This window comes from Mastacembelus armatus, chromosome 11 (genome assembly GCF_900324485.2).
Source record: "Mastacembelus armatus chromosome 11, fMasArm1.2, whole genome shotgun sequence".
NCBI lineage: Eukaryota > Metazoa > Chordata > Actinopteri > Synbranchiformes > Mastacembelidae > Mastacembelus > Mastacembelus armatus.
The window spans coordinates 21,538,098-21,599,045 of NC_046643.1; the positions used below are offsets into that span (position 1 = coordinate 21,538,098).

General features: G+C 45.8%; 3 protein-coding genes across 9 annotated transcripts in view; all 3 read left to right on the forward strand.

Annotated features, from left to right (window-relative positions):
• Nucleotides 1–12,168, forward strand: part of LOC113126793 (CD209 antigen-like protein A) — a 12,202-nt gene extending 34 nt beyond the window's left edge. The window contains exons 1-6 of the mRNA XM_026300940.1: nucleotides 1–280; nucleotides 9,630–9,698; nucleotides 9,801–9,863; nucleotides 10,159–10,301; nucleotides 10,627–10,736; nucleotides 11,778–12,168. The exon at nucleotides 1–280 is cut by the window's left edge and continues 34 nt beyond it. Coding sequence (XP_026156725.1) covers nucleotides 121–280; nucleotides 9,630–9,698; nucleotides 9,801–9,863; nucleotides 10,159–10,301; nucleotides 10,627–10,736; nucleotides 11,778–11,898 — 666 coding nt within the window. The 5' untranslated portion in view covers nucleotides 1–120 and the 3' untranslated portion in view covers nucleotides 11,899–12,168. The remainder of the gene's footprint in view (nucleotides 281–9,629; nucleotides 9,699–9,800; nucleotides 9,864–10,158; nucleotides 10,302–10,626; nucleotides 10,737–11,777) is intronic.
• Nucleotides 12,169–25,641: 13,473 nt separating this feature from the next.
• On the forward strand, nucleotides 25,642–41,226 carry LOC113126786 (CD209 antigen-like protein E). Of its 7 annotated transcripts, XM_026300923.1 has the most exons (7): nucleotides 25,642–26,080; nucleotides 26,406–26,516; nucleotides 26,821–26,931; nucleotides 27,033–27,095; nucleotides 27,391–27,533; nucleotides 28,334–28,452; nucleotides 29,494–30,123. In XM_026300923.1, the coding sequence occupies exons 1-7, from the start codon at nucleotides 25,951–25,953 to the stop codon at nucleotides 29,615–29,617; spliced, it is 801 nt and encodes a 266-aa protein (XP_026156708.1). In that variant the 5' UTR covers nucleotides 25,642–25,950; the 3' UTR covers nucleotides 29,618–30,123. The 7 variants fall into 7 exon arrangements, 5 of the variants coding, with proteins under 5 accessions (XP_026156708.1, XP_026156709.1, XP_026156712.1 ...); XR_003295336.1 differs by lacking the exon at nucleotides 29,494–30,123 and having other exon boundaries at nucleotides 26,806–26,931; nucleotides 27,391–28,021; nucleotides 28,334–28,406; XM_026300924.1 differs by lacking the exon at nucleotides 26,406–26,516.
• Nucleotides 41,227–50,845: 9,619 nt separating this feature from the next.
• On the forward strand, nucleotides 50,846–59,375 carry LOC113126333 (C-type lectin domain family 10 member A-like). The gene is made up of 11 exons (XM_026300297.1): nucleotides 50,846–51,149; nucleotides 51,980–52,096; nucleotides 53,269–53,379; nucleotides 53,480–53,542; nucleotides 53,838–53,953; nucleotides 54,092–54,179; nucleotides 54,299–54,316; nucleotides 56,031–56,093; nucleotides 56,389–56,531; nucleotides 57,332–57,429; nucleotides 59,264–59,375. Exons 1-11 carry the CDS (start codon nucleotides 50,990–50,992, stop codon nucleotides 59,373–59,375), a joined length of 1,089 nt encoding a protein of 362 aa, XP_026156082.1. The 5' UTR covers nucleotides 50,846–50,989.
• The last annotated feature ends 1,573 nt before the right edge of the window (nucleotides 59,376–60,948 follow it).

Below are 60,948 nucleotides of genomic sequence, written 5' to 3' on the forward strand. Positions count from 1 at the left end.
AGTTTAACAGAGTTTACTATACTAGTACACAGGTTTTACTGCAGTATAGCAGCCAGTCAACACAGTGTGGGAACAGAAAGTGAAGTTTATCTACTGATCAGCTGTCTCAGTCCTCTGAAGATGTCCTCAGATATTTATGCCAAACCAGATGTTTCACGGAAGGTGAGATACAACAGAAGGGAGGAGGAAGATGGAGAGTGGGAAGAAAGGGAGGTGCAGATCTACGAGACTGCAGACGATGTCAGAGATGATCCCACTGGTTGTCAGTCTGAGGAAGGAGGTAAGTGAGAAATTATCAAATCCTCCATCCATCCATTATCTACCACTTCAAACCCACAGACACACAGGGGGGAACATGCAAACTCCACACAGAAAGGCCCTGGGGTTGAACAGGATTCAAACCTGAAACCTTACTGCTGTGAGGCCACAATATGACACCACTGCAGCACCGTGACGCCCCATGATAAATCAGTAATCTAACAATTAATGCTTATTTGTCAGTTGTGCCTTTCAATCATGTTGGACTTAAAGTTTGTTCTTCCCTCAGTATGTTACACTGATCTTTCCAACCCAAGCTCCTGCAGCCCATCACACATCAGTGTTAGTTTCTATACAGCAGTCTGTCATTCTGCTGGAGGACTCATTCAGCTCACGTAGGCAGTGACAGTGAAATCTGGAGGGGTGTGATTGAGAGGAATGGCCTCCCCGATCTGAACTCGAGTGGTATTTTGTTGTAAAGCTTCTGTGCTAGTCACAGCTTGTTCATAACAAACACCATGTTTGAGCATAGGTGTTGCGTCACTAATGACGGAAACGGAGAGGACCCAAAGGCAGATTCAAAAACAGAGTCAGTTTATTATAACACAAATTCACTGGAGGTTAATCCACACATAAAACTCTCCAGGTGCTCAGGACAGTCTTTCCTGAAAGTACAGGGCGACGAATGCCTGGATCAGACTGCGTGGCTCCCAGGCAACAGGGGAAGGCACACCCCAGGAACTGCTGACATGCAGGGACCTGGAGAAAGAGAGAACAGGTAAGTTTTTGGCTGAGCTGATCCTTTCACTGAGTGAAGCTGGCGAGAGGCTACCGCGTGTGGATAACGGGAAGAACTGGCGACGCTGGAGAGGTGAACCGGAGCCTTTATTGCCGATGGTGAGTGATTGGGACCAGGTGATGCTCATCAGCAGCAACTGTCTCTTCTGGCACACCTGCAGACAACACACACTGAGGTAGAAAGGAGACAAGGTAATTAGGAGGACTCGTACTGCCGCCTCATGACAGTACCCCCTCCCTTACGGTCGCCCCTCGGCGACCCCCAGGCTTGTCAGGGTGTCTCCGATGGAAGTCTCTGACCATGGTGGAGTCAAAGATAGACGAGCGTGACACCCAGGAACGTTCCTCTGGGCCGTAGCCCTCCCAGTCCACCAGATATTGATACCCCCGTCCTCGGCGGCGGACATCCAGTAACCGCCGCACCGTGTATACGGGGGCATCATCGATGAGCCGGGGCGGCGGTGGTGGGTTGGCCGGGGGGTGCAATGGGCTCACTGATACTGGTTTCAGCTGGGACACATGGAATACTGGATGAATCCTCATGTGGGGCGGGAGGCGAAGCCGGACCGCTACGGGGTTGATTATACGTTCGACAGGGAAGGGTCCGATATACCTGGGAGAGAGTTTACGAGATTCAGTCTTAAGTGGGATATTTCGAGTGGATAGCCATACCGACTGTCCCGGTTGGTAAGATGGGGCTGGGGACCTCCGACGGTCAGCCACTCGACGATTCTGCTCCGCCGTTCTCTGAAGAGCCATCCGTGTTAGTCTCCACACCCGGCGGCAGCGACGGAGATGGTGCTGGAGTGACGGGACTGCCACGTCCCGTTCCTGGGCATCAAACAACGGGGGCTGATAACCTAAGGAGGCTTCGAAGGGGGTTAGACCAGTAGCAGAACTTAGTTGTGAGTTGTGAGCATATTCCACCCAAGGCAGGTACTTACTCCAGTCGGTGGGACAAGAGGCAGTGACACAACGCAGAGCTGCTCCCAGGTCCTGGTTAACACGCTCAGTCTGTCCATTGGTTTGCGGGTGGAACCCCGAGGATAAGCTCACTGTCGCACCCAAGTCCTCACAAAAAACCCTACAGACCCGGGAGGTAAACTGGGGACCTCGGTCGGACACTATGTCCCGCGGAATTCCGTGCAGCCGGAACACATGCTGGGTTAATAAGTGGGCAGTTTCTAGTGCAGTGGGGAGCTTGGGAAGGGGAATGAAATGTGCAAACTTAGAAAACCTGTCTATTATGGTTAGGATAATGGTGTTACCTTGAGAGGGGGGGAGCCCCGTAACGAAGTCGAGGGCGATGTGCGACCAAGGCCTCGAAGGTATCGGCAATGGTTGAAGTAGTCCGGGGGCCGGTCGGTGTGAAGCCTTGCCTCGGGCGCATATGGCACAAGCTGACACAAAGGCCCGGATATCCCGGTCTTGGGACGGCCACCAGAACCGTCGCTGTACCAGGTCTTTGGTGCGGGCGATTCCGGGGTGGCAGGCGAGCGTGGTTCCGTGGGCCCACTGGAGAACCTGCGATCGGACAGAGCTGGGTACAAAAAGTCTGTTACTTGGGCCAGTGCCCGGATCCGGCTCATTAATCTGAGCCTGTTGTACCTGGTTCTCGATCTCCCAGGTGACCGCTGCTATCACGCAGTTGGGGGGCAAGATGGAGGCGGGCTCGGGTTCCGACTCTGCGGGAGCAAACTGGCGGGAGAGAGCGTCCGGCTTGGTGTTGCGTGACCCCGGGCGGTAGGTGACCGTAAACTGAAATCGAGTAAAAAACAGAGCCCACCGTGCCTGCCGAGCGTTTAACCGTCTGGCAGACTGTAGGTAAGCTAGATTCTTATGGTCGGTCCACACTACAAAGGGATGTTCTGCACCCTCCAACCAGTGCCTCCACTCTTCTAGGGCTAATTTTATAGCAAGGAGTTCCTTATCGCCCACGTCGTAATTGCGCTCTGCCGGGGATAGCCGCTGGGAAAAGAAAGCACAGGGATGCAACTTGCCATCAGACTCAGCACGCTGGGATAGAACCGCCCCCACTCCTACGTTAGAAGCATCAACCTCTACGATGAACTGCCGCAGAGGGTCTGGTTGCAGGAGGACAGGGGCCGAGGTGAAGCGTGATTTTAGTTCAGAAAACGCTGCCTCTGCCTCTGGGAGCCAGATGAAAGGCACTTTGGGGGATGTGAGCCGGGTAAGGGGCTGGGCCACGCTGCTGAACCCACGGATAAAGCAGCGGTAAAAATTGGCAAACCCGAGGAACTGCTGTAACTTACGCCAAGTTGTGGGGCGTGGCCACTCAGCCACCGCACTGACCTTGCTGGGGTCTGCTACTATTCTACCGCTCTCAACAATCAGACCGAGAAACGGAACGGATGGGCGGTGAAACTCACACTTCTCGGCCTTGACAAACAGCCGATTCTCCAACAGACGCTGCAGCACCAGTCTCACATGTTCCCGATGCTCATGCAGCGTCCGCGAGAAAATCAGGATGTCGTCAAGATAAACAAAAACTACTTTGTTCAGGAAATCTCGGAGGATGTCATTGATCATTGACTGGAAAACGGCTGGGGCGTTGGTGAGGCCGAATGGCATCACCAAATATTCAAAATGCCCTAAAGGGGTCTTGAAAGCCGTTTTCCATTCATCGCCCTCCCGGATCCGAATTAAATGATACGCACTACGGAGGTCGAGTTTGGTGAAAATAGTCGCTCCTTGCAGCAACTCGAAGGCGGATGACAGCAGGGGAAGCGGATAGCGATTTCGCACGGTGATAGCGTTAATTCCGCGGTAATCTATGCAGGGACGCAAGGTCCGATCCCTCTTTTCAACGAAGAAAAAACCGGACCCCACCGGGGACGACGAGGGCCGAATTATCCCTGACGCGAGGGACTCACCAATATACCGCTCCATCGCCTCCCTCTCCGGGCGCGACAGACTGTACAGCCTGCCAGAAGGAAGCGGAGCACCCAGGAGGAAATCGATGGGGCAATCGTAGGGTCGATGTGGGGGTAACGATAAAGCCCTTTCCTTACTAAAGACCTGCGACAGGTCGTAGTAACACTCCGGCACGCCGGTTAAATCTATGGCCGTCTCAACAGGGTTACTCTGGGTAATAGTGGGGGTCAACGCCGCCCGGAGGCAAGTACCATGGCAGCGCTGACTCCACTCAGTGATCCTACCGGTAGCCCAGTTAATGTGAGAGTTGTGGTGTTGAAGCCACGGAAGACCTAGTACCAGGGCTGATCGCGGTGCTGGAATAATTTTAAATGTGATCTCCTCGCGGTGATTACCTGAGAGGATCAGGGTCAAGGGAACGGTAACATGTGTGACGTGGGCAAGGAGACGACCGTCTAGGGCGTTGGCTCTCAAAGGGGAGGGCAGGGGGCGTAAGGACACCCCTATCCGCTGCGCCAATTCTGCATCTAAAAAGTTGTCGTCCGACCCCGAGTCGACCAGGACGGACACGGGAAATGTCCGCCGATCGACCAAGAGGACGGCCGACAAATTTACCCTGGGGCATACCGGGCGATCCGACACCCGACTCACCAGCACCCCCAGGCTTACTGATGAGGCGGCCGGTTTTTTGGCCGTTGTGGGCAATTTCTAAGCACGTGACCTGACTCACCACAGTATAGACACAAACCTCCCTGGAACCGCCGCCGCCGCTCTTCCGGGCTCAGACCAGCATGACCCAGCAGCATGGGTTCCTCCAGGTCCGAGGAGGTGGTAGTGGGGGTCGGAAAAGCCTTGGGAGCTGGCGGTCGTGCCGCGGATTCCTGGGCAGATGGCCCCGCGGGCAACCGTTCCCACTTGGCTCTCTCTCGTCGCCTCTCCCGGATGCGACCATCCAGGAGGATCACCTGGTCTATAAAAGATGGAAAATCGGGAGCTTGGTCCCTGCAAGTTAGTTCATCTTTGAGCTGTTCGGAAAGTCCACGTTTGAACAACTCCCGTAGGACTGGTCCTGCCCACCCCGTGCATGCTGCCACCGTCCTAAACTCGATGGCGTAATCCACCACGCTCCTATTTCCCTGGCGTATGGTGAGGAGCCGTGTAGCGGCGTCCCCGGCATAATCAGGTCGGTCAAACACTTGCCTGAAAGCCTCAAGAAACTGGAGTAGTGTCAGGTTAGTTAATGGCCTGGACGAGGATTCTGCCTCCGCCCAAGTGAGCGCCCTTCCCCGTAGCAGTCCGACTATAAAAGAAATTTTGGACTTATCTGTGGAGTAGGTCCGGGGTCGCGTCTCAAAGATGTTCGCGCACTGAAGAAGGAATCCTCCACAGGTTCCAGGGTTTCCGTGATATGGTTCGGGGTCCGCGACGTGCGGGTCGGGTTGATCCTGCGCCGGGCCAGGTGGCGGGCCCGTCTGTGGCGTGTCAACCGACACCACAGGAGCTGCGGGAGAGAGCTGCGTGGTTAGAATCCGTACCTGATCCATCAGCTGGGTCATGTGCGTAGCCATTTCCTGGTTCATCTTAACCAGGCTGCGTAGAGTATGATCGTGCTCTCCTAGCAAGGCCCCTTGCCGGGAGAGCGCCTCGTGCAGAGCACTACTGCTCAGGTGTTTGCCGGGCTGGGAATCCGCTGGGTCCATTTGGCCAGTTCTTTCTGTTGCGTCACTAATGACGGAAACGGAGAGGACCCAAAGGCAGATTCAAAAACAGAGTCAGTTTATTAACACAAATTCACTGGAGGTTAATCCACACATAAAACTCTCCAGGTGCTCAGGACAGTCTTTCCTGAAAGTACAGGGCGACGATCAGACTGCGTGGCTCCCAGGCAACAGGGGAAGGCACACCCCAGGAACTGCTGACATGCAGGGACCTGGAGAAAGAGAGAACAGGTAAGTTTTTGGCTGAGCTGATCCTTTCACTGAGTGAAGCTGGCGAGAGGCTACCGCGTGTGGATAACGGGAAGAACTGGCGACGCTGGAGAGGTGAACCGGAGCCTTTATTGCCGATGGTGAGTGATTGGGACCAGGTGATGCTCATCAGCAGCAACTGTCTCTTGTGGCACACCTGTAGACAACACACACTGAGGTAGAAAGGAGACAAGGTAATTAGGAGGACTCGTACTGCCGCCTCATGACAATAGGAGTATCCATTAGTGCACATGGCACCAGTAGACCCTATGGCCAGAGATTGATGATCGACTTCAAGGTTGTGTCATCTGACCTTCGGCCTAATGTCTTGGACAGTGGTAAAGAGAGGGGCTGAGCTGTCTAATGATCACCACCTGGTGGTGACTTAGATCTGCAAATGGAGGAGAAAGGTAGATAGACTCAACAGACCTAAATGAATTGTGAGAGTCTGTTGGGAATGTTTGGCTGAACCGTCTGTCAGAGAGGTCTTCAACTCCCACCTACATGAGAGATGAGAGCTTCAACCAGATCCTGAGTGAGGTTGGGGACATTGAGTCCAGGTGTACCATGTTCTCCACCTCCATTGTAAAAGAAACCACAAACTGTGGTTGTAAGGTCTCTGGTGCCTGTTGTGGCGGCAATCCCCAAACCCGGTGGTGGACACCAGACATAAGGAATGCCATTAAGCTGAAGAAGGAGTCCTGTCAAGCCTGGTTGGCTTGTGGGACTCCTAAGGCAGTTGAGAAGTGCCAGCAGGCCAAGCGTGCAGCAGCCTGGGCAGTGGTGGCCACCTGTCTGGTGACTCAGGAGGGGGAAACAGTGCTCTGCCAATAGTTGTTACAATGGAGGTGGGGAGCTGTTGACCTCAACTGGGGATACTGTCGGACAGTGGAAGGAATACTTCGAGGACCTCCTCAAACCCCAACCATAGAGGAAGCAGAAGCTGAGGACTCATCCGTCTATCAGCCAGACTAAAGTAGCTGAGGTGGTTTGAAAGCTTCTTGGTGGCAAGACTCCGGGGGTGGATGAGATCTGCCCTGACTAGCTTAAGTCTTTGGATGTTGTTGGGCTGTCTTGGCTGACATGAGTCTGATGAGTCTGCAACATCGCGTACCTCTGAACAGGCAAACCAGGGTGGTGGTGCCATTTTTCAAAAAGGGGGACCGCAGGGTGTAATCCAACAAGTGGGATCACAGTCCTCAGCCTTCCTGGGAAAGTCTATGCGAGGATACTGGACAGGAGAATTCAGACAATAGTAGAACCTCGATTTAAGAAGGAACAATGTGGTTTTCATCCTGGTCATGAAATGCTGGACCAGCTCTATACCCTCTCCAGGGTGCTCGAGGGTTCATGGGAGTTTGCCCAACCTGTCTGCATGTGCTTTGTAGACTTGAAAAAGGCATTCAACCATGTTCCTCATGGCATACTGTGGGAGGTGCTCTGGGAGTGTGGGATCCGGGGCTCTTTGCTAAAGGCTGTCCGGTTTCTGTACAAACAGAGAAGGAGCTCGGTTTGCATTGCCAGCAGTAAGTCAGACCTGTTCCCAGTGCATGTTGGACTCTGGCAGGGCTTCCCTCTGTAACCGGTTTCTAGGTGCAGCCAGGGACCGGAGGGAGTCCAGTTCAGGGACAGAAGGATTCCATCTCTGCTTTTAGCAGATGACGTTGTCCTGTTGGCTTCATCAGCCAAGACCTTCAGCCTGCGCTGGGGTGGTTTGCATGGGATGAGAATCATCGCCTCTAAGTCCGAGGCCATGGATCTCTAGAGAATAAGGTGGCTTGCACTCTCCGTGTCAGAGGAGAGATCCTGCCTCAAGTGGAGTGGAGTTTAAATACCTCAGGACCTTTTCCATGAGTGAAGGAAGAATGGAATGGGAGATTGAAAGATGGAACAGTGGTTCCACAGCAACAATGCCAGCAGTTGATGTGGTAAAGAAGGAGCCGAGTCAAAAGGTGAAGCTCTCAATTCATCAGTCAATCTATGTTCCTACCCTCACCTATGGTTATAAGCTCTGGGTCATGACTGAAAGAACCAGATCGCCGATACAAGCAAATAAAATGAGTTTCCTCAACAGTGTGGTTGAGTGGCTCTCATATAGAGGGTGAGGAGCTCGGTCACCTGGGAGGAGTTTGGAATAGAGCCGCTGCTCCTCCACATCGAGAGAGTAGCAAGCTGAGGTGGCTCGGGCATCTGTTCCGGATGACTCCTGGACGCCACCTTGGGGAGGTGTTCCGTGCATGTCCCACAATGAGGAAGCCCTGGGTAAGACCCAGGACACAAGGGATGGACTATGTCTCACGGCTGGCCTGAGAACAGTTTTCAGTGCAGCTGCTGTAAAAAGTCTGAGTGAGTGAATGTTCATATGACTGAACATCAGAACATGTTGAAGGTGTTAGTTCCTCATCAAGTCTAAACCTAAAAAACTGCACAGACCACACGTCACATTTCCTGTGTCAGAAACTGCTCAGCTCTTTGTTTCTCTGTGTCTCTATTAATAGTGTGTGGACATTCAGCAAAGTGCTGCACAGTGCTGCTGCAGAGTAACACAACTTGTATCTCTGCAACAAACAACCTTTTCAGCAGGACTTGAGTTTCTCACTTTATTGAAAAGGTTTTTCCAACTCCATTGCATGGATCATATAGTCCAGTAATTCAACTTATAACACACAAATGAAGGTTTTCATGAAACAGGAACAAAGTGCTTCAAGTATCTGTGGCTGTGGGTGGACCTGCTGCTACTTCCATCATGCCCTGTTGAAAGCTGCCTGACTCAGACAGAAACAGACAGTGAAGACTGGTCCAAAACAGCTTCAGGTGCTTTTTAGCTCTTTGTCCCTCAACATGTCTGCAGACATTCAGTCTGTGTCAGATGTGAGGGTGAAATATATCAGAGGAGTCCCAGAGGACACAAGAGAGACAGACAGAAGCCAGGATGGACAGCAGCTCACTGATGTTGGCTTACAACAAGCTGGTGAGTCTGAAATCATCAATATTAGAAGAGAAAAGCTGATGCTGAGTCTTAGTGGCTGCAATTTGACAGGATTTTTACACAAACTGGAGCTTTTCAGTTTGACTCTTGCAGAAAAACCAATTCTAGTATCATCCAGTCCAGTTCCTGTAAGTGCAGAACAAAGAGGATCAACTTGTGTGAGTCAGTATCAGGTTACTTTGTGCTGGAATTTGGTCAAAGTGCAGGTCAAATGTCATTGTTGGCAGCAAACAGATGCATTCAATGACAGGAATAAAGGACAAAGAGCTGAATCAAAGTGTCTTCTCTGTGGATTTGGCCTCTGCAGGAAGACACAGTGAGAAGAAGCTTCCAGCTGTGAAAAGAAGCAGGTTCAGAGTTTGGACAGGGGCTCTGGGAGTGCTGTATCTGCTGATTCTGGCTGCCATCATCATACGCTGTGAGGACTTTTATTCCACTGTCTTCACTGTTTTGGTTTTCCACATTCAAACTGCAGGTTTTTGTTTGGGTCCTGGTCTTACTTGGTATTTCAGCCACCGCAGAGTCACTTCCTGTCTAGTGACGACGCCCTGAGTGAGCTCAACACACGGCAGGTTCAAGAACAGTCGGCACAACAAATAACTGAATTCTAGATTAAAGCTGTGACTGTGATGGTCAATAAAACACAGGAAGTAACTCAGCTATGTCTTTATAAAGCAGAATGATTTGATGTCGTCTGTTTCTTCTGGTGTTTTTCTCATCAGATGTTTCAGTGACATTAGAAAACAACAACCTGAGCAGAAACAACTCACTGTTGGAGAAAAAAACTGCAGGTAAGATTGTTTTGAACTAACAGGCAAACACCATAAAACACATGATCCAACTTCACTCTGCATCAACATTTTCATGTTTTATCTGCTGCTGATTTTCTTAAGACATGGCAGCCAACAACAGTCAGTTACAGGAAGAAGTGAAGAAGCTGAAGGACAAAACTGAAGGTGAGAGAAGTTTAAAAACTATGATCAAATATCAGAATTAAACCAGTTTCTATGATATCACTGAAGAGTCACTTTGAATTCTAACTGTCTAATGTAGTTGAACAGTTTTGCTGTGTGGATATTTGTGTTGGAGGTAATCACTTCAAATGAGAGTGACGTCGTATTTACAGAGTAAAGAACCTGAAAGTGAAAAGTGGAGACAGAAAGATCTGAACCTACACAGTGAAAGTACAAGTCTTATCAGTCTGACACTGAATGACATGAACTGGCTTTAAAACACTTGTCTCACATTAAGGGAAGTGGTGTCCTGAAGGATGGACGAGATTTGGTTGCAGCTGTTACTTTAAATCCACTCAGGAGAAATATTGGTTTGAAAGTAGGTCGGACTGTATAAACAAAGAAGCTAATCTGGTGTCGATAAACAGCAAAGAGGAGCAGGTGAGTGTGTTTGTTACTGTGTGTGTGATCTCTGATGTAACTGCCAGTGATCTGTTCCTTGTGTTTCTGACCTGCTGCCAGTCTGGGACCTGCCTCCTGTCTGGACCCTGATGGATTTATTTGCCTTATTTGACAACGGTCGGTCTATGCGAGGAGCTGATCTTCATCAGTTCTTTGGCTGTTTCTGATTTATGCTCCATGGAGGAAAAGAAAAGTTGCAGCAGATTTAGTTTTTCCTTCAGACAGACTCACAGGACGATTTTACTACAACAGAAATACTGAATTATGAATGGAGAAATAATTATTGTCTCTTGTCAACTATTAGGAATTTGTCACAAAGCTGAATGCGAAGGGACAGTCCTGGATCAGTCTATTCAGAGAAAGTACATGGGCATATAATTGGAAATGGGTGGACGTATCAGCGCTGACAGAAACGTGAGCCAGTGTTTTGTTTCTATTTCAGTGCCATCAAAGTCATTGTTGGAAACTAACAGAACCATGTGTTAAAGGCAGGACAGCAACACATGTTCAAAGGATTTTCTCAGTGTTGCTTTGGAACAACCTGCAGATGTTGAATCCAATGAAAGAACGTGAACAGAAAACTGAGTGTTTGAATGAAGAGCTGGACTTGAGCTCTGTTCATCTGCAGTCTGTGATGAGGTCCAGTAACAAGGACTCAGTTTGAAAGAGTCAGGATTCAAAAAGTCTTCAAAGCCCTGGTCACAGTTCAGCTTATTGAACGTGTGTGCTGCTCTGTATCCTCAGACAGAAAAGAACAAACTGCTTCTCAACTTCACAAGTCAAACAAATGTGACTGCAGGTCCTTTAACTTTAGCTCAGCATGAAGGACGACCTGCCTCTTCTCTGCTCTTTAGAAAGGGAAGAACATATGAAGCAAAAAGCTGAATATGACCATTAGTCCCAGGGATGGATTAAGAGAGCAGCTTTACAACCAGTTTGTCCTGCTGGCAAACTGAGCTACTGCAATTAAAATCCCTGCAACCCACAAAGTCTTTTCCTCATAGACGACCATTGAAAACTGATGTGAGTCCAACTGTTGACTGAACACCTCAAACTGCACCAGCTCCATTATTACTTCCCTGTCATTCATTTTTCAAGCATTAAGATTCAAAATTGGTCAAACCTTTAAAGCTGTTTCAGAGAAACCCTACTGAGCATGTGCAGGGAGCTTAAAAACCAGGAGTCAGACCAGGACCAGAGAAAAGGTCTCTGGAGTATGAGCAGAGTAACTTTTATTGGAATGAATGGATGCCATGTCTAAGTCCCGGATCCAGTTTTCATAACACATCTGGGACCAGACTCATACCCATAATCCTTTGTGTTTGAGGTGTCTGCAAATCCCCTAAAAATGATGGAAAATATCTGAAATATTCAAAGTGAGATTCAAGTTTATGTGAATATGAAAATAATCAGGAGTTTCAGCCCAGTTTAAAACTATATTTTATTTGTCCACAGGTTCTGGGCAACAGGACATGGAAACGGGTACTATGGATCATGTTGTGACCAACAAGGAAAATGGACTCAAAGTTATTACTATAATAAAAAGACCTGGATCTGTGAGAAAAGGATTTCCTAGTTGTGGTGATGACAGAGGGCTGTGGACTGTTGGGATGAAGCTGTTTGTCCAATCAGACCAAAGACACCAAACTATGAAAAGCTCTGCATGAGCCTCAGAGTCATCTTCCATTAGTTCACATGTTCAACCATCTGGATTCCATAGACATTGTCCCTCTGTGCTCTATGGTGCAGACAGAGCAGTGGGGCTGGAAGTCGTCCACACAACAACTACATGTGCACTCACTGACTCTGTCGTCCCACAGAAGGGTTAGAATAAAAGTGAACTGCAGCTTGTCTTTACTTTGCTTTACTTGCTTTATTCATGAGTCTGTTGCTGCTCAAACTGCTCAAAGTGTCTTCTTCATTTTCTCTGATACACCTGGAGTTAGTATCTGCTTCGTTTTACCTGGACCAGGATCCTTTCTTCATCTAAACATGTGTCACATTAACCACATTAGAAAATACTGTAAAGAACCAACAAACTATTAAAGGCTTCTTCACCAAATGCATTGTCTAATATCATCAGTGTGTCTGGGGAATTCTTTGTGAAAATACAAACATGTAGTCAGGATGATGCAGCAGTGTCTGTGCAGCTGGAAAAAGGCCTCTGTCATGTTTCTACTAAGACACAACAACCAGAGAGAGAAGAGCCAAAATACAGACACACAGGCAGACAGATGCAGTAAAGAACCACGTTAATGGAAATACTGGCTTACACACAGTCGGAGCCAACGAGGACCAAGCAGGGAAAACAGGAGGCCGAGTCAGCAACGTGCAGGGAAACACACAAGTTGTCCGATCACGGCAAACCATCTGAGAGAACAGACGAAAAATACAGGTAGAGTCTAGCCAGGACACACAGAGAAAACCAGGAACAGCTGGAAGTCTGTGGTATAAAAGTGAAACCAGAGCAGTATATCCACTGGGGAAAGTGATCAGGGAATGAGGAGCAGGTGTGCTGGTGAGCAGAGGGTAAGTTGGCAGGAAGCACAGGAAAAGTTTATTCAGGATGGCACCATTGATGGATATCCAGAGACATCTGATGGCTGGATGGAGAATGGCAGGTCTTGTAACTTTCCAGGGTGCTGAAGAAGTGAGAATGTGGGTGAATGCAAAGAAAGAGGTGGACAAAACATAATGGACAGGAATTCTGACATGGTCCTAACTGCATATCAAGTCAATGTGACGGATATTAGTTCACAGTGTCAGTAAGATCCTCCCGACTGTCGTATCGCGCTAAATCAACCACATGCTATACACACTTTATGCTAGCAATCGGACACTTCAACGAAAAACGGTTTAAAACAGGGAAAAAAAAGCACTTGAAAATGTTCGTAGTCCAGTCAATAAACTTCACATAACATTGTGCCCCTCCTTGAACCACCACCTTATCGTGGTGGAGGGGTTTGAGTGCCCGTATGATCCTAGGAGCTATGTTGTCCAGGGCTATATGCCCCTGGCAGGGTCTCCCCCAAGGCAAACAGGTCCTAGGTGACGGACCAGAATAAAAGCGGTTCAGTGACCTCTTATGGAGCGACAACCGAGGACCGTGATGTTGCCCGGCATGGCAAAGCCGGGGCCCCACCCTGGAGCCAGGCCTGGGGTTCGGGCCCATAGGAGAGCGCCTGGTGGCTGGGTCTCCCCCCATGGGGCCCAGCCGGGCAAAGCCCGAAAGAGCGACGTGGGGACCACCCACAGGAGGATACATAAGGGGCCAGTGCACAGTGGATTGGGCAGTGGTCGAGAACGGGGACCTCGGCGACCCGATCCCTGGATGCTGAAACTGGCTCTAGGGACATGGAATGTCACCTCACTGGGGGGGGGGGGGGGGGGGGAGCCTGAGCTTGTGCGGGAGGTCGAGCGATACCGGCTAGAGATAGTTCGGCTCACCTCCACACACAGCCTGGGCTCTGGAACCCAGCTCCTTGAGAGGGGCTGGACTCTCTTCTACTCTGGAGTTGCTTGCGGTGAGCGGCGGCGAGCTGGTGTGGACTTGCTCATAGCTCTCCAACTCAGCCGCCACGTGTTGGAGTTTTCCCCAGAGTGAAAGGGTCGTTTCCCTGCGCCTTCGGGTCGGGGGATAGGTCGGGTAGAGTACCCGGCCTTTTTGGAGTCTCTCGGGGGGGTGCTGAAAGGTGCTCCTACCGGGGACTCCATAATTCTGGTGGGGGACTTCAACGCTCACGTGGGCAGCGACAGTGAAACCTGGAGGGGCGTGATTGGGAGGAACGGCCTCCTCTATATGAACCCGAGTGGTTTTCTGTTGCTGTTGCTTGTCCATAACGAACACCATGTTCAAGCATAAGGGTGTCCATCAGTGCACATGGAACCAGGACACCCTAGGCTGGAGGTCAATGATCGACTTTGTAGTCGTGTCATCTGACCTTCGACCGTATGTCTTGGACACTAGGGTGAAGAGAGGGGCAGAGCTGTCAACTGATCACCACCTGGTGGTGAGTTGGATCCACTGGCGGAGGAGGAAGCGGGACAGACTTGGCAGGCCCAAACGTACTGTGAGGGTCTGTTGGGAATGTTTGGCCGAACCCGCTGTCAGAGAGGTCTTTAACTCACACCTCCGAGAGAGCTTCTACCAGATCCCGGGGTAGGCTGTCGGCCCCGAAGAAATTCTGGCAAACCGTCCGGCGCCTCAGGAGGGGGAAGCAGTGCTCTACCAACACTGTTTACAGTGGAAGTGGGGAGTTGCTGACCTCGACTGGGGATATTGTCGAACGGTGGAAGGAATACTTTGAGGATCTCCTCAATCCCGTCAACATGTCTTCCATAAGGGAAGCAGGGGCCGGGGATTCGGAGGCTGATCCATCCATCACCCAAGCCGAAGTCATTGAGGTAGTTCGGCAGCTCCTCAGTGGCAAAGCACCGGGGGTGGATGAGTTCCGCCCTGAGTACCTTAAGTCTCTGGATGTTGTTGGGCTGTCATGGCTGACACGCCTGTGCAACATCGCGTGGCGTTCGGGGACACTACCCCTGGATTGGCAGACCAGGGTGGTGGTTCCTCTTTTTAAGAAGGGGGACCGGAGGGTGTGTTCCAACTACAGAGGGATCACATTCCTCAGTCTCCCGGGGAATATCTATGCCAGGGTACTGGAGAGGAGGATCCGGCCGGTGGTCGAACCTCGGATCCAGGAGGAACAATACGGCTTCCGTCCTGGGCGTGGAACACTGGACCAGCTCTACACACTCTCAAGGGTGCTCGAGGGTTCATGGGAGTTTGCCCAACCAGTCCACATGTGTTTTGTGGACTTGGAGAAGGCATTCGACCGGGTCCCTCGTGACATCCTGTGGGAGGTGCTCCAGGAGTATGGGGTCCGGGGCCCTTTGTTGAGGGCTATCCGGTCTCTGTACAAACGGAGCAGGAGCTTGGTTCGCATTGCCGGTAGTAAGTCAGACCTGTTCCCAGTGCACGTTGGACTCCGGCAGGGCTGCCCTTTGTGACCGGTTCTGTTCATTACTTTTATGGACAGAATTTCTAGGCGCAGCCAGGGGCCAGAGGGAGTCCAGTTCGGGGACCACAGGATTTCATCTCTGCTTTTTGCAGATGATATTGTCCTGTTGGCTCCATCGAGCCAGGATCTCCGAGCGTGAAGCGGCTGGGATGAGAATCGGCACTTCCAAGTCCGAGGCCATGGTACTCAACCGGAAAAAGGTGGCTTGCCATCTCCAGGCCAGGAGAGAGATCCTGCCTCAAGTGAAGGAGTTTAAGTATCTCGGGGTCTTGTTCACAAGTGAGAGAAGGACGGAAAGCTAGACTGACAGACGGATCGGGGCATCGGCAGCAGTAATGCGGTTGGTGTAGTGGTCCGTTGTGGTGAAGAAGGAGCTGAGCTGGAAGGCGAAGCTCTCGATTTACCGGTCAATCTACATTCCTACTCTCACCTATGGTCATCAGCTTTGGGTCGTGACCGAAAGAACAAGATTGCGGATACAAGCGGCTGAAATGAGCTTCCTCCGCAGGGTGGCCGGGCGCTCCCTTAGAGATAGGGTGAGGACCTCGGTCACCCGGGAGGAGCTCGGAGTAGAGCCGCTGCTCTTACACATCGAGAGGAGTCAGTTGAGGTGGCTCGGGCATCTGTTTCGGATGCTTCCTGGGCGCCTCCCAGGGGAGGTGCTCCGGGCATGTCCCACCGGGAGGAGGCCCCAGGGCAGACCCAGGACACGATGGAGGGACTATGTCTCCCGGCTGGCCTGGGACAGCCTCGGTGTCCCCCCGGAAGAGCTGGAGGAAGTGTCCAGGGACAAGGAAGTCTGGGTATCCCTGATTCGGCTACTGCCAACGCGACCCAGCCCCGGATAAGCGGTAGAAGATGGATGGATGAATAACATTGTTCTAAATAAACGTGCTAATATTGAGCTAAAAGATGAAATTTGAAAGAATTGAACTTACCGCGATGAGAGAGAAAATGGCGACTGGAACAATCCAGCGCCGCATTTCTTCACCGGAAATAAAGGCGCGGTCCAGTTTGACTCTCCGAGTGTGAAACTCCCAACATTTACTCCAACACTGACTCTGCTAGTGTTGGTTTTTATCGGCTCAGTGTTAAAACGACTCTGAATTTTGTTCATGTCATGTTACGGTGGAAATTTAACCCTGGCAGATTTGCCAGTCTTCCCTTTGTTCCCCGGTAACTATTTGCCAACCATGTTTATATTTAGAAGATTTTCAACCGGACATTAACGAAGGTCAAACAAAAATCAACGGGTTTCAATTATGGGCATCTGTTTGTTGTTGGTTTCATCAGTTTGTCACTGTCTGACTGTGACTTTAGACATATAATGTGGAAATAACTGCAAATCAACCAAAATGATCACCATTGATTAGATCTTACATGAAGTTGGAGCCACGTGGTGTTGATGGAAAAGTCCTATTGTTTATGTTTGCCTGTGGTTTTCACGTGTGGTAATATTGATTTCTGTGGAACGGTGTATGGGAAATAATATTCTAAAAGGGAGTGGGACCAAGTTAGACTGGATTTAAATGAATCCATGACAGTTTTATTGAATAACATGGTAGGGTTTATAATTTACCAGTTCTCATCTATGCCAAGATTTTTACACGTTGACATTAATATGTCAGAAAGAAGCTGAAACATTTCATATTGTTTAGCTGTTAGATTTTATCCAGGATTCAAGAACTGCTTCAAATACCAACACACGACGGAGCAGAAAACCACCATGGGGAACAAAGGTACTGGGGAACATAGGGAAGACCCCCTTTCAATCCAGTAGAAAGCCCAGTAGTGATCCAGTGAGAAAAAGGAGCGACAGAGTATGGTATAGTAACAGAGTATGGGGAGATCCAGAGAGAAGGGACCATTGTGTCATATTCCAGTCCATGATTCACTGCTGTTGTCAGCATGAAACCACCTGACAGGTAGAGTAAACAAAGCCACCACACTGGACACATTGTTTGTTGATTCCTTGTTTAGGCTGGAAATATAGCAGGAAAATACAGCAGGTGGATCACCGAGTGCAGATGAAGCAGAAAACAGTGAGATGATAAGCAGAGATCCTTTTTCTCCCCTGGTTACTGCAGTCCAACAAGTGGATCCCGAGCAGGCCTAGGCCTCAGCAGTCTGGGTTTACAGTGCTGTAGTAATCTGAAAACACCTGATCAAATGCATCATCTAAAATCCCCAAATGAACTGGAGGATGTTGTTCTTGAGAAGTAACACACATTCATGTGGAAATGATGTGAAATGTCGCCCATAAAAACACAAAAACTCAGACATCAGGCACTGACACACAAACAACGGACTGACTTGGCGCCATCTTGAGCTGGGTCTTTTACAGGAAGCATGTGCAGAGAGTGACAGCAGCAGGACTGTGAGCGTCCTGTGTGTCTGAGCGACTTCCTGCAGCACTCGTCCAGGACAGGTGAAGGACACCAACAGGTAGTGGGGAATCAGCAGCGGCTGCAGCTGGACACAAGATGAATTCATGATGAAAACAGGTTTAGCAGTTCACTGAGTTTCAGATAAAGTGGATAACAATTATTTTATATTCTCTAATGTGGCTTTTTGCTTCAGTGTCAACACTGACAAACCACATTGGACCTTTGTGTTTCAAGGTGTTAGTTCCTCATCAAGTCTAAACCTAGGCTGGAGGTCAATGATCGACTTTGTAGTCGTGTCATCTGACCTTCGACCGTATGTCTTGGACACTAGGGTGAAGAGAGGGGCAGAGCTGTCAACTGATCACCACCTGGTGGTGAGTTGGATCCACTGGCGGAGGAGGAAGCGGGACAGACTTGGCAGGCCCAAACGTACTGTGAGGGTCTGTTGGGAATGTTTGGCCGAACCCGCTGTCAGAGAGGTCTTTAACTCACACCTCCGAGAGAGCTTCTACCAGATCCCGGGGTAGGCTGTCGGCCCCGAAGAAATTCTGGCAAACCGTCCGGCGCCTCAGGAGGGGGAAGCAGTGCTCTACCAACACTGTTTACAGTGGAAGTGGGGAGTTGCTGACCTCGACTGGGGATATTGTCGAACGGTGGAAGGAATACTTTGAGGATCTCCTCAATCCCGTCAACATGTCTTCCATAAGGGAAGCAGGGGCCGGGGATTCGGAGGCTGATCCATCCATCACCCAAGCCGAAGTCATTGAGGTAGTTCGGCAGCTCCTCAGTGGCAAAGCACCGGGGGTGGATGAGTTCCGCCCTGAGTACCTTAAGTCTCTGGATGTTGTTGGGCTGTCATGGCTGACACGCCTGTGCAACATCGCGTGGCGTTCGGGGACACTACCCCTGGATTGGCAGACCAGGGTGGTGGTTCCTCTTTTTAAGAAGGGGGACCGGAGGGTGTGTTCCAACTACAGAGGGATCACATTCCTCAGTCTCCCGGGGAATGTCTATGCCAGGGTACTGGAGAGGAGGATCCGGCCGGTGGTCGAACCTCGGATCCAGGAGGAACAATACGGCTTCCGTCCTGGGCGTGGAACACTGGACCAGCTCTACACACTCTCAAGGGTGCTCGAGGGTTCATGGGAGTTTGCCCAACCAGTCCACATGTGTTTTGTGGACTTGGAGAAGGCATTCGACCGGGTCCCTCGTGACATCCTGTGGGAGGTGCTCCAGGAGTATGGGGTCCGGGGCCCTTTGTTGAGGGCTATCCGGTCTCTGTACAAACGGAGCAGGAGCTTGGTTCGCATTGCCGGTAGTAAGTCAGACCTGTTCCCAGTGCACGTTGGACTCCGGCAGGGCTGCCCTTTGTGACCGGTTCTGTTCATTACTTTTATGGACAGAATTTCTAGGCGCAGCCAGGGGCCAGAGGGAGTCCAGTTCGGGGACCACAGGATTTCATCTCTGCTTTTTGCAGATGATATTGTCCTGTTGGCTCCATCGAGCCAGGATCTCCGAGCGTGAAGCGGCTGGGATGAGAATCGGCACTTCCAAGTCCGAGGCCATGGTACTCAACCGGAAAAAGGTGGCTTGCCATCTCCAGGCCAGGAGAGAGATCCTGCCTCAAGTGAAGGAGTTTAAGTATCTCGGGGTCTTGTTCACAAGTGAGAGAAGGACGGAAAGCTAGACTGACAGACGGATCGGGGCATCGGCAGCAGTAATGCGGTTGGTGTAGTGGTCCGTTGTGGTGAAGAAGGAGCTGAGCTGGAAGGCGAAGCTCTCGATTTACCGGTCAATCTACATTCCTACTCTCACCTATGGTCATCAGCTTTGGGTCGTGACCGAAAGAACAAGATTGCGGATACAAGCGGCTGAAATGAGCTTCCTCCGCAGGGTGGCCGGGCGCTCCCTTAGAGATAGGGTGAGGACCTCGGTCACCCGGGAGGAGCTCGGAGTAGAGCCGCTGCTCTTACACATCGAGAGGAGTCAGTTGAGGTGGCTCGGGCATCTGTTTCGGATGCTTCCTGGGCGCCTCCCAGGGGAGGTGCTCCGGGCATGTCCCACCGGGAGGAGGCCCCAGGGCAGACCCAGGACACGATGGAGGGACTATGTCTCCCGGCTGGCCTGGGACAGCCTCGGTGTCCCCCCGGAAGAGCTGGAGGAAGTGTCCAGGGACAAGGAAGTCTGGGTATCCCTGATTCGGCTACTGCCAACGCGACCCAGCCCCGGATAAGCGGTAGAAGATGGATGGATGAATAACATTGTTCTAAATAAACGTGCTAATATTGAGCTAAAAGATGAAATTTGAAAGAATTGAACTTACCGCGATGAGAGAGAAAATGGCGACTGGAACAATCCAGCGCCGCATTTCTTCACCGGAAATAAAGGCGCGGTCCAGTTTGACTCTCCGAGTGTGAAACTCCCAACATTTACTCCAACACTGACTCTGCTAGTGTTGGTTTTTATCGGCTCAGTGTTAAAACGACTCTGAATTTTGTTCATGTCATGTTACGGTGGAAATTTAACCCTGGCAGATTTGCCAGTCTTCCCTTTGTTCCCCGGTAACTATTTGCCAACCATGTTTATATTTAGAAGATTTTCAACCGGACATTAACGAAGGTCAAACAAAAATCAACGGGTTTCAATTATGGGCATCTGTTTGTTGTTGGTTTCATCAGTTTGTCACTGTCTGACTGTGACTTTAGACATATAATGTGGAAATAACTGCAAATCAACCAAAATGATCACCATTGATTAGATCTTACATGAAGTTGGAGCCACGTGGTGTTGATGGAAAAGTCCTATTGTTTATGTTTGCCTGTGGTTTTCACGTGTGGTAATATTGATTTCTGTGGAACGGTGTATGGGAAATAATATTCTAAAAGGGAGTGGGACCAAGTTAGACTGGATTTAAATGAATCCATGACAGTTTTATTGAATAACATGGTAGGGTTTATAATTTACCAGTTCTCATCTATGCCAAGATTTTTACACGTTGACATTAATATGTCAGAAAGAAGCTGAAACATTTCATATTGTTTAGCTGTTAGATTTTATCCAGGATTCAAGAACTGCTTCAAATACCAACACACGACGGAGCAGAAAACCACCATGGGGAACAAAGGTACTGGGGAACATAGGGAAGACCCCCTTTCAATCCAGTAGAAAGCCCAGTAGTGATCCAGTGAGAAAAAGGAGCGACAGAGTATGGTATAGTAACAGAGTATGGGGAGATCCAGAGAGAAGGGACCATTGTGTCATATTCCAGTCCATGATTCACTGCTGTTGTCAGCATGAAACCACCTGACAGGTAGAGTAAACAAAGCCACCACACTGGACACATTGTTTGTTGATTCCTTGTTTAGGCTGGAAATATAGCAGGAAAATACAGCAGGTGGATCACCGAGTGCAGATGAAGCAGAAAACAGTGAGATGATAAGCAGAGATCCTTTTTCTCCCCTGGTTACTGCAGTCCAACAAGTGGATCCCGAGCAGGCCTAGGCCTCAGCAGTCTGGGTTTACAGTGCTGTAGTAATCTGAAAACACCTGATCAAATGCATCATCTAAAATCCCCAAATGAACTGGAGGATGTTGTTCTTGAGAAGTAACACACATTCATGTGGAAATGATGTGAAATGTCGCCCATAAAAACACAAAAACTCAGACATCAGGCACTGACACACAAACAACGGACTGACTTGGCGCCATCTTGAGCTGGGTCTTTTACAGGAAGCATGTGCAGAGAGTGACAGCAGCAGGACTGTGAGCGTCCTGTGTGTCTGAGCGACTTCCTGCAGCACTCGTCCAGGACAGGTGAAGGACACCAACAGGTAGTGGGGAATCAGCAGCGGCTGCAGCTGGACACAAGATGAATTCATGATGAAAACAGGTTTAGCAGTTCACTGAGTTTCAGATAAAGTGGATAACAATTATTTTATATTCTCTAATGTGGCTTTTTGCTTCAGTGTCAACACTGACAAACCACATTGGACCTTTGTGTTTCAAGGTGTTAGTTCCTCATCAAGTCTAAACCTAGGCTGGAGGTCAATGATCGACTTTGTAGTCGTGTCATCTGACCTTCGACCGTATGTCTTGGACACTAGGGTGAAGAGAGGGGCAGAGCTGTCAACTGATCACCACCTGGTGGTGAGTTGGATCCACTGGCGGAGGAGGAAGCGGGACAGACTTGGCAGGCCCAAACGTACTGTGAGGGTCTGTTGGGAATGTTTGGCCGAACCCGCTGTCAGAGAGGTCTTTAACTCACACCTCCGAGAGAGCTTCTACCAGATCCCGGGGTAGGCTGTCGGCCCCGAAGAAATTCTGGCAAACCGTCCGGCGCCTCAGGAGGGGGAAGCAGTGCTCTACCAACACTGTTTACAGTGGAAGTGGGGAGTTGCTGACCTCGACTGGGGATATTGTCGAACGGTGGAAGGAATACTTTGAGGATCTCCTCAATCCCGTCAACATGTCTTCCATAAGGGAAGCAGGGGCCGGGGATTCGGAGGCTGATCCATCCATCACCCAAGCCGAAGTCATTGAGGTAGTTCGGCAGCTCCTCAGTGGCAAAGCACCGGGGGTGGATGAGTTCCGCCCTGAGTACCTTAAGTCTCTGGATGTTGTTGGGCTGTCATGGCTGACACGCCTGTGCAACATCGCGTGGCGTTCGGGGACACTACCCCTGGATTGGCAGACCAGGGTGGTGGTTCCTCTTTTTAAGAAGGGGGACCGGAGGGTGTGTTCCAACTACAGAGGGATCACATTCCTCAGTCTCCCGGGGAATGTCTATGCCAGGGTACTGGAGAGGAGGATCCGGCCGGTGGTCGAACCTCGGATCCAGGAGGAACAATACGGCTTCCGTCCTGGGCGTGGAACACTGGACCAGCTCTACACACTCTCAAGGGTGCTCGAGGGTTCATGGGAGTTTGCCCAACCAGTCCACATGTGTTTTGTGGACTTGGAGAAGGCATTCGACCGGGTCCCTCGTGACATCCTGTGGGAGGTGCTCCAGGAGTATGGGGTCCGGGGCCCTTTGTTGAGGGCTATCCGGTCTCTGTACAAACGGAGCAGGAGCTTGGTTCGCATTGCCGGTAGTAAGTCAGACCTGTTCCCAGTGCACGTTGGACTCCGGCAGGGCTGCCCTTTGTGACCGGTTCTGTTCATTACTTTTATGGACAGAATTTCTAGGCGCAGCCAGGGGCCAGAGGGAGTCCAGTTCGGGGACCACAGGATTTCATCTCTGCTTTTTGCAGATGATATTGTCCTGTTGGCTCCATCGAGCCAGGATCTCCGAGCGTGAAGCGGCTGGGATGAGAATCGGCACTTCCAAGTCCGAGGCCATGGTACTCAACCGGAAAAAGGTGGCTTGCCATCTCCAGGCCAGGAGAGAGATCCTGCCTCAAGTGAAGGAGTTTAAGTATCTCGGGGTCTTGTTCACAAGTGAGAGAAGGACGGAAAGCTAGACTGACAGACGGATCGGGGCATCGGCAGCAGTAATGCGGTTGGTGTAGTGGTCCGTTGTGGTGAAGAAGGAGCTGAGCTGGAAGGCGAAGCTCTCGATTTACCGGTCAATCTACATTCCTACTCTCACCTATGGTCATCAGCTTTGGGTCGTGACCGAAAGAACAAGATTGCGGATACAAGCGGCTGAAATGAGCTTCCTCCGCAGGGTGGCCGGGCGCTCCCTTAGAGATAGGGTGAGGACCTCGGTCACCCGGGAGGAGCTCGGAGTAGAGCCGCTGCTCTTACACATCGAGAGGAGTCAGTTGAGGTGGCTCGGGCATCTGTTTCGGATGCTTCCTGGGCGCCTCCCAGGGGAGGTGCTCCGGGCATGTCCCACCGGGAGGAGGCCCCAGGGCAGACCCAGGACACGATGGAGGGACTATGTCTCCCGGCTGGCCTGGGACAGCCTCGGTGTCCCCCCGGAAGAGCTGGAGGAAGTGTCCAGGGACAAGGAAGTCTGGGTATCCCTGATTCGGCTACTGCCAACGCGACCCAGCCCCGGATAAGCGGTAGAAGATGGATGGATGAATAACATTGTTCTAAATAAACGTGCTAATATTGAGCTAAAAGATGAAATTTGAAAGAATTGAACTTACCGCGATGAGAGAGAAAATGGCGACTGGAACAATCCAGCGCCGCATTTCTTCACCGGAAATAAAGGCGCGGTCCAGTTTGACTCTCCGAGTGTGAAACTCCCAACATTTACTCCAACACTGACTCTGCTAGTGTTGGTTTTTATCGGCTCAGTGTTAAAACGACTCTGAATTTTGTTCATGTCATGTTACGGTGGAAATTTAACCCTGGCAGATTTGCCAGTCTTCCCTTTGTTCCCCGGTAACTATTTGCCAACCATGTTTATATTTAGAAGATTTTCAACCGGACATTAACGAAGGTCAAACAAAAATCAACGGGTTTCAATTATGGGCATCTGTTTGTTGTTGGTTTCATCAGTTTGTCACTGTCTGACTGTGACTTTAGACATATAATGTGGAAATAACTGCAAATCAACCAAAATGATCACCATTGATTAGATCTTACATGAAGTTGGGGCCACGTGGTGTTGATGGAAAAGTCCTATTGTTTATGTTTGCCTGTGGTTTTCACGTGTGGTAATATTGATTTCTGTGGAACGGTGTATGGGAAATAATATTCTAAAAGGGAGTGGGACCAAGTTAGACTGGATCTAAATGAATCCATGACAGTTTTATTGAATAACATGGTAGGGTTTATAATTTACCAGTTCTCATCTATGCCAAGATTTTTACACGTTGACATTAATATGTCAGAAAGAAGCTGAAACATTTCATATTGTTTAGCTGTTAGATTTTATCCAGGATTCAAGAACTGCTTCAAATACCAACACACGACGGAGCAGAAAACCACCATGGGGAACAAAGGTACTGGGGAACATAGGGAAGACCCCCTTTCAATCTAGTAGAAAGCCCAGTAGTGATCCAGTGAGAAAAAGGAGCGACAGAGTATGGTATAGTAACAGAGTATGGGGAGATCCAGAGAGAAGGGACCATTGTGTCATATTCCAGTCCATGATTCACTGCTGTTGTCAGCATGAAACCACCTGACAGGTAGAGTAAACAAAGCCACCACACTGGACACATTGTTTGTTGATTCCTTGTTTAGGCTGGAAATATAGCAGGAAAATACAGCAGGTGGATCACCGAGTGCAGATGAAGCAGAAAACAGTGAGATGATAAGCAGAGATCCTTTTTCTCCCCTGGTTACTGCAGTCCAACAAGTGGATCCCGAGCAGGCCTAGGCCTCAGCAGTCTGGGTTTACAGTGCTGTAGTAATCTGAAAACACCTGATCAAATGCATCATCTAAAATCCCCAAATGAACTGGAGGATGTTGTTCTTGAGAAGTAACACACATTCATGTGGAAATGATGTGAAATGTCGCCCATAAAAACACAAAAACTCAGACATCAGGCACTGACACACAAACAACGGACTGACTTGGCGCCATCTTGAGCTGGGTCTTTTACAGGAAGCATGTGCAGAGAGTGACAGCAGCAGGACTGTGAGCGTCCTGTGTGTCTGAGCGACTTCCTGCAGCACTCGTCCAGGACAGGTGAAGGACACCAACAGGTAGTGGGGAATCAGCAGCGGCTGCAGCTGGACACAAGATGAATTCATGATGAAAACAGGTTTAGCAGTTCACTGAGTTTCAGATAAAGTGGATAACAATTATTTTATATTCTCTAATGTGGCTTTTTGCTTCAGTGTCAACACTGACAAACCACATTGGACCTTTGTGTTTCAAGGTGTTAGTTCCTCATCAAGTCTAAACCTAAAAAACTGCACAGATCACACGTCACATTTCCTGTGTCAGAAACTGCTCAGCTCTTTGTTTCTCTGTGTCTCTATTAATAGTGTGTGGACATTCAGCAAAGTGCTGCTGCAGAGTAACACAACTTGTATCTCTGCAACAAACAACCTTTTCAGCAGGACTTGAGTTTCTCACTTTATTGAAAAGGTTTTTCCAACTCCATTGCATGGATCATATAGTCCAGTAATTCAACTTATAACACACAAATGAAGGTTTTCAGGAAACAGGAACAAAGTGCTTCAAGTATCTGTGGCTGTGGGTGGACCTGCTGCTACTTCCGTCATGCCCTGTTGAAAGCTGCCTGACTCACACAGAAACAGACAGTGAAGACTGGTCCAAAACAGCTTCAGGTGCTTTTTAGCTCTTCGTCCCTCAACATGTCTGCAGACATTCAGTCTGTGTCAGATGTGAGGGTGAAATATATCAGAGGAGTCCCAGAGGACAGAAGAGAGACAGACAGAAGCCAGGATGGACAGCAGCTCACTGATGTTGGCTTACAACAAGCTGGTGAGTCTGAAATCATCAATATTAGAAGAGAAAAGCTGATGCTGAGTCTTAGTGGCTGCAATTTGACAGGATTTTTACACAAACTGGAGCTTTTCAGTTTGACTCTTGCAGAAAAACCAATTCTAGTATCATCCAGTCCAGTTCCTGTAAGTGCAGAACAAAGAGGATCAACTTGTGTGAGTCAGTATCAGGTCACTTTGTGCTGGAATTTGGTCAAAGTGCAGGTCAAATGTCATTGTTGGGAGCAAGCAGATGCATTCAATGACAGGAATAAAGGACAAAGAGCTGAATCAAAGTGTCTTCTCTGTGGATTTGGCCTCTGCAGGAAGACACAGTGAGAAGAAGCTTCCAGCTGTGAAAAGAAGCAGGTTCAGAGTTTGGACAGTGGCTCTGGGAGTGCTGTATCTGCTGATTCTGGCTGCCATCATCATACGCTGTGAGGACTTTTATTCCACTGTCTTCACTGTTTTGGTTTTCCACATTCAAACTACAGGTTTTTGTTTGGGTCCTGGTCTTACTTGGTATTTCAGCCACCGCAGAGTCACTTCCTGTCTAGTGACGACGCCCTGAGTGAGCTCAACACACGGCAGGTTCAAGAACAGTCGGCACAACAAATAACTGAACTCTAGATTAAAGCTGTGACTGTGATGGTTAATAAAACACAGGAAGTAACTCAGCTATGTCTTTATAAAGCAGAATGATTTGATGTCGTCTGTTTCTTCTGGTGTTTTTCTCATCAGATGTTTCAGTGAAATTAGAAAACGAGCAGCTGAAGATCAGAAACAACAACCTGAGCAGCAGCTACAATCAGTCACAGAATGACTTAAAGCAGCTCCAGGAGAAAATTCACAGTAAGATTTTTTTAACAAACAGGCAAATACCATAAAACACATGATCCAACTTCACACTGCATCAACATTTTCATGTTTTATCTGCTGCTGATTTTCTTAAGACATGGCAGCCGACAACAGTCAGTTACAGGAAGAAGTGAAGACGCTGAAGGACAAAATTGAAGGTGAGAAAAGTTTAAAAACTATGATCAAATATCAGAATTAAACCAGTTTCTATGATATCACTGAAGAGTCACTTTGAATTCTAACTGTCTAATGTAGTTGAACAGTTTTGCTGTGTGGATATTTGTGTTGGAGGTAATCACTTCAAATGAGAGTGACGTCGTATTTACAGAGTAAAGAACCTGAAAGTGAAAAGTGGAGACAGAAAGATCTGAACCTACACAGTGAAAGTACAAGTCTTATCAGTCTGACACTGAATGACATGAACTGGCTTTAAAACACTTGTCTCACATTAAGGGAAGTGGTGTCCTGAAGGATGGACGAGATTTGGATGCAGCTGTTACTTTAAATCCACTGAGAAAAAATGGTGGTATGAAAGTAGGACAGACTGTCGGAACAAAGGAGCTGATCTGGTGTCGATAAACAGCAAAGAGGAGCAGGTGAGTGTGTTTGTTACTGTGTGTGTGATCTCTGATGTAACTGCCAGTGATCTGTTCCTTGTGTTTCTGACCTGCTGCCAGTCTGGGACCTGCCTCCTGTCTGGACCCTGATGGATTTATTTGCCTGGTTAAACAGCTTTCAGGCTGCACAACTGGAAACCTGTTCACTGACTAGTGATTCTAGTAAAGGGCCTGGAATTCAACCTGCTCTGCCTGTGTGGACTGTACAGGCATTTGGGTCCACGTCACTGCTGCTTTTCTACATCAACTATCATGGAAGCTGATTTTAAGGCCATGGATATTATTATTTCACATACTGGAGATTTTAAGGCCTGGATTGGTATTTTTGGATTTGGAGTTGGTTTAGGTCACTGCACATTTGCAGTAAAACAGAAAAGTCTTGGTTAAAGTGACAAAAACAGGAGGTCTGACTGATTCTGCATGAACTGAGCTCTAATGGTTCAGAGAATTTAGAGACAAAAGTTCATGTAAGGGAAATATTTCATTATTCAATTCATTCTCAATATCTCAAAAACCCTCCAAATGTGTGTGTTGGTTTGAAAAACACATTCTGATAAAATGACATGTTAACTTTGGTTTTACTGTGACAACGGTCGGTCTATGAGAGGAGCTGATCTTCATCAGTTCTTTGGCTGTTTCTGATTTATGCTCCATGGAGGAAAAGAAAAGTTGCAGCAGATTTAGTTTTTCCTTCAGACAGACTCACAGGACGATTTTACTACAACAGAAATACTGAATTATGAAAGGAGAAATAATTATTGTCTCTTGTCAACTATTAGGAATTTGTCACAAAGCTGAATGTGAAGGGACAGTCCTGGATCGGTCTATGGACTGTACAGGAAGGATCGACATCTACCTGGGAATGGAAATGGGTGGACGTGTCACCGCTGACAGAAACGTGAGCCAGTGTTTTGTTTCTATTTCAGTGCCATCAAAGTCATTGTTGGAAACTAACAGAACCATGTGTTAAAGGCAGGACAGCAACACATGTTCAAAGGATTTTCTCAGTGTTGCTTTGGAACAACCTGCAGATGTTGAATCCAATGAAAGAACGTGAAAAGAAAACTGAGTGTTTGAATGAAGAGCTGGACTTGAGCTCTGTTCATCTGCAGTCTGTGATGAGGTCCAGTAACAAGGACTCAGTTTGAAAGAGTCAGGATTCAGAAAGTCTTCAAAGCCCTGGTCACAGTTCAGCTTATTGAACGTGTGTGCTGCTCTGTATCCTCAGACAGAAAAGAACAAACTGCTTCTCAACTTCACAAGTCAAACAAATGTGACTGCAGGTCCTTTAACTTTAGCTCAGCATGAAGGACGACCTGCCTCTTCTCTGCTCTTTAGAAAGGGAAGAACATATGAAGGGAAAAGCTGAATATGACCATTAGTCCCAGGGATGGATTAAGAGAGCAGCTTTACAACCAGTTTGTCCTGCTGGCAAACTGAGGTACTGCAACTAAAATCCCTACAACCCACAAAGTCTTTTCCTCATAGACGACCATTGAAAACTGATGTGAGTCCAACTGTTGACTGAACACCTCAAACTGCACCAGCTCCGTTATTACTTCTCTGTCATTCATTTTTCAAGCATTAAGATTTAAAATTGGTCAAACCTTTAAAGCTGTTTCAGAGAAACCCTACTGAGCATGTGCAGGGAGCTTAAAAACCAGGAGTCAGACCAGGACCAGAGAAAAGGTCTGTGGAGTATGAGCAGAGTAACTTTCATTGGAATGAATGGATGCCATGTCTAAGTCCTGGATCCAGTTTTCATAACACATCTGGGACCAGACTCATACCCATAATCCTTTGTGTTTGAGGTGTCTGCAAATCCCCTAAAAATGATGGAAAATATCTGAAATATTCAAAGTGAGATTCAAGTTTATGTGAATATGAAAATAATCAGGAGTTTCAGCCCAGTTTAAAACTATATTTTATTTGTCCACAGGTTCTGGGCAACAGGACATGAAAACCCCACAGGCTGGTACTATGGATCATGTTGTGACCAACAAGGAAAATGGACAACAACTTATAATGATAGAGAATATAAAACATGGCTCTGTGAGAAATAGATTCCCTGGTTGTGCTGATGACAGAGGGCTGTGGACTGTTGGGATGAAGCTGTTTGTCCAATCAGACTGAAGACACCAAACTATGAAAAGCTCTGCATGAACCTCAGAGTCATCTTCCATTAGTTCACATGTTCAACCATCTGGATTCCATAGACATTGTCCCTCTGTGCTCTATGGTGCAGACAGAGCAGTGGGGCTGGAAGTCGTCCACACAACAACTACATGTGCACTCACTGACTCTGTCGTCCCACAGAAGGTTAGAATAAAAGTGAACTGCAGCTTGTCTTTACTTTGCTTTACTTGCTTCATTCATGAGTCTGTTGCTGCTCAAACTGCTCAAAGTGTCTTCTTCATTTTCTCTGATACACCTGGAGTTAGTATCTGCTTCGTTTTACCTGGACCAGGATCTTTTCTTCATCTAAACATGTGTCACATTAACCACATTAGAAAATACTGTAAAGAACCAACAAACTATTAAAGGCTTCTTCACCAAATGCATTGTCTAATATCATCAGTGTGTCTGGGGAACTCTTTGTGAAAATACAAACATGTGGTCAGGATGATGCAGCAGTGTCTGTGCAGCTGGAAAAAGGCCTCTGTCATGTTTCTACTAAGACACAACAACCAGAGTCCAGAACAGCTGAGTAATCCTGAGCCAGGACACACAGGGAAACCAGGAAAAGACAGGAGCAGCTGTAAGTCTATGGTGTAAAAGTGAAACCAGAGCAGTATATTTACTGGGGAGAGTGATCAGGAGATGAGGAGCAGGTGTGCTGGTGAGCAGAGGGTCAGCTGACAGGAGGCACAGACAAAGTTTATTCAAGATGGCGTCATGGATGGATATCCAGAGACATCTGGTGGCTGGATGGAGAATGGCAGGTGTTGTAACTTTCCAAGGTGCTGAAGAAGTGAGAATGTGGGTGAATCATTCATTAAACCATGGATTATCTTTCCCACTGAGTCTAAATCTTCTCAGGGGTGGATGCTTATTTATTAAAATCTGAAAGGTGGTTTTAAAAAACTTACATGCCAAGTCAGAATCCACCATATTATAGACGAGGTGCAAATCACTATTAGAAACATCATGTATGAAAGCCTGCTCATTGAAATGCTGAGAATTTTGTTTAAAAATATATCTAAGTTTAGTTTTAGGAAGCCTACAGGTTCTAACACAAGCAACTGCACAATGATCACTAACATCGTTACAAAGGACCCAGGCGGCAGCATATTTGTGTGGAAAGTTCCTAAGAATAACATCAAGCAAAGTGGACTTGTCCAAAGGCTTAGGGTTCAACCAAGTTGCAGATAGCCAGTCCCAGTTTAAGTCACCCAACAGAACCAACTCAGTGTCTGACCGTTTATGTAGAATGTCCGAAAACAGTGACGGCTTCACGTGATGCCGAAGGTGGACGATAACATCCTATTACTGTGAGCTCGGTGCTGTTAGCAAGGTTTAACTTCATCACTAACATTTCAAAACACTCTGGTTTAGTGAACGAGTCCACCAAGGTACAGTCCAATGATGTCTTTGTATAGACTGTAACTCCTCCTCCTTCGTTTACACCATCTGTCCTGAACACATTATATCCATCAATGTGGATCATATCATTAGTGACTGATGGTTTTAACCACATCTCTGACAGAACTATAACGTCACAGGCAGTTTGCTTGGCCCAGAGACCAATTGTGTCTATTTAGATAAAACTGAGCACTTAATAAAACACAATGAGTCTCTCCAATATTTGATATTTGTATAAAAAAGATAACTTACATCTCTTGCAATACTGCTGTCAGGACGTCCCTCAATAAAATGTCTTTTCTGAGTTTTGGTGGATTCAAGAATAATTGTTGAGTCTGAACTTGATGAGCCTTCAGATGCAGGAGATGGAGATTATTCTGACAAACATGAGGCTCCTGAAGAAGAATCCTCAACACTGTCTAAGAACACACAAATAGCACTGTGATGAAAAACTGTGTTCAAACTGTGCATATAAAATCTACACTAGCAATAAATTAATAACCAAGACATTTTGAGAAACAACTGCATTATCTTACCACTGCAATCTGCAGTCAAGGCCTTGAAAGACGCCTGAGACCAATTCAAAAGTTCATCAAATATGTCTGGATCCACTTCCACTCCTGCACAATCCTTCAGGAACAAGGATGTGAAACTTGCCAAACCAAGTTTTGCCTCCACTAAAAGAGAGAAGCTAAAGTTAAAAATACAGTGATACACCCTTAACACATATAGATAAATATAGGATATGCAAACAGAGAGCAAAAAGCACTCAGGTCTTGTTTTCAAGCAAGTGCATTGCATCCAAATGTCATATAATAATAAAGCAGCAATAAAACAATAATAAAATAGAAGGTATCCCAGTACTGGAGTCAAAGAGGTTACTTTTCACCACTTAAATAACTTCCTTGGAGAAATTCAGGATCATTGTAGACATCCTCTGTCTGTGGTGCCCTGACCCATTTGCTCAGTCCGTTATACTCAACAGGAACCAGCATATTCCTACTTTCTAATAGACAGAACGTCACATACAACCAAATAGAAAATGGATGCACAAAATGATGCAGCTAGAAAAACACACACACGTTTCAATATGACTTTCCTGTGAATGATCCAAGCAGAGAAAATAGACTAATGACAACAAAATCTGCTGGAGCTTAGTGCCCATTGATTCAATCACCAACAGGTGAACAGCTCCTGCTCTCTGCCTGTGGGTCCACCCTAAAGTCAGTAGGCCTATACGAGTTTCAGCAAGTCCCATTGGAAAGAAAAAGACCACCTTCATTAAAAATTCTCACGGATATTAGTTCGCAGTGTCAGTAAGATCCTCCCGACTGTCGTATCGCGCTAAATCAACCACATGCTATACACACTTTATGCTAGCAATCGGACACTTCGACCAAAAACGGTTTAAAACAGGAAAAAAAAACACTTGAAAATGTTCGTAGTCCAGTAAATAAACTTCACATAACATTGTTCTAAATAAACATGTGCTAATATTGAGCTAAAAGATGAAATTTGAAAGAACTGAACTTACCGCGATGACAGAGAAAATGGCGACCGGAAAAATCCAGCTCCGCATTTCTTCACCGGAAATAAAGGCGCGGTCCAGTTTGACTCTCCGAGTGTGAAACTGTGGGAAACTCCCAACATTTACTCCAACACTGACTCTGCTAGTGTTGGTTTTTATCGGCTCGGTGTTAAAACGACTCTGAATTTTGTTCATGTCATGTTACGGTGGAAATTTAACCCTGGCAGATTTGCCAGTCTTCCCTTTGTTCCCCGGTAACTATTTGCCAACCATGTTTATATTTAGAAGATTTTCAACCGGACATTAACGAAGGTCAAACAAAAATCAACAGGTTTCAATTATGGGCATCTGTTTGTTGTTGGTTTCATCAGTTTGTCACTGTCTGACTGTGACTTTAGACATATAATGTGGAAATAACTGCAAATCAACCAAAATGATCACCATTGATTAGATCTTACATGAAGTTGGAGCCACGTGGTGTTGATGGAAAAGTCCTATTGTTTATGTTTGCCTGTGGTTTTCACGTGTGGTAATATTGATTTCTGTGGAACGGTGTATGTGAAATAATATTCTAAAAGGGAGTGGGACCAAGTTAGACTGGATTTAAATGAATCCATGACAGTTTTATTGAATAACATGGTAGGGTTTATAATTTACCAGTTCTCATCTATGCCAAGATTTTTACACGTTGACATTAATATGTCAGAAAGAAGCTGAAACATTTCATATTGTTTAGCTGTTAGATTTTATCCAGGATTCAAGAGCTGCTTCAAATACCAACACACGACGGACCAGAAAACCACCATGGGGAACAAAGGTACTGGGGAACATAGGGAAGACCCCCTTTCGATCCAGTAGAAAGCCCAGTAGTGATCCAGGGAGAAAAAGGAGCAACATCAGAGTATTGTATAGTAACAGATTATGGGGAGATCCAGACAGAAGGGACCATTGTGTCATATTCCAGTCCATGATTCACTGCTGTTGTCAGCATGAAACCACCTGACAGGTAGAGTAAACAAAGCCACCACACTGGACACATTGTTTGTTGATTCCTTGTTTAGGCTGGAAATATAGCAGGAAAATACAGCAGGTGGCTCACCGAGTGCAGATATATTAAAGGACCTAAGCTTCCTCAGCCCAACCATTGCAGAGTCATTGGAGAACTTCTGTAAGTGGCAGGACATAGAGCTGTACTGAAGTCTGAGGTGTATAGGGTGAACAGAAAAGGAGACAGGACAGTCACCTGTGGTACAGCAGGGAAAACAGGAGGCCAAGTCAGCAACGTGCAGGGAAACACACAAGTTGTCCGATCATAGCAAACGATCTGAGGAAACATGAACAATCCAGATGGAGTCCAGAACAGCTGAGTAATGCAAAGCGAGAACAAACAGGGAAAACCAGGAAGAGGCAGAAACAGCTGGAAGTTTGTGGTGTAAAAGTGAAACCAGAGCAGTATATTTACTGGGGAGAGTGATCAGGAGATGAGGAGCAGGTGTGCTGGTGACCAGAGGATCAGCTGACAGGAGGCACAGGCAAAGTTGATTCAAGATGGCATCATGGCTGGATATCCAGAGACATCTGGTGGCTGGATGGAGAATGGCAGGTCCTTTTACAAGGTGCTGAAAAACTGAGAATGTGGGTGAATGCAGAGAAAGAGGTGGACAAAATATAATGGTCCTAAATTGGCATCAAGTCAACCTGACATGTTTGGGGTGTAGATACAGGTCAGGCAGGAGCCCTGCTTCAAAAACTAACGAGACTCCAGGACTCCAGGCTCTTTAGTCAGAAAAATGTCTTCACAAAGACCATAGTTTTGCCAGACAAACAACAGATGTAGTCTGGCTGCTGGTCCATGAGGGAAGTGGGAACAGGTGTGTATGTAGGTGAGGGGGGGGGGGATCCGGGGACATCTAGTGGATGAATGGAAAATGGAGAGGATTTCTGTTTCGACAGGGATGGTAACAGATCCGTGTATGCAATCTCAATGTGAACATCTGAAACTAAAGTGTTTGTGCTGCCACTTCCTGAATGTGGATTGTGGCTCATATATAAAAGGTCAAAGTGGTTGAAGCCACTGACTTGGCTCAGTACAGCTCAGGACAGAAAACTTCATACAGCTCAACCACATGGGGGCACCAGAATGCTCATATCAATCTGTACTGCCCTCTTCACTGAAAACAGACAAGTGATGACAAATAAAATCAACAAACATGAAGCTCAAAGAAAATGGATTCTCATCAGATCCATGTCCATGTCAACAGGAAAGTTGGAATCAGGATGATTTTGATCAGATTTGTGTTTAGTTTGTCCAGTGAACAGTGTTGGCTCCTCGCTGCACTGACCTGCAGACACTACACTGCTCTGCTGCTGAGAAAAACATTTCCTGATAACCTGCTCTGTGTGGGTGTGTGCTCACGTCTTTTACCAACACATGCATGTTGGATTTCCAAACTCTTGCTGTTTTGAAAAACTTAGAAAATACTTTCAGTTTCCCAAAGTTTTAGATTCACATGGTTTTTATAGTTTGTCTAAATAGTTTCATCAATGCAAAGACTGGACGATGCAGCTTCCTGGCATAAGAAAGTAAAGGGGTGGGGTGTGAGCGATACTGTTCTTGCTGCTACTTCCTGAATGTTCTTAGACCACACGGAGCAAGAAACCCAACAGCAGCATCTGGATTTACACAGTTTAACAGAGTTTACTATACTAGTACACAGGTTTTACTGCAGTATAGCAGCCAGTCAACACAGTGTGGGAACAGAAAGTGAAGTTTATCTACTGATCAGCTGTCTCAGTCCTCTGAAGATGTCCTCAGATATTTATGCCAAACCAGATGTTTCACGGAAGGTGAGACACAACAGAAGGGAGGAGGAAGATGGAGAGTGGGAAGAAAGGGAGGTGCAGATCTACGAGACTGCAGACGATGTCAGAGATGATCCCACTGGTTTTCAGTCTGAGGAAGGAGGTAAGTGAGAAATTATCAAATCCACTTCAAACCCACAGACACACAGGGGGGAACATGCAAACTCCACACAGAAAGGCCCTGAGGTTGAACAGGATTCACACCTGAAACCTTAATGCTGTGAGGCCACAATATGACACCACTGTAGCACCGTGGCCCCCCCATGATAAATCTGTAATCTAACAATTAATGCTTATTTGTCAGTTGTGCCTTTCAATCATGTTGGACCTAAAGTTTGTTCTTCCCTCAGTATGTTACACTGATCTTTCCAACCCAAGCTCCTGCAGCCCATCACACATCAATGTTAGTTTCTATACAGCGACATGTGCAGTATGAAGTCTTTCCTAAAGTCAGTCGGATGATGTTCTGTTAACAAGCTGCTGACAAAAAATGTACAGTACCACAGCTTCTCACGTCTTCTGTTGCTGCTTTTATCAAATGGAACATTTAAGTGACCAGTGTTGTTTCAACTCTGGGAAAGACACTTTTACACTGAGCACAAAGAGCAACCACAAGGCAGGAAGAAGTGTGACGTGCACAATGACCACATCCGTACAGCTAAGACAGACTGAAGACTATTTTAATTCAAGGGTGTCAGGTGGAAAATTCAGTGGTTCATCATAACTGAAACTGTCAGATCAGTGGTTTAACAAAGGTGTTAAAATAGTTTGTCACATCAGTGACGCTGTTGACAGGCTGTTGACAAGACGCCACCACAGCCACAGATCTAACCAATGATGCTAGAGTGTGAGGTCTAATGGTAGAAGCAGAGGATGATGGGTAATAAGTGTAGCTGTGTTTGGTTAAACTCGCTCTGTGTGCTTTGCCTTTGCAGGACCACACAGTCAGAACCATCCTCCAGTCCAAAGAAAACCTCTGAGAGGAGCTGCAGTGTGTCTGGGAGTGCTGTGCCTTCTGATGATGGTTGGGATCATCTCCCTGTCCATACGCTGTAAGATTCAACACGACCGCTCAACTCATGAGCAGCAAACACTAAACAAGTTCACATGATGCCAAACAGAGACTGTTGGTCTGTGAAGCACAGTGATGACACTTTCCCCCCAACATCACTGCCCTGCTGCCCTGATTTGAGTCTGTCTTCATATAATACTGACATATGTCCAGGCAAAGAGTTATTGGTGGCTGTGATCAGTCCTCCTCTCCAAACTGCCTGTGAAGTGATCCCTTCACAACACAACTCCACTGTAAGAAACAGACACACAATCCACAATCCTCCAACATCAGAACATGTTGAAGGTGTTAGTTCCTCATCAAGTCTAAACCACAATACCTGCACAGATCACACGTCACATTTCCTGTGTCAGAAACTGCTCAGCTCTTTGTTTCTCTGTGTCTCTATTAATAGAATAAGAATAAGAAAACCTTTATTTGTTCCACAATGGGGAAATTGCATTGTTGCAACAGTAAGTACAAAAACACAGCAGAGAGCCAGAAGTAGCAAGATGTGAGATAAATAGGAAATTAAAAATATTTTAAAAAGTACTAAGTGGAATAGAACTATGAAGCTACAAAGACAGTAAGTATATACAATATGTGCCTATGGGTATGTACAGTATATGGACATAACTGGATATATAAATAAATACCAGGTAAAGTGACTACAGTATATTGCACTGATGTGATTTACATTATACTACACTCACAATAGATGGATGACAAATGTACAGTTAGCAGTGATCATTGTAGAGTTGGACAGCAGCAGGAAGGAAGGACCTGCGGAATCTCTCCTTCACACAGTGAGGGTGAATCAGTCTATCACTGAAGCTGCTCTCCAGGGCAGACAGGATGTCCTGCAGGAGGTGACTCGTGGTCCAGCATGGATGTCAGCTTAGCCAGGACCCGTCTGTCCCCCACCTCCCTCACTGAGTCCAGAGGACAGAGCTGGACTTCTTGATGACCTTGTCCAGCTTCTTCCTTTCCCTCTCCGTGATGCTGCTGCTCCAGCAAACCACACCATACAGGATGGCTGATGCCACCACAGAGTCATAGAAGGTCCTCAGGAGTGCCCCCTTCACCCCAAAAGACAGCAGTCTCCTCAGGAGGCAGAGTCGGCTCTGGCCCTTCCTTTACAGTGCATCTGTGTTATGAGTCCAGTCCAGTTAGTTGTTCAGATGAACACCCAGGTACTTATAAGAGTCCACTCTCTCAATGTCTATTCCCTGGATGTTCACTGACGAGGGGAGAGTAGACCAATGTCTGCGGAAATCCACCACCATCTCCTTGGTCTTCCCCGCGTTGATGAGGAGGTGGTTCTGCTGACACCAGTCCACAAAGTCCTGCGTCAGTCTTCTGTACTCTGCATCATCGTCATCCGTGATGAGCCCGACAATCGCAGAGTCGTCAGAGAACTTCTGCAGAACACAGCCGTCCGTGTTGTGTCTGAAGTCTGCAGTGTAGAGGGTGAAGAGGAAGGGGGCCAGGACGGTCCCCTGGGGGGCCCCCACACTGCAGGTCAGGATGTCGGACACACTGTCCTGGGCTCTCACAAACTGTGGTCGGTTTGTGAGGTAGTCCAGGATCCACTCCGCTAGGCCAAAGTCCACACCAGCCTTCTCCAGTTTGTCCCTTAAAAGCAACGGCTGTATGGTGTTGAATGCGCTGGAGAAGTCAAAGAACAGAATTCTCACAGCACTGCTGGGCTTCTCCAGGTGTGCCAGAGTACGGTGAAGCAGGAAAATGATGGCGTCCTCCACTCCGATGCCGGGTCAGTAGGCGAACTGCAGCGGGTCCATCGCTGAGCTCACCACAGAGCGGAGGTGGCCCAGGACCAGTTTCTCCAGTATCTTCATCAGATGGGACGTGAGAGCCACCGGCCTGAAGCTGTTGAGATCCTTAGCGTGCGGTGTCTTGGGCACTGGTACCACACAGGAAGTCTTCCAGAGCTGTGGTACCACCCTCAGCTTGAGGCTCAGGTTGAAGACATGCTCCATAACTCCACACAGTTCGTCTGCACAGGACTTAAGTAGCCTGGAGCTGATGCCATCTGGTCCAGCTGCCTTCCTAGCCTTGATCCTCCTCAGTTCACTCCTCACCTGGGCTGGTGTGAGGGACAAGGAAGGGCAGGGGGGTAGTGTGCTGGAGGGGTGGGTGAATCCATGGAGCTGTGAAGTGGTGGGGTGATGGGGTGGGCCTGAGGTGTGAAAGGCTGAGGGAGTGGGGCATTGTCCCGGTGCCGGGGAGAAGGTCTGCAGCTGCGTGGGGGCAGGAGAGGGTGATTGATCAAACCTAAGGAAATGCAGATTTAGATCGTTAACCCATTGCAGATCCCCCTCAGCCTGGGCATGGTGTGCTTTGAAACCTGAGATGGTCTTCAGGCTCCGCCACACTCCACTGATGTTCTGCTGCTGCAGCTGCTCCTCCATCTTCCTCCTGTAGCTGGCCTTCCCCTCTCTGATCTTCCTCCTCAGCTCCTTCCGTACAGTCCTCAGCTTCTCCTTGTTCCATGATCTGAAAGCTCTCTTCTTCTCCTTCAGGAATAGTTTTTATATCAGGGGTAATCCATGGCATGCTGTTTGAAAAACATCACACAGTCCGGGAGGGTACAGTGTTTCCGAAGCAAAGGTTTATGTAGTCCGTGATGCAGTCTGTAATGGCGCTGACATCCTCCCCATGTGGGTCATAGAGCTCTGTCCATACAGTGGTGTTAAAGCAGTCCCTCAGAGCCTCCTCGCTCTCAGTAGTCCACCTCTTCACCACACGTGGCACCACAGGCTGCCTGTTCACAACAGGTTTATACACAGGCTGCAGATAGACAAAGTTGTGGTCAGCTCTCCCCAGGGGAGGGAGAGAGGATGAAGAATATGCCTCCTTGGTGTTGGCATAGAACAAGTCCAGTGTTTTATTGTCTCTGGTAGGGCAGGTGACATACTGGGTGTATGTGGGCAGATCAGATGTGGGAGACGCGTGGTTGAAGTCTCCAGAGATGAGGAAGAGGGCCTGTGGGTGATGTGTCTGAAGACTGCTGGTGATGGAGAGCAGCGTGTCACAGGCTGTGTCTGCGTTAGCAGAGGGAGGCATGTACACTGCTGTCACAAAGACGTGCGTAAACTCCCGTGGCAGGTAGTATGGCCGCATGCTAACTGCTAACAGTTCAATGTGTGGTGTGGACATTCAGCAAAGTGCTGCACAGTGCTGCTGCAGAGTAACACAACTTGTATCTCTGCAACAAACAACCTTTTCAGCAGGACTTGAGTTTCTCACTTTATTGAAAAGGTTTTTCCAACTCCATTGCATGGATCATATAGTCCAGTAATTCAACTTATAACACACAAATGAAGGTTTTCAGGAAACAGGAACTAAGTGCTTCAAGTATCTGTGGCTGTGGGTGGACCTGCTGCTACTTCCGTCATGCCCTGTTGAAAGCTGCCTGACTCAGACAGAAACAGACAGTGAAGACTGGTCCAAAACAGCTTCAGGTGCTTTTTAGCTCTTTGTCCCTCAACATGTCTGCAGACATTCAGTCTGTGTCAGATGTGAGGGTGAAATATATCAGAGGAGTCCCAGAGGACACAAGAGAGACAGACAGAAGCCAGGATGGACAGCAGCTCACTGATGAATAACTGAACTCTAGATTAAAGCTGTGACTGTGATGGTTAATAAAACACAGGAAGTAACTCAGCTATGTCTTTATAAAGCAGAATGATTTGATGTCGTCTGTTTCTTCTGGTGTTTCTCTCATCAGATGTTTCAGTGAAATTAGAAAACGAGCAGCTGAAGATCAGAAACAACAACCTGAGCAGCAACAACTCACTGTTGGAGAAAAAAACTGCGGGTAAGATTTTTTAACAAACAGGCAAATACCATAAAACACATGATCCAACTTCACACTGCATCAACATTTTCATGTTTTATCTGCTGCTGATTTTCTTAAGACATGGCAGCCAACAACAGTCAGTTACAGGAAGAAGTGAAGAAGCTGAAGGACAAAACTGAAGGTGAGAAAAGTTTAAAAACTATGATCAAATATCAGAATTAAACCAGTTTCTATGATATCACTGAAGAGTCACTTTGAATTCTAACTGTCTAATGTAGTTGAACAGTTTTGCTGTGTGGATATTTGTGTTGGAGGTAATCACTTCAAATGAGAGTGACGTCGTATTTACAGAGTAAAGAACCTGAAAGTGAAAAGTGGAGACAGAAAGATCTGAACCTACACAGTGAAAGTACAAGTCTTATCAGTCTGACACTGAATGACATGAACTGGCTTTAAAACATTTGTCTCACATTAAGGGAAGTGGTGTCCTGAAGGATGGACGAGATTTGGATGCAGCTGTTACTTTAAATCCACTCAGATGAAATGGTGGTATGAAAGTAGGTCGGACTGTATAAGCAAAGGAGCTAATCTGGTGTCGATAAACAGCAAAGAGGAGCAGGTGAGTGTGTTTGTTACTGTGTGTGTGATCTCTGATGTAACTGCCAGTGATCTGTTCCTTGTGTTTCTGACCTGCTGCCAGTCTGGGACCTGCCTCCTGTCTGGACCCTGATGGATTTATTTGCCTGGTTAAACAGCTTTCAGGCTGCACAACTGGAAACCTCTTCACTGACTAGTGATTCTAGTAAAGGGCCTGGAATTCAACCTGCTCTGCCTGTGTGGACTGTACAGGCATTTGGGTCCACGTCACTGCTGCTTTTCTACATCAACTATCATGAAAGCTGATTTTAAGGCCATGGATATTATTATTTCACATACTGGAGATTTTAAGGCCTGGATTGGTATTTTTGGATTTGGAGTTGGTTTAGGTCACTGCACATTTGCAGTAAAACACAAAAGTCTTGGTTAAAGTGACAAAAACAGGAGGTCTGACTGATTCTGCATGAACTGAGCTCTAATGGTTCAGAGAATTTAGAGACAAAAGTTCATGTAAGGGAAATATTTCATTATTCAATTCATTCTCAATATCTCAAAAACCCTCCAAATGTGTGTTGGTTTGAAAAACACATTCTGATAAAATGACATGTTAACTTTGGTTTTACTGTGACAACGGTCGGTCTATGAGAGGAGCTGATCTTCATCAGTTCTTTAGCTGTTTCTGATTTATGCTCCATGGAGGAAAAGAAAAGTTGCAGCAGATTTAGTTTTTCCTTCAGACAGACTCACAGGACGATTTTACTACAACAGAAATACTGAATTATGAATGGAGAAATAATTATTGTCTCTTGTCAACTATTAGGAATTTGTCACAAAGCTGAACGTGAGGGGACAGTCCTGGATCGGTCTATGGACTGTACAGGAAGGAACGACATCTACCTGGGAATGGAAATGGGTGGACGTATCACCGCTGACAGAAACGTGAGCCAGTGTTTTGTTTCTATTTCAGTGCCATCAAAGTCATTGTTGGAAACTAACAGAACCATGTGTTAAAGGCAGGACAGCAACACATGTTCAAAGGATTTTCTCAGTGTTGCTTTGGAACAACCTGCAGATGTTGAATCCAATGAAAGAACGTGAACAGAAAACTGAGTGTTTGAATGAAGAGCTGGACTTGAGCTCTGTTCATCTGCAGTCTGTGATGAGGTCCAGTAACAAGGACTCAGTTTGAAAGAGTCAGGATTCAGAAAGTCTTCAAAGCCCTGGTCACAGTTCAGCTTATTGAACGTGTGTGCTGCTCTGTATCCTCAGACAGAAAAGAACAAACTGCTTCTCAACTTCACAAGTCAAACAAATGTGACTGCAGGTCCTTTAACTTTAGCTCAGCATGAAGGACGACCTGCCTCTTCTCTGCTCTTTAGAAAGGGAAGAACATATGAAGGAAAAAGCTGAATATGACCATTAGTCCCAGGGATGGATTAAGAGAGCAGCTTTACAACCAGTTTGTCCTGCTGGCAAACTGAGGTACTGCAACTAAAATCCCTGCAACCCACAAAGTCTTTTCATCATAGAGGACCATTGAAAACTGATGTGAGTCCAACAGTTGACTGAACACCTCAAACTGCACCAGCTCCATTATTACTTCTCTGTCATTCATTTTTCAAGCATTAAGATTTAAAATTGGTCAAACCTTTAAAGCTGTTTCAGAGAAACCCTACTGAGCATGTGCAGGGAGCTTAAAAACCAGGAGTCAGACCAGGACCAGAGAAAAGGTCTGTGGATTATGAGCAGAGTAACTTTCATTGGAATGAATGGATGCCATGTCTAAGTGTGGGTCCAGTTTTCATAACACATCTGGGATCAGACTCATACCCATAATACTTTGTGTTTGAGGTGTCTGCAAATCCCCTAAAAATGATGGAAAATATCTGAAATATTCAAAGTGAGATTCAAGTTTATGTGAATATGAAAATAATCAGGAGTTTCAGCCCAGTTTAAAACTATATTTTATTTGTCCACAGGTTCTGGGCAACAGGACATGGAAAACCCAGAGGTGGGTACTATGGATCATGTTGTGACAAACAAGGACAATGGACAACAACTTATAATGATAGAGAATATAGAACATGGATCTGTGAGAAATAGATTTCCTGGTTCTGCCGATGACAGAGGGCTGTGGACTTGTCTTTACTTTGCTTTACTTGCTTCATTCATGAGTCTGTTGCTGCTCAAACTGCTCAAAGTGTCTTCTTCATTTTCTCTGATACACCTGGAGTTAGTATCTGCTTCGTTTTACCTGGACCAGGATCTTTTCTTCATCTAAACATGTGTCACATTAACCACATTAGAAAATACTGTAAAGAACCAAAAAACTATTAAAGGCTTCTTCACCAAATGCATTGTCTAATATCATCAGTGTGTCTGGGGAATTCTTTGTGAAAATACAAACATGTGGTCAGGATGATGCAGCAGTGTCTGTGCAGCTGGAAAAAGGCCTCTGTCATGTTTCTACTAAGACACAACAACCAGAGTCCAGAACAGCTGAGTAATCCAAAGCCACGACACACAGGGAAAACCAGGAAGAGACAGGAACAGCTGGAAGTCTATGGTATAAAAGTGAAACCAGAGCAGTATATTTACTGGGGAGAGTGATCAGGGGATGAGGAGCAGGTGTGCTGGTGAGTAGAGGGTCAGCTGACAGGTGGCACAGACAAAGTTTATTCAAGATGACATAATGCATGGATATCCAGAGACATCTGGTGGCTGGATGGAGAATGGCAGATCTTGTAACTGTCCAAGGTGCTGAAGAAGTGAGCAGGAAGGAGCAGTTCAGTTCAGGAAGGAGCCCCGCTTCCAAAAAGTAACCAGTCTCAGGCACTGCAGGCTCTTTGTACAGAAAAATGTCCTCACCATGATCAAAGTCCTGCAAAACAAATAATAGGCTGCACAGATGTGGTCTCGCTGCTGGTCCATAAGGGAAGTGGGACAGGTGTGTCTGTAAGTGAAAGGAATCTGAGGACATCTAGTGGCTGGATGGAGAATGGCATAATTGACATGTCCTATTGTCAATGTGTTTGGGGGGTGGATACAGGTCACGAAGAAGCCCTGCTTCCAAAAACTAACCCGTCTCCAGGACTCCAGGTTCAGCGTTCCTCATCAAATGCATCATCAGATGTACAGTTGTCTATGGACAAACTGGCTTCTTCCAGTTAAATAATTAGAAAACCAGTTTAAAACATTACTACTTAAACCTATATGTTGTAGACTGAAGGAGGAGACCATGATCTACAGTGTCAAATGCTTTAGACAAATCAATATACAGTGCAACACTAGATTTATTGCTATCTAGAGAGAACCTATGGGATTGAAACACGTTAGTGTTACGCCCCAGCCTAGGGGTTGCCGGAGCGTAACACGATTGTGGAGTTTTCCTCCAAACCTCTTCCACTCTCAACAAACACGAACTAGACGAACTACAATTAACAAGAATATTTATTCTGTCAAAATACAGAATACAAAACAGAATGTTCAAAACAAACAAAACGCTAATTTAGCCCTGCTCAAACAAAAACGCTCCGTGAGCCCTACGATACTATACGAATAATGGGAAACAAACACAAACGCTAAATATAGTCCTACGATCTCGAACAAACAAAAGATCAAATAACAAAAACGCTAAACAGCCGTATAATAGCTAATCAAAAGAAATAACACAAAATCACAGACTTTGAAGGAGGAGACCATGATCTACAGTGTCAAATGCTTTAGACAAATCAATATACAGTGCAACACTAGATTTATTGCTATATAGAGAGAATCTAAGGGATTCAAACACTTTAGCAACAACAGAGGGTCTAGAAAGAGGCCGACATTTATGCAAAACAGTGGGGTCTCCACCTTTTAGTAGCGGGAGGACATAGGCCAGCTTCCAAGAACTAGGAATTGACCAATTACAAAGGCTAAGGTTGAAAATAAAGGGAATGGGACCAGCAATCAAACTTGCTGCTTTTAAAAGATAAGGCTCACTTTGATCTGGACCTGCTGGTTTTTTACAATGCAGACTGGATCAGGCTTTAAAGACTGAGGATTGTGAAATGACAGAAAAATATTTAGCATTTACAAAACTTTTAGGATTGCTGATTCCATTACCGGGGCCATATACTGGGAGATTTGATTAGATAATTGAACCTGAACTGATCAAATATTTATTAAATGCATCTGCTAAATTGTTTTTACCATTAAGTTTGTTTTGACCTATTTTTATTAATTCAGGGGGAGTAGGAGGGTTTGGAGTTCCTGCTGATGATTTAACCACCTTCCAGAATTTATTAGGATCATTTAAATTCTGATCTATTAAATTAAGATAGTACTCACTTTTAGTATGTTTTATGACGTGCATTTGTTTCTTCAACCTCTATAATCATTCCAATGCTTAACCTCATTGCCTGTCTTTGCCTTGGTCCATGCAGAATTACGTTCTCTGATGAGTGTAGCAATGTCTTCATTAAACCATGGATTATCTTTCCCACTGACTCTAAATCTTCTCAGGGGTGGAGGCTTATTTATTAAAATCTGGAAGGTGGCTTTAACAAACTTCCATGCTAAGTCAGAATCCACCATATTATAGACGAGGGGCAAATCACTGTTAGAAACATCACGCATGAAAACCTGCTCATTAAAACACTGAGAATTTTGTTTAAAAATATATCTAAGTTTAGTTTTAGGAAGCCTACAGGTTCTAACACAAGCAATTGCACAATGATCACTAACATCGTTACAAAGTACCCAGGCGGCAGCATATTTGTGTGGAAAGGTCCTAAGAATAACAGACAAAGTGGACTTGTCCAAATGCTCAGGGTTTAACCAAGTTGCAGATAGCCAGTCCCAGTTTAAGTCACCCAACAGAACCAACTCAGTGTCTGACAGTTTATGTAGAATGTCCGAAAACAGTGACGGCTTCACGTGATGCCGAAGGTGGACGATAACATCCTATTACTGTGAGCTCAGTGCCGTTAGCAAGGTTTAACTTCATCACTAACATTTCAAAACACTCTGGTTTAGTGAACGAGTCCACCAAGGTACAGTCCAATGACGTCTTTGTATAGACTGCAACTCCTCCTCCTTCGTTTACACCATCTGTCCTGAACACATTATATCCATCAATGTGGATCATATCATTAGTGACTGATGGTTTTAACCACATCTCTGACAGAACTATAACGTCACAGTCAGTTTGCTTGGCCCAGAGACCAATTGTGTCTATTTAGTTTATTCATTAAACAGAATAAAACACAGTCCTCTGCTGTTTTTGAGGTCAGTGGATTTTCACGCTGTGCCAATTCTGGGCCTGGGTTAGGATGGATGTTACCTGACAGGAAAAGCAGTAAGATCAGCCAGGCTGTAGTCAGCCCACTTTCCTGCTTGTGTCTGCAGACCTCTGTGGTGCCTTGAGATGTCACCGCCCCCTGTTGTTCACACTGTGGGAACACAGCAAAATCAGCATAGTCAGATTAACACAGAGTTGATTTCAACACTTCTCCAGTGTCTATATGGGTCCACACCACAAAGTGTTAACTCTTTTTGGAGAGTTGACATCTTCACACTAACTTAGTGTAATTACTGACTCTTTTGGAGTTAGAAATGTAACACTTCTCAACTCTAACCAGTGTTAGTTTTTCTCAACACTCACATGCCATTTTGAAAAGTGGACTTTGTTCTCCTGGTCTCTTCAGCAGAGTCACACTGGACAGTTTTCAACCTCCATGCCAAGTAGCCAGAACCACTCTGGTGATCTTAGAAATGTTCCTATCAAGTAAAATAATCAATGTTACCTATTTGAAGAACAAGCACAGACCCTGTACAAACCCTTATGTTCAATTTAAAGCACTGAGGCCCAGTTATAAAACATCACATGATCTGACATTGCATTGGTGATCCATTCCAAATACATTTTATACATAATCCAGATTTTCATTTTGCACCTATTAGGAAAACTACATCCCATACTCAGACATACACTTTACAAATTATCTGACAAAGACACCTACTTTTACAACATGATGCTCTGCAAACTAAAGTAGTGAAGGCAGAAACAATTCCTGTTCATGTTGTTAATGTTAGTACTTACATATCCATTCTTTGAATCTGGGCCCTTCAAGTCTGGGAACAAGCTTGTGATGCCTAGTGCATATGTAATGTGGACATTTACTGGGAGGATCCTCCTGAGAAGAAACAAACATCATAGATAATTCATTTTAGACAAATAACAAATTAAAGAAAAACTTAAATAATTGTAAATATCTAAATTACATTCTACAATTACAAGAACAACCTCACTTACCCATGACACTCTACCATGTCTGCCACAAGTATGTTCACCAGTTTTCTTCTTGTCCCATCAAACAGATGGTTTGTTCTCTCATATTCTTTGAATATTTAGTCACCACCTGGCTTTGAATGCAGGTCAAGCCTGAAACAACAATTGTATTGCATTCAAACTGAGCACTTAACAAAACACAATGAGTCTCTCCAAAATTTGATATTTGTATAAAAAAGATAACTTACATCTCTTGCAATACTGCTGTCGGGACGTCCCTCAATCAAATGTCTTTTCTGAGTTTTGGTGGATTCAAGAATAATTGTTGAGTCTGAACTTGATGAGCCTTCAGATGCAGGAGATGGAGATTATTCTGACAAACATGAGGCTCCTGAAGAAGAATCCTCAACACTGTCTAAGAACACACAAATAGCACTGTGATGAAAAACTGTGTTCAAACTGTGCAGATAAAATCTACACTAGCAATAAATTAATAACCAAGACATTTTGAGAAACAACTAAATTATCTTACCACTGCAATCTGCAGTCAAGGCCTTGAAAGACGCCTGAGACCAATTCAAAAGTTCATCAAATATGTCTGGATCCACTTCCACTCCTGCACAATCCTTCAGGAACAAGGATGTGAAAGAGAGAAGCTAAAGTTAAAAATACAGTGATACACCCTTAAGACATGGATAAATATAGGATATGCAAACAGAGAGCAAAAAGCACTCAGGTCTTGTTTTCAAGCAAGTGCATTGCATCCAAATGTCATATAATAATAAAGCAGCAATAAAACAAGAATAAAATAGAAGGTATCCCAGTACTGGAGTCAAAGAGGTTACTTTTCACCACTTAAATAACTTCCTTGGAGAAATTCAGGATCATTGTAGACATCCTCTGTCTGTGGTGCCCTGACCCATTTGCTCGCTCCGTTATACTCAACAGGAACCAGCATATTCCTACTTTCTAATAGGCAGAACGTCACATACAACCAAATAGAAAATGGATGCACAAAATGATTGAGCTAGAAAAACACACACACGTTTCAATATGACTTTCCTGTGAATGATCCAAGCAGAGAAAATAGACTAATGACAACAAAATCTGCTGGAGCTTAGTGCCCATTGATTCAATCACCAACAGGTGAACAGCTCCTGCTCTCTGCCTGTGGGTCCACCCTAAAGTCAGTAGGCCTATACGAGTTTCAGCAAGTCCCATTGGAAAGAAAAAGACCCCCTTCATTAAAAATTCTCACGGATATTAGTTCGCAGTGTCAGTAAGATCCTCCCGACTGTCGTATCGCGCTAAATCAACCACATGCTATACACACTTTATGCTAGCAATCGGACACTTCGACCAAAAACGGTTTAAAACAGGAAAAAAACACTTGAAAATGTTCGTAGTCCAGTAAATAAACTTCACATAACATTGTTCTAAATAAACATGTGCTAATATTGAGCTAAAAGATGAAATTTGAAAGAATTGAACTTACCGCGATGAGAGAGAAAATGGCGACTGGAAAAATCCAGCTCCGCATTTCTTCACCGGAAATAAAGGCGCGGTCCAGTTTGACTCTCCGAGTGTGAAACTGTGGGAAACTCCCAACATTTACTCCAACACTGACTCTGCTAGTGTTGGTTTTTATCGGCTCAGTGTTAAAACGACTCTGAATTTTGTTCATGTCATGTTACGGTGGAAATTTAACCCTGGCAGATTTGCCAGTCTTCCCTTTGTTCCCCGGTAACTATTTGCCAACCATGTTTATATTTAGAAGATTTCCAACCGGACATTAACGAAAGTCAAACAAAAATCAACGGGTTTCAATTATGGGCATCTGTTTGTTGTTGGTTTCATCAGTTTGTCACTGTCTGACTGTGACTTTAGACATATAATGTGGAAATAACTGCAAATCAACCAAAATGATCACCATTGATTAGATCTTACATGAAGTTGGAGCCACGTGGTGTTGATGGAAAAGTCCTATCGTTTATGTTTGCCTGTGATTTTCACTGCAGAGTCATTAGAGAACTTATGTAGGTGGCACGACCTAGAGCTGTACTGAAGTCTGAGGTCTATAGGGTGAACACAAAAGGAGACAGGACAGTCCCCTGTGGTGCAGCAGGGAAAACAGGTGGATAGCAACGTGCAGGGAAACACACAAGTTGTCCGATCACGGCAAACGATCTGAGGGAACAGATGAAATATCCAGGTAGAGTCCAGTACAGCTAAAAAAAATCCAAAGACAGGACAAACAGAGAAAACCAGGAAGAGACAGGAACAGCTGGAAGTTTGTGGTATAAAATTGAAACCAGAGCAGTATAATTACTGGGGAGAGTGATCAGGGCATGATTACCAGGTGTGCTGGTGACCAGAGGATCAGCTGACAGGAGGCACAGACAAAGTTGATTCAAGATGGCATCATGGCTGGATATCCAGAGACATCTGGTGGCTGTATGGAGAATGGCAGGTCCTTTTACAGGGTGCTGAAGAGGTGAGAATGAGGGTGAACGCAGAGAAAGTGGTGGAACAAAACATAAAGGGCAGGAATTTTGACATGGTCCTAAATTGACATAAAGTCAATGTGACATGTTTGGGGTGTAGATACAGGTCAGGCAGGAGCCCTGCTTCAAAAACTAACCAGTCTCCAGGACTCCAGGCTCTTTAGTCAGAAAAATGTCCTCACAAAGAATATAGTTTTGCCAGACAAATAACAGGCTGTACAGATGTAGTCTGGCTGCTGGGCCATGAGGGGAGTGTTAACAGGTGTGTCTGTAGGTGAGAGAGGTGGGGGTAATCTGGGGACATTTAGTGGCTGAATGGAAAATGGAATGAAAAGGATTTCTGTTTCGACAGGGATGGTAACAGATCCTTGTATACAATCTCAATGTGAACAGCTGAAACTAAAGTGTTTGTGCTGCCACTTCCTGAATGTGGACTGTGGCTCATATACAAAAGGTCTAAGGTCAAAGTGGTTGAAGCAGCTGACTTGGCTCAGTACAGCTCAGGACAGAAAACTTCATACAGCTCAACCACATGGGGGCACCAGAATGCTCATATCAATCTGTACTGCCCTCTTCACTGAAAACAGACAAGTGATGACAAACAAAATCAACAATAAACATGAAGCTCAAAGAAAATGGATTCTCATCAGATCCATGTCCATGTCAACAGGAAAGTTGGAATCAGGATGATTTTGATCAGATTTGTGTTTAGTTTGTCCAGTGAACAGTGTTGGCTCCTCGCTGCACTGACCTGCAGACACTACACTGCTCTGCTGCTGAGAAAAACATTTCCTGATAACCTGCTCTGTGTGGGTGTGTGCTCACGTCTTTTACCAACACATGCATGTTGGATTTCCAAACTCTTGCTGTTTTGAAAAACCTAGAAAATTGTTTCAGTTTCCCAAAGTTTTAGATTCACATGGTTTTTATAGTTTGTCTAAATAGTTTCATCAATACAAAGACTGGACGATGCAGCTTCCTGGCATAAGAAAGTAAAGGGGTGGGGTGTGAGCGATACTGTTCTTGCTGCTACTTCCTGAATGTTCTTAGACCACACGGAGCAAGAAACCCAACAGCAGCATCTGGATTTACACAGTTTAACAGAGTTTATTATACTAGTACACAGGTTTTACTGCAGTATAGCAGCCAGTCAACACAGTGTGGGAACAGAAAGTGAAGTTTATCTACTGATCAGCTGTCTCAGTCCTCTGAAGATGTCCTCAGATATTTATGCCAAACCAGATGTTTCACGGAAGGTGAGACACAACAGAAGGGAGGAGGAAGATGGAGAGTGGGAAGAAAGGGAGGTGCAGATCTATGAGACTGCAGACGATGTCAGAGATGATCCCACTGGTTTTCAGTCTGAGGAAGGAGGTAAGTGAGAAATTATCAAATCCACTTCAAACCAACAGACACACAGGGGGGAAACATGCAAACTCCACACAGAAAGGCCCTGAGGTTGAACAGGATTCAAACCTGAAACCTTCCTGCTGTGAGGCCACAATATGACACCACTGTAGCACCGTGGCGCCCCATGATAAATCAGTAATCTAACAATTAATGCTTATTTGTCAGTTGTGCCTTTCAATCATGTTGGACCTAAAGTTTGTTCTTCCCTCAGTATGTTACACTGATCTTTCCAACCCAAGCTCCTGCAGCCCATCACACATCAATGTTAGTTTCTATACAGCGACATGTGCAGTATGAAGTCTCTCCTAAAGTCAGTCGGATGATGTTCTGTTAACAAGCTGCTGACAAAATGTACAGTACCACAGCTTTTCACGTCTTCTGTTGCTGCTTTTATCAAATGGAACATTTAACTGACCAGTGTTGTTTCAACTCTGGGAAAGACACTTTTACACTGAGCACAAAGAGCAACCACAAGGCAGGAAGAAGTGTGACGTGCACAATGACCACATCCGTAGAGCTAAGACAGACTGAAGACTATTTTAATTCAAGGCTGTAAGGTGGAAAATTCAGTGGTTCATCATAACTGAAACTGTCAGATCAGTGGTTTACAAAAGGTGTTAAAATAGTTTGTCACATCAGTGACGCTGCTGACAGGCTGTTGACAAGACGCCACCACAGCCACAGATCTAACCAATGATGCTAGAGTGTAAGGTCTAATGGTAGAAGCAGAGGATGATGGGTAATAAGTGTAGCTGTGTTTGGTTAAACTCGCTCTGTGTGCTTTGCCTGTGCAGGACCACACAGTCAGAACCATCCTCCAGTCCAAAGAAAACCTCTGAGAGGAGCTGCAGTGTGTCTGGGAGTGCTGTGCCTTCTGATGATGGTTGGGATCATCTCCCTGTCCATACGCTGTAAGATTCAACACGACCGCTCAACTCATTAGCAGCAAACACTAAACAAGTTCACATGATGCCAAACAGAGACTGTTGGTCTGTGAAGCACAGTGATGACACTTTCCCCCCAACATCACTGCCCTGCTGCCCTGATTTGAGTCTGTCTTCATATAATACTGACATATGTCCAGGCAAAGAGTCATTGGTGGCTGTGATCAGTCCTCCTCTCCAAACTGCCTGTGAAGTGATCCCTTCACAACACAACTCCACTGTAAGAAACAGACACACAATCCACCGTCGTCCTCCTGTGTAAAAATGTGAGGACGCCAAAATACACAGAGACATTTTCATTCAGCATTTTTCAATGAGCTCTAATTATTTTATTCCTTTAACTGAATTCATCTGCTTGGTGACAACAGTTGACAGTTTTCAGTGCAGCTGCTGTAAAAAGTCTGAGTGAGTGAATGTTCATACGACTGAACATCAGAACATGTTGAAGGTGTTAGTTCCTCATCAAGTCTAAACCTCAATACCTGCACAGACCACACGTCACATTTCCTGTGTCAGAAACTGCTCAGCTCTTTGTTTCTCTGTGTCTCTATTAATAGTGTGTGGACATTCAGCAAAGTGCTGCACAGTGCTGCTGCAGAGTAACACAACTTGTATCTCTGCAACAAACAACCTTTTCAGCAGGACTTGAGTTTCTCACTTTATTCAAAAGGTTTTTCCAACTCCATTGCATGGATCATATAGTCCAGTAATTCAACTTATAACACACAAATGAAGGTTTTCAGGAAACAGGAACAAAGTGCGTCAAGTATCTGTGGCTGTGGGTGGACCTGCTGCTACTTCCGTCATGCCCTGTTGAAAGCTGCCTGACTCAGACAGAAACAGACAGTGAAGACTGGTCCAAAACAGCTTCAGGGGCTTTTTAGCTCTTTGTCCCTCAACATGTCTGCAGACATTCAGTCTGTGTCAGATGTGAGGGTGAAATATATCAGAGGAGTCCCAGAGGACACAAGAGAGACAGACAGAAGCCAGGATGGACAGCAGCTCACTGATGAATAACTGAACTCTAGGTTAAAGCTGTGACTGTAATGGTTAATAAAACACAGGAAGTAACTCAGCTATGTCTTTATAAAGCAGAATGATTTGATGTCGTCTGTTTCTTCTGGTGTTTTTCTCATCAGATGTTTCAATGACATTAGAAAACGAGCAGCTGATGATCAGAATCAACAACCTGAGCAGCAGCTACAATCAGTCACAGAATGACTTAAAGCAGCTCCAGGAGAAAAATGACAGTAAGATTTTTTAACAAACAGACAAATACCATAAAACACATGGTCCAACTTCACACTGCATCAACATTTTCATGTTTTATCTGCTGCTGATTTTCTTAAGACATGGCAGCCGACAACAGTCAGTTACAGGAAGAAGTGAAGAAGCTGAAGGACGAAACTGAAGGTGAGAAAAGTTTAAAAACTATGATCAAATATCAGAATTAAACCAGTTTCTATGATATCACTGAAGAGTCACTTTGAATTCTAATTGTCTAATGTAGTTGAACAGTTTTGCTGTGTGGATATTTGTGTTGGAGGTAATCACTTCAAATGAGAGTGACGTCGTATTTACAGAGTAAAGAACCTGAAAGTGAAAAGTGGAGACAGAAAGATCTGAACCTACACAGTGAAAGTACAAGTCTTATCAGTCTGACACTGAATGACATGAACTGGCTTTAAAACACTTGTCTCACATTAAGGGAAGTGGTGTCCTGAAGGATGGACGAGATTTGGATGCAGCTGTTACTTTAAATCCACTCAGGAGAAAACGTGGTCTAACAGCTGGTCAGACTGTCAGGACAAAGGAGCTGATCTGGTGTCGATAAACAGCAAAGACTCATAGTTTGGTAAAACGTGCAGCATCTTTCTGCAGACGTCTGTGGACCTAAGCCGCCTTAGGAGGAAAAGTCATCTCTGCCCTTTTTTTTGTTTTACATAAAACATCTATCTTCAGGTACCAGTCCGACTTGTTGTCCAGGTGCACACCAAGATATCTGGAGGCTGTCACCACATCAACTGTAGACTAAGGTTGAAGATCCTCTGTAGAGACTCACACAGTCAGGCAGCACAGTCCTTAAGCAGCCTTGGACATAGACCATCAGGACCAGCTGCCTTCCCACAGTCTTTGTAGCTGCTGCCTCACCCCCTGTTACTGTTACAGGTGGTGGAGCCTGCCCAGGTAAGGGAGCAGGTGTAGGTGCTGTGGTGGGGGTGCACACAGGTGGAGAACAAGGAGGAGATTAAGAAGGAGACACTGGAGGAATGAGGGGGTATGACTGGACAGGCTGGGGCAGAAAGTCCATTTGCCTCAGTGTCAAACCTGTTGAAGAACCTGTTGAGTTCATTGGCTCTGTCCACATCAGCCACTGGTGCCTGGTTGTTCTTTCTGTGTAGCCAGTGAAGATGTTAATTCCCCCCCCACACCTCTCTGATGTTGTTGTGCTGTAGATTTCTGTCTATTTTGTTTCTGTAGTCCTCCTCAGCCTGCTTTAATCTCCTCTTCAGCTCATGTCGGACATGTTGGAGTCTTTGTCTCCATCTTTAAATGCCTCCTGTTCCTGGTTAAGGTTTGACTTGATGTCTCTAGTGATCCAGGCTTTGTTATTAGGGAAACAGCCACAGACTTGTATCTCCATCTACTGCCTTTAGTTTAGCACCAGCTCAGCTTCCATGGAGAGACTTCTTCAGCTCAGCTGGAACAGGGTGGTCTACTCCAGATCTGATGTAGTAAGAGGAGCTCATCTCTTGTGTAGGTTCTTCTCCCCACAGTAACATCCATCAGTAATTAAGTAAAATGAGACAGTAGTTGTCAAAAAAACGTCAGAAAACTGAAAAACTCAGGAGCAACAAGACTTTGCTGCCAAAAGACTAAAGCACAGTGTCATGAACTAGGGCATAGTCAGGAGCACATTTCACCCACACAAACACAGGAGTGAGGAAAAGGGTCTTTATTTAACTAAAACAGGGCTGAACAAGAAATAAACACGCAAAACAGGAGTAGGACGAGGCAAGGAAACTCATAAGTGAAAAACATGGGCAGGGACACGAGGAGAACAAGGCACACGGGACTATGTAAAAAACAGGAACGTAGGACAATAGCATGAACATTGAGGGGGACAAGGCATAAGGGTCTGGGTCACACACACCTGGGAAGACGCACCAGACCAGACAGGGGACATGAACATGAAATACAAATAGGGAATCAAGGCATGAAGGGGTCTGGGTCACACACAACTAAGGAGACGCACCAGATCACACAGGGAAACATGAGCATGGGGACACGGAGTCAGGACAAGGAAACACATGGGCATGAAACAAGAGACATAAATATGGGACAAAGACACATGAACACAAGATGTGGGAAAAAACCAGAAAACAAAGACGGATAACTCAACTCAAACCTGGGAGTACAGAAAGCAGTCCATGAACAAAATCCAAAAAAGGAAAGGAAGTGAAACAGGTTTGAGACATGAGGGGTCCTAAGCATGGATCATCAAGGTGTACAGAACAGGGTTAGACAACAGACAACCGGGCAAGGAACAAAGGAACAAACTGGCGTATAAAAAGGCATGGGGTGAAAAACGAGGTGCAGGTGGAAACAATGAACTAATTGGGTCAAAGTAAAGAGACAGACAAAAAACCAAAACAAGATCCTGCCATGATCCTTTTCAAAATAAAACAGGAAGTGCATGGTGCGGATCATGACACACAGGAAGTAACTCAGCTATGTCTTTATAAAGCAGAATGATTATCAGTCACAGAATGACTTAAAGCAGCTCCAGGAGAAAATTCACTAAGATTTTTTAACAAACAGGCAAATACCATAAAACACATGATCCAACTTCACACTGCATCAACATTTTCATGTTTTATCTGCTGCTGATTTTCTTAAGACATGGCAGCCGACAACAGTCAGTTACAGGAAGAAGTGAAGAAGCTGAAGGACAAAACTGAAGGTGAGAAAAGTTTAAAAACTATGATCAAATATCAGAATTAAACCAGTTTCTATGATATCACTGAAGAGTCACTTTGAATTCTAACTGTCTAATGTAGTTGAACAGTTTTGCTGTGTGGATATTTGTGTTGGAGGTAATCACTTCAAATGAGAGTGACGTCGTATTTACAGAGTAAAGAACCTGAAAGTGAAAAGTGGAGACAGAAAGATCTGAACCTACACAGTGAAAGTCCAAGTCTTATCAGTCTGACACTGAATGACATGAACTGGCTTTAAAACACTTGTCTCACATTAAGGGAAGTGGTGTCCTGAAGGATGGACGAGATTTGGATGCAGCTGTTACTTTAAATCCACTGAGAAGAAACGGTGGTATGAAAGTAGGTCGGACTGTCAGGACAAAGGAGCTGATCTGGTGTCGATAAACAGCAAAGAGGAGCAGGTGAGTGTGTTTGTTACTGTGTGTGTGATCTCTGATGTAACTGCCAGTGATCTGTTCCTTGTGTTTCTGACCTGCTGCCAGTCTGGGACCTGCCTCCTGTCTGGACCCTGATGGATTTATTTGCCTGGTTAAACAGCTTTCAGGCTGCACAACTGGAAACCTGGTCACTGACTAGTGATTCTAGTAAAGGGCCTGGAATTCAACCTGCTCTGCCTGTGTGGACTGTACAGGCATTTGGGTCCACGTCACTGCTGCTTTTCTACATCAACTATCATGGAAGCTGATTTTAAGGCCATGGATATTATTATTTCACATACTGGAGATTTTAAGGCCTGGATTGGTATTTTTGGATTTGGAGTTGGTTTAGGTCACTGCACATTTGCAGTAAAACAGAAAAGTCTTGGTTAAAGTGACAAAAACAGGAGGTCTGACTGATTCTGCATGAACTGAGCTCTAATGGTTCAGAGAATTTAGAGACAAACGTTCATATAAGGGAAATATTTCATTATTCAATTCATTCTCAATATCTCAAAAACCCTCCAAATGTGTGTGTTGGTTTGAAAAACACATTCTGATAAAATGACATGTTAACTTTGGTTTTACTGTGACAACGGTCGGTCTATGAGAGGAGCTGATCTTCATCAGTTCTTTGGGTGTTTCTGATTTATGCTCCATGGAGGAAAAGAAAAGTTGCAGTAGATTTAGTTTTTCCTTCAGACAGACTCACAGGACGATTTTACTACAACAGAAATACTGAATTATGAATGGAGAAATAATTATTGTCTCTTGTCAACTATTAGGAATTTGTCACAACGCTGACTTCGAAGGGACAGTCCTGGATCGGTCTATTCAGAGACAGTACATGGAAATGGGTGGACGGATCACCGCTGACAGAAACGTGAGCCAGTGTTTTGTTTCTATTTCAGTGCCATCAAAGTCATTGTTGGAAACTAACAGAACCATGTGTTAAAGGCAGGACAGCAACACATGTTCAAAGGATTTTCTCAGTGTTGGTTTGGAACAACCTGCAGATGTTGAATCCAATGAAAGAACGTGAAGAGAAAACAGTGTTTGAATGAAGAGCTGGACTTGAGCTCTGTTCATCTGCAGTCTGTGATGAGGTCCAGTAACAAGGACTCAGTTTGAAAGAGTCAGGATTCAGAAAGTCTTCAAAGCCCTGGTCACAGTTCAGCTTATTGAACGTGTGTGCTGCTCTGTATCCTCAGACAGAAAAGAACAAACTGCTTCTCAACTTCACAAGTCAAACAAATGTGACTGCAGGTCCTTTAACTTTAGCTCAGCATGAAGGACGACCTGCCTCTTCTCTGCTCTTTAGAAAGGGAAGAACATATGAAGGAAAAATTCAATTCAATTCAATTCAATTTTATTTGTATAGCGCCAAATCACAATACAAATCATCTCAAGGCACTTTACAAAAACTAAAACTAAAAACCCAACAATTCCCTTATGAGCAAGCACTTGGCGACAGTGGAGAGGAAAAAACTCCCTTTAACGGAAGAAAAAAAACCTCCAGCAGAACCGGGCTCAGTTTGGGCGGCCATCTGCCTCGACCAGTTGGGGTGAGTGGATAGAGCAGAGAGAAAAGAACAGCAACAATAAACAACAAATAGACACTGCAAGTTGGTGGGGCCAGTAACTGCACATCAGCGATAAACAGCTCCAGGACCAGGGACACCTGCAGAAGGTACAGAGAGAGAGAGAGAGAGAGGGAGGGAGAGAGCACAAACTAGGGGAGAGAGAGAGCACAAGGTTAGTAACATTCAATGGTGGAATATACATGAGGTGGGAGAGAAGGGGGGGGGGGGGGGGGGGGGGGTAGGAGAGCTCAGTGCACCGATGGTCCTCGGGCAGTCTAGGCCTATAGCAGCATAACTAACTAAGGGATGGTTCAGGGTTGCCTGAAGCCAGCCCTAACTATATGCTTTGTCAAAGAGGAAGGTTTTAAGTCTAGCCTTAAAAGTACAGAGAGTGTCTGCCTCCTGAACCCAGGCTGGGAGCTGGTTCCACAGGAGAGGAGCTTGATAGCTAAAGGCTCTGCCTCCCATTCTGCTTTTGAGAACTCTGGGAACCACAAGTAGGCCTGCACTCTGAGAGCGAAGTGGTCTATTGGGATAATATGGTACTATGAGGTCTGAAAAGCTGAATATGACCATTAGTCCCAGGGATGGATTAAGAGAGCAGCTTTACAACCAGTTTGTCCTGCTGGCAAACTGAGGTACTGCAACTAAAATCCCTGCAACCCACAAAGTCTTTTCCTCATAGACGACCATTGAAAACTGATGTGAGTCCAACTGTTGACTGAACACCTCAAACTGCACCAGCTCCATTATTACTTCTCTGTCATTCATTTTTCAAGCATTAAGATTTAAAATTGGTCAAACCTTTAAAGCTGTTTCAGAGAAACCCTACTGAACATGTGCAGGGACCTTAAAAACCAGGAGTCAGACCAGGACCAGAGAAAAGGTCTGGAGTATGAGCAGAGTAACTTTCTTTGGAATGAATGGATGCCATGTCTAAGTCCTGGATCCAGTTTTCATAACACATCTGGGACCAGACTCATACCCATAATCCTTTGTGTTTGAGGTGTCTGCAAATCCCCTAAAAATGATGGAAAATATCTGAAATATTCAAAGTGAGATTCAAGTTTATGTGAATATGAAAATAATCAGGAGTTTCAGCCCAGTTTAAAACTATATTTCATTTGTCCACAGGTTCTGGGCAACAGGACATGGAAACGGGTACTATGGATCATGTTGTGACCAACAAGGAAAATGGACAACAACTTATGATAGAGAATATAAAACATGGATCTGTGAGAAATAGATTCCCTGGTTGTGCTGATGTCAGAGGGCTGTGGATTGTTGGGATGAAGCTTTTTGTCCAATCAGACCAAAGACACCAAACTATGAAAAGCTCTGCATGAGCCTCAGAGTCATCTTCCATTAGTTCACATGTTCAACCATCTGGATTCCATAGACATTGTCCCTCTGTGCTCTATGGTGCAGACAGAGCAGTGGGGCTGGAAGTCGTCCACACAACAACTACATGTGCACTCACTGACTCTGTCGTCCCACAGAAGGTTAGAATAAAAGTGAACTGCAGCTTGTCTTTACTTTGCTTTACTTGCTTCATTCATGAGTCTGTTGCTGCTCAAACTGCTCAAAGTGTCTTCTTCATTTTCTCTGATACACCTGGAGTTAGTATCTGCTTCGTTTTACCTGGACCAGGATCTTTTCTTCATCTAAACATGTGTCACATTAACCACATTAGAAAATACTGTAAAGAACCAACAAACTATTAAAGGCTTCTTCACCAAATGCATTGTCTAATATCATCAGTGTGTCTGGGGAATTCTTTGTGAAAATACAAACATGTGGTCAGGATGATGCAGCAGTGTCTGTGCAGCTGGAAAAAGGCCTCTGTCATGTTTCTACTAAGACAACAACCAGAGTCCAGAACAGCTGAGTAATCCAAAGCCACAACACACAGGGAAAACCAGGAAGAGACAGGAACAGCTGGAAGTCTATGGTATAAAAGTGAAACCAGAGCAGTATATTTACTGGGGAGAGTGATCAGGGGATGAGGAGCAGGTGTGCTGGTGAGTAGAGGGTCAGATGACAGGAAGCACAGATAAAGTTTATTCAAGATGGCATCATGGATGGATATCCAGAGACATCTGGTGGCTGGATGGAGAATGGCAGATCTTGTAACTGTCCAAGGTGCTGAAGAAGTGAGCAGGAAGGAGCAGTTCAGTTCAGGAAGGAGCCCTGCTTCCAAAAACTAACCAGACTCCAGGACTTCAGGCTCTTTTTTCAGAAAAACGTCCTCACAATGATCAAAGTACTGCCAGACAAATAATAAGCTGCACAGATGTAGTCTGGCTGCTGGTTCATGATGGTAGTGGGACAGGTCTGTCTGTAGGTGAGAGAAATGGGAGGAATCTGAGGACATCTAGTGGCTGGATGGAGGACAGCAGATCTTGTAACTTTCCAAGGTGCTGAAGAAGTGAGAATGTGGATGAATGCAGAGAAAGAGGTGGACAAAACATAATGGGCAGGAATTCTGACATGGTCCTTAATTAACATCAAGTCAATGTGACATGGTTGGGGTGTAGATACAGGTCAGGAAGGAGTCCTGCTTCCAAAAACTAACCCGTCAGCAGGACTCCACGATCTTAATTCATGAAAAACTGTCCTCAGAAAGATCAAAGTCCTCCCACACAAATAATAGGCTGCACAGATGTGGTCTGGCTGGACCAGACTGGATCAGGCTTTAAAGACTTAGGATTGTGAAATGATAGAAAAATTAAAGTTATTTACAAAACTTTCAGAATTGTTGATTTCTTCACCGGGGGCATATTCTGGGAGGTTTGATTAGATATTTGAACCTGAACTGA

Coding starts and splice junctions, on each gene's coding strand:
- LOC113126786 (XM_026300923.1), top strand. CDS start 25,951: ATGTCTGCAGACATTCAGTCTGTGTCAGATGTGAGGGTGAAATATATC. Junction 26,932..27,032: donor GCTCCAGGAGAAAATTCACA/GTAAGATTTTTT, acceptor GATTTTCTTAAG/ACATGGCAGCCGACAACAGT. Junction 28,453..29,493: donor GTGTCACCGCTGACAGAAAC/GTGAGCCAGTGT, acceptor ATTTGTCCACAG/GTTCTGGGCAACAGGACATG.
- LOC113126333 (XM_026300297.1), top strand. CDS start 50,990: ATGTCCTCAGATATTTATGCCAAACCAGATGTTTCACGGAAGGTGAGA. Junction 53,543..53,837: donor GCTGAAGGACGAAACTGAAG/GTGAGAAAAGTT, acceptor TCTCACATTAAG/GGAAGTGGTGTCCTGAAGGA. Junction 56,094..56,388: donor GCTGAAGGACAAAACTGAAG/GTGAGAAAAGTT, acceptor TCTCACATTAAG/GGAAGTGGTGTCCTGAAGGA.